General features: G+C 32.5%; 4 protein-coding genes and 1 pseudogene across 5 annotated transcripts; 2 read left to right on the forward strand and 3 right to left on the reverse strand.

Annotated features, from left to right (window-relative positions):
- Nucleotides 1-5754: 5754 nt before the first annotated feature.
- LOC140983034 (21 kDa protein-like) lies at nucleotides 5755-6520 on the reverse strand. The gene has a single exon (XM_073449905.1). The coding sequence runs from the start codon at nucleotides 6457-6459 to the stop codon at nucleotides 5860-5862; it is 600 nt and encodes a 199-aa protein (XP_073306006.1). The 5' UTR covers nucleotides 6460-6520; the 3' UTR covers nucleotides 5755-5859.
- Nucleotides 6521-15665: 9145 nt separating this feature from the next.
- Nucleotides 15666-41570, forward strand: LOC140983317 (uncharacterized). The gene is made up of 5 exons (XM_073450306.1): nucleotides 15666-16087; nucleotides 16181-16273; nucleotides 16442-16642; nucleotides 16752-16814; nucleotides 41457-41570. The coding sequence occupies exons 2-5, from the start codon at nucleotides 16235-16237 to the stop codon at nucleotides 41553-41555; spliced, it is 402 nt and encodes a 133-aa protein (XP_073306407.1). The 5' UTR covers nucleotides 15666-16087; nucleotides 16181-16234; the 3' UTR covers nucleotides 41556-41570.
- A 1456-nt stretch (nucleotides 41571-43026) lies between these two features.
- LOC140982380 (uncharacterized) lies at nucleotides 43027-45005 on the forward strand. 2 transcript variants are annotated; one of them, XM_073448859.1, is made up of 3 exons: nucleotides 43027-43842; nucleotides 44237-44528; nucleotides 44732-45005. In XM_073448859.1, the coding sequence occupies exons 1-3, from the start codon at nucleotides 43270-43272 to the stop codon at nucleotides 44806-44808; spliced, it is 942 nt and encodes a 313-aa protein (XP_073304960.1). In that variant the 5' UTR covers nucleotides 43027-43269; the 3' UTR covers nucleotides 44809-45005. The 2 variants fall into 2 exon arrangements, with proteins under 2 accessions (XP_073304960.1, XP_073304962.1); XM_073448861.1 differs by having other exon boundaries at nucleotides 43222-43842; nucleotides 44724-45005.
- Nucleotides 45006-45041: 36 nt separating this feature from the next.
- On the reverse strand, nucleotides 45042-46958 carry LOC140982379 (pentatricopeptide repeat-containing protein At1g59720, chloroplastic/mitochondrial-like; annotated as a pseudogene).
- Nucleotides 46959-48665: 1707 nt separating this feature from the next.
- Nucleotides 48666-49694, reverse strand: LOC140983291 (thioredoxin H2-like). The gene is made up of 3 exons (XM_073450275.1): nucleotides 49488-49694; nucleotides 49264-49386; nucleotides 48666-49146 (listed from the first exon to the last, which is right to left on the reverse strand). The coding sequence occupies exons 1-3, from the start codon at nucleotides 49632-49634 to the stop codon at nucleotides 49015-49017; spliced, it is 402 nt and encodes a 133-aa protein (XP_073306376.1). The 5' UTR covers nucleotides 49635-49694; the 3' UTR covers nucleotides 48666-49014.
- Between the last annotated feature and the right edge of the window lie 22395 nt (nucleotides 49695-72089).

Consider the following 72089-nt stretch of genomic DNA (forward strand, 5'->3'; position numbering starts at 1 on the left):
TATCAGAAGTAGGGTATGTGCAACCATCTTGCTATAATTAGTAGGTGGACACTGAAAACGAGATAATCATGATATTTTCTCCTATAAATAGCAGGTATGTTTCTCATTTGAAGGATTCTGAAATCCACATATTTCTTGATTCTAAACTCTTGTCATTCACGTATATTCACACAAACACAGCCGACAACCTTGAAGTTTGCAAAAGATTCTGCAAGCTCTGGGAGATTATCTATACCAATCCTTTCTATCTGCATTTGTCATCTAATCTTATAATTTTAAATTTAATAATTGTGGTGATATAAACAAAATAAAGTACGAAATTCCAATCAGCCAATGTAATGTAATATTATTTATTTATATTGATAAATGATCGAATAAGTAGGCAAAATATTTTTTGGAAAGGCAGTGAGGCCCCATCAAAATATATATCATGATTCCTTTTGTGTTGGATAGAAATCATACCAATGAATATCAAACAAAGCATTTCTTGGTTGTCCCAATAATTTTAAACAAATTTATGAATTAAAGAAAATTTATTTTATAAGCAATTCCTAATTAAATCAAGGTATGTATGTGTAAATATGGAAAGAAATTCACAGAATATTATTTTAAATAGAAATTTTATTCATAATATTTCCAAATCTGTAAACCACATTCCATCATCAAAATTTACCTCTAGCCAGGAATTTATGATAATTGATTTTAGTAAAAAAAAAAATTATTGAGATATCTACTTACTTAAATCTAATGGATTTAATAAATATAAAGATGGAGAATTATGTGTAGAGGAATATTTTATAATTATTAAAAAATAGTTATTCATAAAAAAAAAATTAAATTTATTTATTCCTTGCAATTTTGGGATAAAATAGATATAACAGCCGACTAGGATTAATATACTTCCAATTTTTTCAATCTTTTTCAATCAATTAAAGCACAAACAATGCATGTTAACCTGTTTGTGTGTGTGTGTGTGGACCAGTGGTCAACTTGGAGAGCAAGTTCGAAATCAACTTGGAGAGGTTTTATCAACAGCATTAAATTTTGTTTTCTCACAACAAACAATAATTATATTTAATATGATAAAAAAAATTATTTAAATAAAAAATTGAAATTATCTCCCACTTGATAGATTTGTCCACAGGTCGGATTAGGTCCGGGTCAAGAAAATCCCGACTCTTAACTGTGCCACTCGTGCCGGTTAAGGGCCGGGTTACGGAACTGATGGTCCAGGTCCGGGCTCGGTTAGTCGAAATTGACTATTTCTGTCGTAGTTGATAACATATTTAATTTTTAAACTTGCTTATTCAATGTGTTTATAGTTGGACCTGAGAGATATTTTTTTTATTATTGTTTATTACATATTTAAGTTTGTGATTTCGCGAGATTTTTGTTTATACTGTGGTGGACCATCGTGGATTGCAAATGGGAATTTCACATTAATCTACAATAGAAGGTTGGAGATGTGACCAAAATTATAACTTTTTTGTGATTTTAAAAAATTACGAAGATATTAGGTTATTAATTTTATAATAATTTTATAAAAATTATTTTAAAAAATAGAGTAGATGCTAACAAATCCTTCAACCCGAGCGAAAATTTATAATTTTTTAAGAAAAAAATCACAAGAATTTATTTTATATCATTATTTATGGGACTGTCACTTTTGTAGCTGTGTCCATCCATAGTCTTTGTGTACGTATCTCTCTTTTTTTTTTAGGGGACATGATCTATTTTTGCGTTAAAAAGATAATTCGAATCGCACAAGATTTTGGTATATTAATATTAACTATTTAGTTTCGACTATTTTGATCAAATTGAAATTATAAAACTAGAATATATTGAAGTAACATTGAGAAATACTGATGTGATATTGAAAACTGCTAATTTGTTAGCTGTCAAGTCAATTATTAGATCAAAATAATTAAAAATTAATATAACAAAACCAAACTTCCAAAATTCAAAATTGAACAAACTAATATACTAAAAAAATCATTTCCCAAAATAAAGAAAGTGTGAGAACCCAAATTTTTGGGCATGCAATTAATTAAATATAGACATGTATAATAATTTATTTTCGAGTTATAATAAATTCAAAAATATTAAATAATACATGATATTTGAGATTCCAAGCCAATAAATACATGAATTTCGAAATCCAGTGCAAGATACAAAGTAAATTAAGGCTGGATATCCACCTAATTGGAAGGAAATATTACATAAAGGACAGCTTTCTTCAACAAGGAAACATATCAATATTTATGGAAGAATTATTTCGAAATTTATGAAAAGAGCATCTCCAAATTTTGGAAAGAATATCAACCGAATTATGGTAAGATTTTCACCTCATGCACCCCTATAAATACCAACGCATTCCATTCGAAAAATTCACACCTCAAATTCGAAATTTCTCTCTTGAATTTTCGAAACTCTCCTCTCCAATTTCTGCCGAGTAGCGAAGCTCTGCTGCAGTCCAAACCCAGAAGGAATTTCTAACTCCAGGTACATAAACCTTCACGTTATTTTTCATCCAAAATCTGAGGTAAGTGTGTTTTTGTTATATTATAATTTGCACACTTGTCCTTCGTAAGTGTGTTTTTGCTATATTATAATTTGCACACTTGTCTTTTGTATATATTCTTTCGTAAGTGAGTTTTTGTTTGCCACACTTGTTCTTCGTAAGTGGGCTTGTTTTAAAATATGTTGCGTATGAATTATTTCGTTTTTGAAAATTCGTTCGAGTATAATTCCTTGTTCATGATATATTTTCTTCAAGATTTGCCAATTATATGTTCAAAGCACTGTTAGGATTCGATTGGATATGGGAAATGATTTCCGAACAATGACCCTTATGCGATGGGATGGTAACCGTTGTACGGCCTCACTCCATAGAGGATTAACATATTGGACATGGCCTCACTCCTTAGAGGATTAACATATAGGAGACTGATATCAGGAAATCATGGAAATTAGATGACTTTCAGTGCTATATGAGTATGCTAAACGAGTATGTTATACGAGTATATATGATATGTTATAATTATGGAGTATGAATATCCGTTATGATTCAAGTTATGATATGCTATGTAAAATTTGAATTCAAGTATATGTATATGTTATATATTTCGAACGACCCCCACTTGCTGAGCATTTCTCAAAATACTCACCCCTTACTTCCTCCCCACCCAGATAAGAACGAAGAACAAATGGATGAAGAGGAGCAAGAGAATTTTTGGGGATGGTAGAAGATCTCAAGTTATCCCAGAAGTTTTAAAGATTAGTTTATGTTTATCGCTTCCGTACTATTAAAATTTTTTTAATCAGTTTATTTTGGTATTAAAGTTGTAAAGACGATTTTTTTGTTGATTATGAGAAATAAACTTGTTTTGGTATATACTGTACTACGAGGCTTGTTGTTTAACGATTATATGATTGTTGAGCAACGCCGGTGTCGACTAAACTCGGTCTCGGGGCGTGACAGAGAGAGCAAGAAACTGAGCCCACAATATTTACTTAATATCATTATCATTATTAATTTTATTCAAGATACTAATAATATTAGTTTTATATTATTATGGCTATAAAATAATATCTGCCTATTATTATGAGGCCGACTTGGGCAATTTGCTTACATGCAAGTGTTAATATCATCGAAAACGCCATTTGTTGATACTTAAACGTCAAACTTTAATGAGACCAAATTAGGATAATTAAGCTAATTTTGTCACTAGTCTAAATCTTATGTTAGTCTAATTAATCAAAATTTTGATCTGAATGTAATAAATTAATATATTATTTTTGTAATTTCAATCTGATTATCGTCAAAGTGTTGACATGACAACGAATAACGTGAACATGATGTCAGATAAAATCGAACTAAAAGTATAAAAACAAAAAATATATATATATATCACACTATAACCAAACTTTGAATAATTAAAAGAGTTAATCCCTATGTACCTACCAAATGAAAATGGGAAGTTGTCTAATTAAAATGCACAGTGAAAATAAATTATTATTTTTTTCAAAAAAATGAGTTGCATACCAGCATATTTTGGGTATAGGTAAAAACTTGTGTGAGAGTCTGAAACAATATCACGAGTAGTAATTTGTGAGACATATATCTTATTTGGGTCATCCATGAAAAAATATTACTTTTTATGCTAAGAGTATTACTTTTTATTGTGAATATCGGTAGAGTTGACCCGTTTCACAAATAAAGATTCGTGAGACCGTCTCACAAGAGACCTACTCTTTTGTATAATAGGTCAAGCTTGGACTATATTGAACAACTCGAAGCTCTTTTTGAAATTTGAAATACAGACAGTGTTATTCAAATTAAAGTTTGATTATAAAAGAAATTCAGTATGTGAATAAATATTTAATTTTAAATAAAATGAAAGATAGATTTATAGATTTATGTAGCTAAGTTCTTCGAGACTCAAGAGTAATATTCATGCAACCATATTGCTAAAATGGACAAAAACAAGAAAATAAAATATGGACAAGTTCTATCCAAACTTTGCAAATTGAGTAAGTACATCGACCAAGCCAAATTGAATTTGTCAGTTTATGCAGGTTCCAGTTTTATTATTTATTATATTTCAATTTCAATTGGACAAAGTGCATGATGCCCTACATAGCTAAATGTCTAAATCATATTTAACTGGATGGGATGAATTTTTTTGCCCTAGTTCCACGAATATGAGTGTTAAGTATTGTTGGAAAATAATTGGGTTTTTGGCTAAAATAATCTTGAAAAAATAACTTGAGTGGACTTCGTTCAACAAAAGTTGAAATTAATGGGAAAATTAAAATCTAGATTTCGAATAAATATTTTTAGAATATTAATTTTTCAAAACAGATTTCGGGCTTTTGGGTGGCTTGATTTGTTGGCTTTAGTTAGAGCTTAGTTTGAGTTTTGAACCCTATTGGTTTAGCCTGAACTTTAAGCCATGATTAAGTCATATGGGTCCATATATCGGGACTACAAGTTAAATTTATAGCAATTGTCATCTAAGACCATGTAAGATCGAATGTTTGCCGCTTTACCAAAAACTACATTCGATGATAATGGTGTAACTCAAATATTTTTAAATCGCATACTCAAATCTTTTTAATCGCATAGCATCTCAAGCACAATGGTTCAATCGCTCTACCCAATAGGGACAATTATTTCACCTCAACAAACTCCCTGCCAATAATTACATTCCTTGCAATCAATGAGAATCAAACACATGATCTTGGATTTGATACCAATTGTAGGATCGAAAGCTTACCGTTTTACCAAAAGCTATAGTTGTTGGTAATGGTGTAACTCAAATCGTTTCAAACCACATAGCAGCCCAAGCGTCATGGTTCTACCCAACAAAGACAGTTATTGCATCTCAACAGGTCACATGAGTGTGACGTGGAGGCGCTTTAGTGCCATATGGACAAAGTATGCTTGTGTGGCAGTGCCATTTGGGCAGCATATGGTCGGGTCGATGCCACTTGTTTAACATGTTTATTCCACGTGAGAGAAGTTTATATGATGTGCCACATTTCTGTCAATCTAAAGTTAAAAACTAAAAACCTTTTCACAACTGTCATAAACATCTCCAACAATTTCCAAAATAAAGAAAGAGCAAGAAGATAAATGGTCAACTGAGAATAATTGACTAGTCTTTTTTCCCTGTTTAAGTTTAAGCCCTTGTAATAAAAGTTTTTCTTTTTTTTTTATTATGTAAATGTATCATTCTTCGTCATAAAAAGTACATAACCAAATGTTGATATCACATGAGAATATAAAGCAAATTAAAAACGGCCACGCAGATCACCCAAAATTTTATATCACACTACGGATATATAGCTAAAGGATCAACCATGGAGAGAAGCATAGCTGTTGATGAGAGCCAAAGCGTTGCTGGTTACATGAGCCACATTCACAATCTTCCCCCTTACAGTTGTCTTTACACCGCCGGCCTTGGAATTTCCGGCGAAGCCCTCCATACAGGTGTCCTCATCCGTCAAGGCAGCGCTGACCCACGTCTGAATGTCGCTCATCATCAACCCGAAATTGGAGCCATTGATTTGGTTCATCTCCGCCATGGAGCTGCTGAGTCTGTCCACCGAGTCACCCAGCTCCTCCATGCAGTCGTGCATGGCGCCCAATTCCCTTGGGGTCATCTTGGTGCCTCGTGAGAGCCTGACCATTTCACCGGAGGTGGCGCGGGCGGTGTCTATGCTGACAGATAGGGCTGCGTGAGCAAGCAGCTTGGGACTCTGCTGTATGGCGCTTGCACGGCTTGAGAGGGAGGAGAAGCAGAGGGCTGGATATGCCGTGGCGCTGCATGAAGTTCTGATGAACTCGGTGCTGGTGGTTCCGGCGGCGGGTCTGGCGGCGGAGGCCAAGTGAAGAGATGGAGAGAGTAAGATCAGAGCAGCTGCTAATAGTGATACACGAAAGTGGCTTTCCATTTTAATTAATTAATTAAATGTTATTTTCTCTATGCTTTTTTTTGGTTGTTGTGGAATCGTGGGAAGCTAATATTCGTTTATTTATAGGGAATTTTGTTCACTGAATCGGATATCATCCACTTGGCTCAAGTTACATTCAACTCAATTAATTATTATAATTATATATTTTGTTAAAAAAAATTAATATATAAGTAAACAAAAATAGTTGTTCACATAAATTAAATTACGTGCCTAAAATGATAATCAAATCACATTCTTTATGTACGAAAAATTGATATCTTAATTTTTTGAAAATCAATTTGAGTATAAAAATATATTTTTTAGTAAGAAAAAACATTATTGTCGAAAAAAAATAGCCAATAAGCAAAGTATAGACATAAGTTATTTGGGAATTGATAATCATATATTTTTTTTATTTTAAACTTACTTTTGTTGATAAAAAAACAAAATGTTGTACGAAATTCCAATCAGCCAATTTAATTAGTAAATTAACAAAGGAAGATCATGATGTAAACGTGCAACTGCTTTATTAAATATTTTCAATCAATCACCAAATATAAAAACGAAGATATTTTTCAAAATGTCCTTTGTTCGAATCGGCAAGCAATATATTTTTCCTTTTTAATTTAATATCTTCCCATCAATCATATACAAAAACATATAACATATACAGTACCTAAGAAAAATAGAGGAGAAAGTAGTTTTTTTTTTTTAAAAAAAAAAGAAAATAAAATGAAAATTCATAAAAAATTTTTAAAATAGTATGAAAAAATCGGAATATGAAGTTGGATGGTTCAAAGTATTTTTGGAAGAACTTTTTAAAAAATAAAATAAAATGAAAATTCATAAATTTTTTTAAAGTAGTATGAAAAATCGGAATATGAAGTTGGATGGTTCAAAGTATTTTTGGAAGAACTTCATCAACATATCAAATATGAGTAGGTTTCTTGTGAGACGGTCTCACGAATCTTTATATGTGAGACGGGTCAATCCTACCGATATTCACAATAAAAAAATAATACTCTAAATATAAAAAATAATACTTTTTCATGGATGATCCAAATAAGAGATTCATCTTACAAAATACGACCCATGAGACCATCTCACACAAGTTTTTGCCATCAAATATTAGTTATTGCTGGAGATTTATCTTAAATTAATCGTGTGTGCATGTGTGTATATTCACACAAACTATTAGGGTCAATTAGAAAGTTTAAACAATGGTGAATAAAGTGTCTTGGTTCACTATTACCAATCAAGAGTGTTTTTTTTTTTTTTTATCTAAACCGATCAGCTGAATAATTAATTAGTGTGTGCTAAGTACGAAAATAACTCAAATCCGACAAGGTGAATATATGGTTTGGAGTGCAAACTCCGATTTATCAAACATGGCAGATTAATAAAACAAGTAAAGAGAATAAGCTAGTAAATTTATTTATGAATTAAGGTTGATGAGTAAATCTTTCTAAGCCTTCTCTTATCTTACCAATAAAAAGATTCAATTAGAAGATTTTATTTATTAATTTTTTGTACAATACTAGTTGGAATTGAGGTTTTTCTTACGATCGACCGAAACTCTTAATAACAACTTCTTAATCAACTGTTACAACAAATAACCAACGGTTACAAATCATTTTTCATCAAAACTCGATTATAACAGTGAGAAAATGAAAAAGATTGAACATGAAAATAATTTCAAATATCAATCCAACAGCTAGAAAATTAAATTTTACTTATAATGTTTCTTAATTTGTAAGTGGCATCCAATCGAATTAACCATTCGATCTAAGTAGTTTTAATAGACAGAATTTTTGCTCTTGCTTTATAAAATGAAAGAATTTCATAATTCTTTAAAATTATAAATTTCATACCCAACAAAATTTTTAGATTTATTCGTTTATCAATGTTGGGATCAAATTAGGGCAAGCTAGCCTTATAGTGAGGTAGTACCTCGTTGCCGGAGAGTGATTTAGATTTGGTCACACATGATTTTTACATGAAATCACATGATCCCGTGAATCTTACATAAGTTAATCAAATCTTAATCATCGATCTTACAAGAAGAGATAGTACGCATATATATGATAGAATTTCCCGATCAAATGCATGGGCAAGTGGCCAACTTGGAGAACCAACTTGCAAATTTGTCACATTCTAGACTGCATTTTGGAAAAATATCAAAGATTTTTCTTTTGTTAAAATAACAACTCGTATATAAGATAGGCCCATGGAGAGAACTTGGTAATATATCACGGTCTTGGTGCATGCATACTTGTCCCAAGATATTTATTATTGTTATGAAAAAGTAAAAATTTATGATAAAAAAGTAAAAATATCAAACTCTCAAAATTATCAAACTACACAATTTACAATATTTTTCTCTCAACTCAATTGTGAATTTCTTCACAAATGGTGAGGCTATTTATAGAATTTCTTTGATAATAATCCAAAAAATAAATTACACATCATTACCTTCATCATCACACACAAATTTCTAATTTTTACAACTCTTATTTTCAACATTCAAATATTCAACATTCAAATATTCAATACACCTATTTTGAATATTAATTTTCAACACTCCCTCTTGTGATGATAATCATGATACAATGATTGTCTTCATTACGTATTTTTATACTGACTCGTTAAAAACTTTACTAAAAAAACCCATTGGGATAAAAATCATAGTAAGGGAAAAAGAGTGCAGTTACGTAAACTCCCCCTCATGTTGACACGAACAATTCTTCACAAATTTCGTAGATTGTGCATCCCAATATTAAATATGTGCTTTTTGAATATTGTCGTAGGAAGTGTCTTTGTGAAGAGATCTGATGAGTTTTCACTTGATTGAATGTGACGAACATCAATATATTTATTCATCTCAAACTCCTTGGTGAATGCGAAGAACTTAGGAGGAATATGTTTAGTTCTGTCGCTTTTTATATATCCTTCTTTCATTTGAGCAACACATGCAGCATTATCTTCATATAGTATCACAAGCTTCTCGTCAAATGATAATTCGCATGAGATTTGGATATGTTGGGTCATTGATTTTAACCACACACATTCACGGCTTGCTTCATGTAGTGCAATAATCTCGGTATGATTTGATGAAGTTGTTACGAGTGATTGTTTCTGTGAACGCCAAGAAATTGCAGTGCCTCCATGAGTAAATACATATCCAGTTTGGGAACGTGCCTTGTGTGGATCAGATAAGTATCCAGCATCGGCATAGCCAATTATACTTGGATTAGCATCTTTTGAATATAAAAGTCCTAAGTCTGTCGTTCCTCGTAGATAACGGAATATATGTTTAATTCCGTTCCAGTGTTTCTTTGTTGGATATGTGCTAAATCTTGCCAATAAATTTACGGCAAAAGATATATCAGGCCTTGTACAATTTGTAAGATACACAAGGACACCGATAGCACTTAGATATGGTACTTCTGGACCAATAATATCTTCATCATCTTCACATGGACGGAATGGATCTTTTTCTATGTTTAATGATCTAACAACCATTGAAGTACTTAAAGGATTTGATTTATCCATATTAAAACGTTTAAGGATCTTTTCTGTATAATTTGTCTGGTGAACAAATATTCCACATTCTTTTTGTTCAATTTGTAAACTCAGACAATACTTGGTTTTTCCAAGATCCTTCATTTCAAATTCTTCCTTCAAGTATGACACAACTTCTTGAATTTCCTTATTCGTTACAATGATGTTTAAATCATCAACATATACAGCAATGATTACGCATCCAGATGTTGTTTTCTTAATGAAAACTCAAGGGCATATTGAATTATTTACATATCCATTTTTCATCAAGTATTCACTTAGCCGATTATACACTACAAGAAAAATGATTTTCTGCAGCACGTCATCAACAGCGTGTATTAAAAGCACGCTGCGAATATTACTTTTAACGGCGTGCACCTATATGTGTGCTGTTAATATCGTTGCACTTGACAGAAATAACGGCGTGCATTAAAAGCACGCTGCGGATATTACTATCCGCATCATGCATTTATGTGTGATGTTAATAAATTATATAAACGACAGCATGCAGTTATATGTGAGCTGTTAATAACCTATGCAATTTTCGCAGCGCACAATAAAAGCACGCCGTTAATAGTATTATTAACAGCGTGTATGTTTATGTGCGCTGTTAATAGTAAAAAAATTTTTAAAAAAAATCGTGTCTAGACTAATAACGACGTACATTAATCGCACGTCGTCAATATTATTATTTACGGCATGAAAATTGGCACGCTGCGAAATAAATTAGCGACGGACAAGTAAACCGTTGCTATTAGCGACGGTTTGAACAAAACCGTCGAAAATTTTAAATTAGCGACGATTTTAAAATTAACGTCGCTAATAGCGACAGTTTTAACAACCGTCGGTAATTGTGACGGTTTAAAAACAAACTGTTGCTAATTGCGACGGTTTTAAATTAGTCAGGTTGTAAGTTTTTTTTTATAAATTTATTAAATTATAAAAGTATTTTTTTTTATTTTAAAAAAAAAATTAGCGACGGATTATTTATACTGTCGCTAAAATTAGCGACGGTGTTTGAGCCATCGCTGATGTAGAATTAGCGACGGTTTTAAAATTAGCGACGGGGTTTGACCCGTCGCTAATTAGCGACGGCTTTGTCAACAACCGTCGCTAATTTTAGATGTTACATATGAATATTAGCGTCGTACATTGCACGCTACGAATAATTGTATTAACGGCGTACATATGCACGTCGTGGATAATAGTATTAACAACGTACACATGTACGCCGTGGATAATCTTGAACTTTCAACAGTTTGCAATTGCGCAGCGTGCAATGTGCGCTGCGGAAAGAGAATTTGAGTGTTGCGAAAAGCCATTTTTGTTGTAGTGATACCACATTCGGCCGGATTGTANAATTGCATCCATCACGGGAAAATACGTTTCTTCATAATCAATTCCATGCCTTTGAGAAAAATTTTGTGCAACAAGTCGAGCTTTATATCTTACTATTTCATTTTTCTCATTTCGCTTTCGAATAAAAACCCATTTATATCCAACAGGTTTTACACTTCAGGTGTAAGGACTATAGGTCCAAAAACATTACGTGAATTTCAAAATTATCAAACTACACACTTTATAATATTTTTCTCTCAACTCATTTGTGAATTTCTTCACAAATGGTGAGGCTATTTATAGAATTTCTTTGGTAATAATCCAAAAAATAAATTACATCATTACCTTCATCATCACACACAAATTTTTAATTTTTACAACTCTTATTTTCAACATTCAAATATTCAGTACACCTATTTTGAATATTAATTTTCAACAATTATCTTAATTTTTTTTAATATACTTTTCAGTCTATATTTCATCTTCTTTACCAAAATTTCCCCAGTTTTTTGCATCTCAAGATTATCAACAACTAACTTTTACCCTCCCCTATAAGCAAATTTATCTTATATTTAATTGAAATACTGCCCATCCTTGAAATTTTTGATGAAGACCAATTAGGTTTAGAATATGTCTCTTGTGAGAAGGTCTCACGAATCTTTATCTGTGAGACATGTCAACCCTATCGATATTCACAATAAAAAGTAATAATCTTAGCATAAAAAGTAATAATTTTACATGGATAACCCAAATAAGATATTCGACCCACGAAATTGATCAGTGAGACCGTTTCACAAGAGTTTTTGTGTTAGGGTTTAAGGAAATTATTGATGGTTTTGATCTAGAAATTTTTGTGTGTCAATAGATTGATTAGAAGAAATGCGATTCCGTAGCCTCAAATTCATATATTTTTTCAATCTATATGCCATTTGAAATTTTTAAAAAAAATAAAAAAAATCTGTTTGTTGAATTTTAATTTGGTTAGAATTTGTTGCGATGTCAATTTCATCCATAAAACTTATATGAGACGGTCTCACCGATTAATTTTGTGAGATAAGTCTCAAACCCAACTCAATTTTATGCTAAAGATATTACTTTACATTTCAAGTATGTATCAAATTGACCCGTTTCATATAATAAATCCGTAAGACCGTATGAAAGAAACATACTCATTTTACTTCACAACGTAAAGATATTACTTTTTTTTTGCTTCAACTCGAGTAATTGCTAGTGAAATGCAAGCAGTGATTGAATTCACTAAAAACACACCACACACTACATAATTGAAACTGAGTTTTAATAAAATTTCTTATTTAGTCAAATCATCATTAGAATCGATTATGTCAATTGTGAGGCCTGGGACCGAAGAGGGCGGAGGGTGATCGTCGGTGCAATGAGGTTGCACGGACAATGAACGGCTCCTGGCAGGCTTCTAGGCGGAGGGAACATGAATGAACCGATCTTACACCGGAAGGAGAGGGATTCCGAGACTGTTCAATGTAATGGACTGTACAGTTGAAGAGGGCTTAAAAGATTTGATATGTACTACTCATACCACGAATGTACATCTTCTTTTCGATAGCTCATCACATAAGAACTCCAAAGTTAAGCGTGCTTGACTTGGGGTAATTCTGAGATGGGTGACCTCCTGGGAAGTTTCCTAGGGTGCGTGTGAGTGAGGACATAAGCACGCTGGAAAGACTCGTCTTGGTACAGTGAGGACAGTCGTCGAATCTGGGGCGTTACAGTGGTATCAGAGCCGACCTCTCCTAGTACGGTGTGGTTCGGGGACGAACCAAGCGGAAGCTGGTGGGCATGTGAGGCCCGGGGCCGAAGAGGGCAGGGGGGTGATCGCCAGTGCAATGAGGTTGCACAGGCAATGAGCGGCTCCTGGCAGGCTTCTAGGCGGAGGAAACATGAATGAACCGATCTTACACCGGAAGGAGAGGGATTCCGAGACTGTTCAATGTAATAGACTGTACAGTTGAAGAGGGCTTAAAAGATTTGATATGTACTACTCATACCACGAAGTTGCATCTTCTTTTCGATAGCTCGTCACATAAGAACTCCAAAGTTAAGCGTGCTTGACTTGGGGTAATTCTGGGATGGTTGACCTCCTGAGAAGTTTCCTAGGGTGCGTGTGAGTGAGGACATAAGCACGCTGGAAAGACTCTTCTTGGTACAGTGAGGACAATCGTCGAATTTGGGGCGTTACATCAATGAAATTGAATTCTTGAAGTCATATTATGATTATTTTGGTTTCGAGTGCAAGATAAATTAATAATTAGGATGCTATTACTTGGACCCGATGAAAAACTTGTTTGAAACAAGCTATGATCTCTCCCACGTAGATTTGATGTAAAAGCGGCGGTCGTTGAAGAAGCGAAAGATGTAGATGCGATGAAGATGGATGAACTAATGAAATCTCTCATAACAATTGAATTGAAATTCAAATGGAAAAGAAAGTAAAATAAATCGCTTCGAAAGTGGAATCACAAAATCATGGGGGAAGTTAAATGATAGAAAAATGATGAAGAACTGGTTCCATTTTTTAACTAACTTACAAAAAACATTTAATAAAATTTTAGATGGAATGAAAAAGAAAGTAAAACTTTAAATTTCTTAAACAGTAAAAAGTCATATAATTTTATAGTAACAAGGAGAACATGGTCGGAGGTGGGAGTGTAAACGAACCGAACCGGTTCGTGAGCTTTTCGAGCCGACTCGAAAAATATTTGATTTTTATAAGAACTTATCTAATTCGAGCCGAATTCGAACACGTTCGAACCTTTTTTCCAACAGAACTCGAGCTCAAATCATTTTGTTTGATAGTTCGCGAGCTGCTCGCGAACTTTAATATTTTATTAATATAATATAATTATATATCAAATAAATAAATTTCGAGACTTTCGAGTACTTACTTTCGAACAATAATTCAAATATTTCGCGAACATATTCGAATATTTCGAGTCAAAATTCGAGCTTTAATTCGAACCGAATTCGAGTCAAAATTTTTAAAATTTTCAAACTTCGAATTGATCTCGGTCTTGAATAGAACTAATTTAAGCCAAATTCGAGCCTTCAAATTTTATTCATATTCGATTCGATTCGATTCGATTTGTTTATTCCCTTAATTGGAGGTGAAGGAAAGTGTAAATCCAAATGAATAAAGAGTGAAACTTTTTGTAAGAATGACCCAAAAGCCCAAACCACAAGGTACAAATCCATGGTTTCTTATCATCTTAAACCCTTCACCCTATTCGGACCAAGCCCGACACCCAAATTCTGCATGAACCGACCCGAAACCGAAAGGGGCCTCACCTTCGACGTCGGCGACACATTCTTCCGCCAGGATTGCGCCACCGGCCGTGCTTTCCGCTGCCGTTTGTAAGAAATCCTATAAATAGTTAGGGAGAGGAGAGATTTTTAGTCTAAGTTTTGACAGTTTTGCACTAATTGGCCTAAGTGGGCTTCTTGTATACATCCGACTGGTGGATCGAATCGAATGAAAATTTATTGGTTTGGTTCGATTCTTATATTCTGGGAGTGTTGTTGTTTTTTTAATTCAGTTCTTGAATTTTTTACAGATTTGGATCTTTAGCTGAAAACACAGCTTGAGTTTTTTTTATGCAGATCATCTCGTTCACTGATAATTTTTCAAATTTATCTACATTGTGTGAGATCGATCTTATATAAAAAAATGTACAAAAAAATGTCATGTTTTCAACCACAACATATAGCCAAATCCATTTTTTACTACCGTTTGATGGTATGTGTAATGTGTTTAATTCCTTGGTGGATGAATTATTGGAATTTGATGTGATTGAGCGAGGACTAGAATCATTTTCTTGCTCAATTATTGGGATATGATGTGTCGATGAGTTGGATAATATATATTATATACTAGAATATAATTAAATAAAATTAACTTAATGAATGCATTTTTATCCAGCACATCAATCTAACAAGACTTGTCAAATCAATTTGGAACTTAGTACAGCTTTCGTTTGAAATTTTCATCGTAGCAAGATCCAGAACAAGCACAACGAAGATGAGTTGGAGTTTACTTAGAGCATGTGAGTCGTGGGAGGTCAAAGTTTTTCGCTTTGATGGGATGGTGCTTGCCGCATTCCAACTTGTTCTCTTTCGTCTTTAGTACCTTCATCTTTTCTTTAAAAGGGTTTTCGTTCGTAGAGTCAGTGTACATAGGACAAACTCAGAAAATGGAGGTAAGAGGTTTTTTTATAATTTTAGGGGCCAAAAGCAAATATCAATAGGAAATTTGAAAAAAATATAATTATTTTCAGGTCTATAATCAATGAAATTTCGGTTAGTTTTTCAATCTTTTATCTAAGCCGATCATTCTGCTCGCTGGAGGTCTGCTTCCGATTCGAAATAAATAGATTCTATCTAAAAGTATATCCAAGTTTAAATGCAGAATTATTTCTTGAATTTCACTAGAGAATGGTAGTTGTATTCTGCTTGATTTCTTAAAGTCAGTTTATGGCTATTAATACTTGATTTCTAGTTCGTTGGCTGCATACGGAGCATACATTAGGCCAACACCATACTCGAATGAAATTGGCCTACGAATGCTTATAGGTGGGGCTGTTCGGGAGGCTTCTGTGTTGGGTTATCACGTTATTCCGCTTTTCTCATACTACTCCTTCCACGGTCCCGTGTTTCGAGTGATGCTCCAAGTAAGACGTGGGAAGCTTCTGAAAAACAGGTCTTTAAGTGGTTACCAATCGTCTGTTTTGTATATGAATCGTATCATATGTTTTTAAACTCTGTGGTTGATTATATTGTATTCGAATAACAGGCATTATGGCTTCATCAGCTACTGCACTCAGTGTGGAAATTATCGGGAAGTTTCATGGAAACGAATCCAGAGAATCTTATTATATTGCTTAAGGTTCAACATAACGGACTGTTGTGTTTGCTTAAGATTCCCATGTTTTTGTTTTCCTACTTTAACTGTTTTATAGAAATACTGAGACTCAATATTAAGAAACACTATTTCTCAAGAACTGTGGCATTTCTTGTTTAATATTGAAATATTGCGCTTATTATTTTGTTCTAGGTTCCAGGTTCGCTTGTTGTTTCAGGGCAGCTATGGACAGGACCTCTTCATTATGCAACCTTTCTAGCCGAAATATGGGATTTGGCTGAGAAATGGGGTTGGATTAGCAATGGAACTGGGAAAAATCTTGAGACTTTGATCAAACTAATGATCGATGAAAGTGACCCCTTGTTGCCATTTGGATACATCAAGTTACAAGAGGTATGCTTGAAGTTAGTCGACCAAAATACGAACTGTCTAAGCCGTGCGACAGTAGTGCCGTTTCACTTTCACTTACTCGTCCACTCATGGTTTCTGTACAATGTTTCAGGCTACCAGTCGAGCTAAAGCTAATTCGCCTCACCTGGATATGCTATTAAGCACCCTGCACAAGGTAACCTGGCCTTCTAATATTTATACCGCAAAATTTTCCCTTGAATTTTCTAAGAAATATTTCCACTGGTACCCAATTCAAATGCCACTTTACTTCTGATTGTTTTGGCTGCTAATTTTTTGTACTAATTTTTACAAAAAATTAAATTGGAGAGCAAGTTCGAAATCAACTTGGAGAGTTTTATCAACAGCATTAAAATTTGTTTTCTCAGAACAAACAATAACTATATTTAATATGATAAAAAAAATAATATTTAAATAAAAAATTGAAATTATCCCTCATTTGACAGACCTGTCCACGGGCCAGATTAGGCGTCGATAAAATCCCGACTCTTAACTGGCCCACTCGTGCCGGTTAAAGGTCGGGTTACAGAACCGGCGATCCGAGTCCGAGCTCGTTAACCGAAGGGTCCGGGTCTGATTCAATTAAAAAAATTTTTTTACAAAATTTTAATAAAAAAATTTAAAAAAACGCTTGCACGAGGGGTTGGTGGTGCTCCAAGAAGGACGAATCGTGGGCGAGAACGAGAGATAATTTAATGATATCTTATATCGTGTTGTGTTCTATGCTTATTTGGGGGACGATACCAAATATTAATTTATAATGTATCTCGTGTCTATCAGCTATCTGACAGTTTTGAGTCAAATATTTCGCATGCTGTCAAACCATTTCACGTGACCTTACATGAGAAGACAAGTTAGTTTATTTTTTATTGGGAGTAATCTTCCCAATATCTTAACATAAATTGATCATATACATCTTCTATATTTTAGTGAAAGTAGACCGTGTTGAAGATCAAAGAGTTAAAATTTAATCAAATTGTAGGTAAGAATGTAAACAAATCAAGCTGTCCGCGAGTTATTCGGAGCTCAGCTCGGTAAAAATCTCATTTGATATCGTTCGCTAAGTTTATCGAGCCGAGTTCAAGCTCGATTTCGAACTCGAAAATTTTATCAAGTTGATCTCGAGCTTAAAGATATTTGGCTCGCAAGCTTGCGATCCTATTTGCAAGCTCGAGCTCGACTAGTTTGTTGGACCTTGAGTGTACAATAATAACTTGTATTGTCTCACATCAAAATTTGAGTGTAAGTGAAGTGATTGACATGCTATAAAATGAAAACCTGCCCCCTTTAATGATCATATCTTAGTTGCTCTTTTTCCTAAGAAAACAAGCTTGTTTAACGAGCTCGAAAATGATCTTGTTTAACGAGCTCGAAAACGAATCTGTTTAACGAGCCGATCTCGAGTCAGACTCGTTAAATATGATAAACGATATATTAATGAGTCGATTTATTCGCGAGCTTAATCATTTTAAAATTAGCTCAGCTCGAAACTCATGATAAAAGCTCGAATCGAGCTCGGATCCTATATATACCTTTAACAAATCGATCTCGAGTCTGATAATATTCTTTACGACTCGTTTCGTTGACATCCCATATTGTATATATGGGAGAGAAAACACTTCAAATATAACCTAAAAAAATATCGATGAGACCAACTTCAAAACGGAAAATGATCAAGATCTATATATCTATATCATTAATTAGTGATCCACTTTAACATTAAATTCTTGGCTTGCTCATATCATACAAATTCAATTTTAAATATATGTTGAACAAATTAGAATCTTAGCATTCCAACCTAGGATTCTAGCTATAAAAAAACCTTCATTTTCTCATATTTTGGCAAATCTTGAAAATAAGAGTTGGAAATATTGAAAATTAGTGTGGATGATGTATGTAATGATGTAATTATTTTTGGATTATTTTCAAAGAGATTCTATAAATATGTCTCTCGATTTGTGAAGAAGATATACAATTGAGTGGAGAAAATTTTATAAAGTCTGTAGTTTAATATATTTTGTGAGTTTGAGATTTTATTTTTTACTGTAAATTTTTTTATTTTTAACACGTTATTAGTACAAAACTTTAAGGTTCTCCATATTTTTCCAAGTTTCAAAACAAAATAAAAGTTAACAATATTCAAAAGTAAGAATATTTATTTTAATGTTTATTTATTTTTATTGTGTTACTGTTTGTTTATTGTGTATATATATAATATATAATATCATGTTATTATATAAAAATAGTCTATGATACCTCATTATAATAACATGATGTGATTATATTATTACACTGTTTTTATATTTTTATTGTGTTACTGTTTATTTATTGTGTATATATTTAATATATAATATCATGTTATTATATAAAATGAGTCTATGACACCTCATTATAATAACGTGATGTGATTATATTATTACGCTGTTTATATATTTTTATTGTGTTACTGTTTATTTATTGTGTATATATTTAATATACAATATCATGTTATTATATAAAATGAGTCCATGACATCTCATTAAAATAAAATGATGTGATTATTTCATTGTTAAAAGTAAAAATTTACGATCAAAAGTAAAAATTTCAAACTCACAAAATATATTATACTACACACTTTATAAAATTTTGTCTACTCAATTGTGTTTTTCTTCACAAATTGAGATACCTATTTATAGAATTTTTTTGGAAATAATCAAAAAATAAATACATCATTACATACATTACACACTAATTTTCAATATTTACAACTCTTATTTTCAACACTCAATCTCTTATTTTCAACACTCTCCCTTGTGATGATCATGATACAATGATTGTCTTCATTACATGTTTTTATACTGTCTCGTTAAAAACCTTACTAGGAAAAACTCATTGGGATAAAAATCATAGTGAGGGAAAAAGAGTGCAGTCACGTAAACATCATGTTAACACAAACGATTCTTCACAAATTTCGTAGATTACGCATCTCAATATTATATATATGCTTTCGGAATATTGTCGTAGGAAGTGTATTTGTGAAGAGATCTGATGAGTTTTCACTTGACTAAATGTGACGAATATCAATATCTTTATTTTTCTCGAGCTCTTGGGTGAATGCGAAGAACTTAGGGGAAATATTTTTAGTTCTGTCGTTTTTTATGTATCCTTATTTCATTTGAGTAACACATGCAACATTTTATCTTCATATAGTGTCACATGCTTCTTGTCGAATGATAATCCACATGAGATTTGGATATGTTCGGTCATTGATTTTAGCCACACACATTCACGACTTGCTTCATGTAGTGCAATAATCTCGGCGTGATTTGATGAAATTGTTACGAGTGTTTGTTCTGTGAACGTCAAGAAATTGCAGTGCCTTTACGAGTAAATACATATCCGATTTGGGAACGTGCCTTGTGTGGATCAGATAAATACCCAACATCAACATAACCAATTATGCTTTGATTGGTATCTTTTGAATACAAAAGTCCCAAGTCTGTCGTTCCTCGTAAATAACAGAATATATGTTTAATTATGTTCCTGTGTTTTTTTGTTGGATATGAGCTAAATCTTGTCAATAAATTTACAGCAAAATATATATCAGGTCTTGTACAATTTGCAAGATACATAAGGACACCAATAACACTTAGATATGTTACTGGACCAAAAATAACTTCATCAACTTCACATGACTGAATTGATCTTTTTCTATGTTTACTTATCTAACAATCATTGCAGTACTTAAAGGATTTGATTTATCCATATTAAAACGTTTAAGGACATTTTCTGTATAATTTGACTGATGAACAAATATTCCACATTCTTTTTGTTCAATTTGCAAACCCAGACAATAATTTGTTTTTCCAAGGTCCATTTCAAATTCTTCCTTCAAGTACAACACAACTTCTTGAATTTCCTTATTCGTTCCAATGATGTTTAAATCATCAACATATATAATAATAATTACGTATCCGAATATTGTTTTCTTAATGAAAACGCAATGGCATATTGAATTGTTTAGNAATTGCATCCATAACAGGATAATACGTTTCTTCATAATCAATTACATGTCTTTGAGAAAAATCTTGTGCAACAAGTCAATCTTTATATCTTATTATTTCATTTTTCTCATTTCACTTTCGAATAAAAACTCATTTGTACCCAACAGGTTTTACACATTCAGGTGTAAGGACTATTGTCCAAAAACGTTATGTTTATTTAGCGAATCCAATTCAACCTGGATAACGTCTTTCCATTTTATCCAGTCATGTCGATTTTTACATTTACCAAAAGATTTTGGTTCATGATCTTCATTGTCATTTACGATGTCAAATGCCACATTTTAAGAAAATATCTCATCAATTTCTTATATATTTTTTCGGTTCCATATTTTTCAAATATTACTATAATTGATAGAGATTTTACGATTCTCATCATTTTGTGGTTCTTTTTCATCATCATGTATTTATGCCGGAATATCATTCTCTATTTTATAATCATCATGTTTTTCTTTTTTGAGGATTTTTGTCCTTGGAACCGATTGGTCTTTTACGCTTCACGCGTTTAATGACATTATGAGTGTCTTCAATTTGTTTATTCGGAATTTCAATTCGAGCAGGAATATTTACATCATGTATATATGATTTAGTTACCCCTTTTGTGCATTTGATATTTGATTTGTTATTCTTTGCAAGTGCACAATTTGCTGTATATCATTCACACATTGGTTTGTTCTTAGATCCAAATGTAACAATGATGATGTATACCATGTAATTTCTTTTTCGATATGTTTCTTTTCTCCCCCTAACATTGGGAAGATTTTTTCATTAAAATGATAATCAGCAAAACGTGTTGTAAACACGTCGACTGTCTGAGGTTCAAGGTATCGAATCATTGATTGACTATCATTGGTCTAGCAATCAGTTGTAGACGTTAAAATAATGATTCAGCTAATCCATTTTGTGTATGTACATAAGCAAAAAGATGCTCAAAAATGATTCTCATTGACATACAATAATCATTGAAAGTCTGGGAAGTACATTCACCAGCATTATCAAATCTAATTTTCTTGATTGTATAATCGAAAAATTGATTCCGAAATTTTATTATTTGAGCAAGTATTCTTGCGAATGCCACATTCCGAGTTGATAATAAACATACATGTGAAAATCTGCTGGAGGCATCGATCAATAGCATAAAATATCTAAATGGTCCACATAATAGATGAATTGACCCACAAAAATCACCCTGAATACGTTTAAAAAACATAGGTGATTCAGTTTGAATTTAGCTGGTGATGATCTTATAATAAGTTTTCCAAGAGAACATGCTTTGCGTTGAAACTTATTATTTGAAAGATCTTTTGGTCTTTCAGCGGATGATCATGTGTATTTTCTATAATTAATCGCATCCTTGTTGAACCAGGATGTTCTAATCGATCATGTCAATTGATTAATATTGAAAAATTATCAACTACCATGTTTGATTCAATTGGACTTATATGTGTATAATGTAATCCAGTAGGGAGCATTGGTAGTTTTTCAACTACATATTTCTTTCCTGATTTATATGTGGTAAGACACATATATTTCTCATTTATTTCATTTATTGTCCGAGTATAATACCAATGAGAATATATATATCATTAAAACTCAACAAATTTTTTTTCGATTGTGGTGAATTAAAATCATTATTTATCAGAAATTTTGTATCATTAAACAACAAAAAATGTGCTTTATCACAACTTTTAATCAAGTCTACAGGACTTGATATTGTATTCACAATTTTTTTTGTTGGTTTTAGTTCCAAGAAATATCTTTTATCTCGGAGAATAGTGTGCGTTGTGCCACTATTAGATATGCAAACTTCCATGGATTAATTCCTTGTTTAGCTTTATTCATATCAGTTTTCATATTTGAACTTCAAAAAAAATATGCAATGAAAATAAATTACTGACAATACATATGTAATTTATTGAAAAATATAAGACATATCATAATTATACAATAAAACATTATTATATGAGTATATGAAAAATAAAATATTTTACATTTCTATTCCACCTGTATATTTATCATTTTCAGAGAAATCATTCCGAAAATCTGCAACATCAAAATGAGTCAAATCACTCAAACGGTCACTGTGTTCAGTGAAGTTGGTCTCTTTTTCTTTTCCCTTTATTGATTCTTTATAGAGCTTAAAAGGGTGCTCGGGGGACTCGACAAATACGATACTAATGTCCTGTAGTGCCACCTCTAAAACAAGAACTTTCAAATCGTTTTGAGTGATTTTCATTACACTCATGTTCTCATGATGCCTTTTCAGTGGGTGGTTCGTGATGCCTTTTTGAGATGAGTTATAGAAGTAACTATCTCGATTGTTTTCAAAACCACGGCCGTTACCACGACCACTTCCACGTCCACAACCAAGACCTCGATTTCGACCTCGACCAAAACCTTGTCTTTGACTTTGATTTTGGTTTCTAGGTTTAAATTCATTTTTATTTACAACATTTACTTCTGGAAATGATGTTGATCCAGTGGGTCGAGACTGATGATTTCTCGTTAGCAGCTTGTTGTTCTTTTCCGCCACAAGAAGACATGCGATAAGTTCAGAATATCTCGCAAATCCACGCACACTATATTGTTGTTGTAGAGTTATATTTGATGCGTGAAAAGAGGAAAATATTTTTTCAAGCATTTCTAATTCCGTAATCTCATGGCCACAAAATTTTAATTGCGAGATTATTCGATACATCGCTGAGTTGTAATCACTGACTTTCTTAAAATATTGAAATATTAACTTATTTCATTCATCACAAGCGGTCGGAAGTATAACTTCTCTTATATATTCAAATCTTTCTTTTAATCCTTTCCATAAAGTCATGAGATCTTTTTCAATGAGATATTCACATTTTAATCCTTCATCAAAATGTCGACGCAAAAATATTGTAGCTTTTTCTTTTTCTTGTGATGATGAGATACCATTTTCTTTAATGGTCTCACTTAGACCCAATGACTTAAGATGTATTTCTACATCGAGAGTCCATGACATATAATTTTTTCCCGTAATGTCGAGCGCAACAAATTCGAGCTTTGTCAAATTTGACATGGTAATACTAGAAAAATAACAATGCATTTTATTAGTTAAGTTAAATCTATTAATATGGTAATAAAAAGTAATGAATAAATTATAAGTATAAGCATTCTTAAAAATTAAAAAAAAACGCGAGACATATATTCTCCGATATATACAAGACTAGTGAGTATAATAACCAAAATAATTATACAAAATAACCTTGAAAGAACCATCTTATTCTTCTTCGAAAATTTTGATGAAGAAAATTTTAGGGAGGAAGAGTAAGTTTAAAGTGATTGAATGTGTTTTCAAAATCATATTTATAGGATAAAAACTAGTCGTTTATGGCCGTTACAAAATTTTAAAAAATAAATGTATGTATATGTAAATTTTATGATAATAATATGATGTATATAATGTTAATCATGTTTAAATAATTATGTTTATCACATCACAACATTATAATGAGGTGTCAAGGCCTCCTTTTATAGAATACTGTGACATAATACAAATATATATAATTATTATATAACAAAAAATATAAACAGTGAAATAATCACATCACATTATTATAATAAGGTACCATAAACTCATTTTATAAAATAACATGATATTATTCATATATATATATAACAATAAATAAAAAGTAACACAATAAAATTATATAAGCAGTGTAATAATATAATCACATCTCGTTATTATAATGAGGTGTCATAGACTTCTTTTATATAATAATATGATATTATATATTAAATATATACACAATAAAAATAAATAAACAATAAAATAAATATTCTTACTTTTGAATATTATTACCTTTTACTTTTGTTTTGGAGCTTGGAAAAATATAGAGAACCGAACCTTCGAGTCGTGTTGATATCATGTTAAAAGTAAAAATTTACGGTAAAAAGTAAAAATCTCAAACTCACAAAATATATTAAACTAAACACTTTATAAAATTTAATCTACTCAACATTGTTTTTTTTCACAAATTGAGAGACTTATTCATAGAATTACTTTAGAAATAATCCAAAAATAAATACATCATTACGTACATCATCACACACTAATTTGCAATATTTACAACTCTTATTTTCAACACTCAATCTCTTATTTTCAACATATATATTTTTATAGTGTTATATAATAATTATATATATATATATTTAAATAATGTCACAGTATTATATATAATGAGTATATGACATCTCATTATAATAATGTGATATGATATGCATAATTATTTAAACATGATTAACATTATATACATCATATTATTATCATAAAATTATGCATATGCATACATTTATTTTTTAAGATTTTGTATTTGTATAAACGGTCATAAACAGCTAGTTTTTGTCTTATAAATATGATTTCATAAACACATTCAATCACTCCAAACTTATTCTTTCTCCTTAAAAATTTTTCATCATCAATTTTTCGAAGAAGAAGAAGATGATACTTTCAAAGTTATTTTGTATAATTATTTTGGTTATTATACTCACTAATCTTGTCTTTATCGGAGAATATCCGCCTCGCGCTTTTTCTTTATTTTAAAGTATGTTTGTAATTATAATTTATCTGTTACTTTGTATTGTCATATTAATAGATTTAGAACTTAACTAATAAAATACATTGTTAATTTTTTCTAGTACCACCATGTCAACTTTGGCAAAGCTCGAATTCGTTGCGCTGGACATTACGGGAAAAAATTATATGTCATTGACTCTCGATGTAGAAATGCATCTTGAGTCATTGGGTTTAAATGAGATCATTAAAGAAAATGGTATCTCATCATCACAAGAAAAAGCAAAAGCTATTATATTTTTGCTTTGACATCTCAAAAAGATCTTATGACTTTGTGGAAAGGAATAAAGGAAAGATTTGAACATATAAAGGAAGTTATACTTCCGACCGTCCTTGATGAATGAAATACGTTAAGATTCCAAGATTTTAAGAAAATTAGTGATAACAACTCGACAATGTATCGAATAATCCACAAATAAAATTTTGTGGACTTGAGGTTACGGAATCAGAAATGCTTGAAAAATATTTTTCACTTTTCACGCATTATATATAACTCTATAATAAAAATATAGAGTGCGTGGATTTGTGAGATATTCTGAACTTATCGCATTTATACTTGTGACGGAAAGAACGAGCTGTTAATGAGAAATCATCAGTTCCGACGCACTGGATCAACATCATTTTCAGAAGTAAATGTTGTTAGTAAAAATGAATTTAAACCTGAAAACCAAAATCAAAGTCGTAGACAAAGTTTTGGTCGAGGTCGAAATCGAGGTCGTGGTTGTGGACGTGGAAGTGGTCGTGGTTGTGATCGTGGTTTTGAAAATAATCGAGATAGTTACTTCTATAACTCATCTCAAAAGGGCGTCACGAACTACCTCCAAAAAAATATCTTGAGAACATTAGTGTTAATGAAAATAATTCAAAATGATTTGAAAGTTCTTGTTTTAGATGCGGCACTCCAGGACATTGGTCTCATATTTGTCGAGCCCTCGAGCACCTTTGTAAGCTCTATAAAGAATCAATAAAGGGAAAAGAAAAAGAGATCAATTTTACTGAACACAGTGACCGTTTGAGTGATTCAACTCATTTTGATGCTGCAGATTTTCTGAATAATTCTCTGAAAATGATCAATATACTTGTGGAATAGAAATGTAAAATATTTTATTTTTCATGTACTCATATGATAATGTTTTGTTGTATAATTACGATATGTGTTATATTTTTCAATAAATTACATATGTATTGTCAGTAATTTTTTTCATTGCATATTTTTTTTGAAGTTCAAATATGGAAAATGCTATGAATAAAGCTAAACAAAGAACTAATCACATGGAAGTTTGCATACCTGACAGTGGTATAATGCACACTATTTTCCGAGATAAAAGATATTTATTGGAACTAAAACCAACAAAAACAATATTGAATACAATATCAGGTCCTGTAGACTTGATTAAAGATTGTGGTATAGCACATTTTTTGTTACCTAATGGTGCATAATTTCTGATAAATGATGCTTTGTATTCACCACAATCGAAAAAAATTTGTTGAGTTTTAATTGCAAATATTCTCATGGGTATGATACTCAGACGATAAATGAAGAAAATGAGAACTATATGTGTCTTACCACATATAAATTAGGAAAGAAATATGTAATTGAAAAACTATCAATGCTCCCTACTGGATTACATTATACACATATAAGCCCAATTGAATCAAAATGGTAGTTGATAATTTTTCAATATTAATTAATTGACATGATTGATTAGGACATCTAGGTTCAATAATGATACAAATAATTATAGAAAATACACATGGTCATCCGCTGAAAGACCAAAAGATCTTTCAAAATAATAAGTTTCAATGTAAAGCATGTTCTTTTAGAAAAATTATTATAAGACCATCATCAGCTAAAATCTAAACTGAATCACCATGTTTCTTGAACGTATTCATGCTGATATTTGTGGGCCAATTCATCCACCATGTGACCATTTAGATATTTTATGATATTGATCGATGATTCCAGCAGATTTTCACATGTATGTTTATTATCAACTCGGAATGTGGCATTCGCAAGAATACTTGCTCAAATAATAAAATTACGGAATCAATTTCTCGATTATACAATCAAGAAAATTAGACTTGATAATGTTGGTGAATGTACTTCTCAGACTTTCAATGATTATTATATGTCAATGAGAATCACTTTTGAGCATCATGTTGCTCATGTACATATACAAAATGGATAAGCTGTATCATTAATTAAACGTCTACAACTGATTGCTAGACCAATTATTATGAAAACAGAACACCCTATTTCTATACGGAGACATGCAATTTTACATGCTGCTGCATTAATTCGAATCAGACCAAGTGGATATAATAAATACTCCTCATTGCATCTTGCATTTGGTAAAGAACCAGACATTTCTCATCTGAGAATTTTTTGATGTATGATATACATGTCTATTGCACCACCTCAACAAACAAAAATGGGACCTCAAAGAAAGATCCACTATCAGGTATGCAAACTTCCATGTGATTAGTTCCTTGTTTAGCTTTATTCATAGAATTTTTCATATTTGAACTTCAAAAAAAATATGCAATGAAAAAATTAACTGACAATACATATGTAATTTATTGAAAAATATAATATATATCATAATTATACAATAAAACATTATCATATGAGTATATGAAAAATAAAATATTTTACATTTCTGTTCCACCTGTATATTTATCATTTTCAAAGAAATCATTCAAAAAATCTGCAGCATCAAAATGAGTTGAATCACTCAAACGGTTACTGTATTCAGTGAAGTTGGTCTCTTTTATTTTCCATTTATTGATTCTATATAAAGCTTACAAAGATGCTCGGGAGCTCGACAAATACGATACCAATGTCCTTGAATACCGCATTTAAAAAAAGAACTTTCAAATCATTTTGAGTGATTTTCATTAACACTCATGTTATCATGATGTTTTTTTGGTGAATGGTTTGTGACACCTTTTTGAGATGAGCTATAGAAGTGACTATCTCGATTGTTTCCAAAACCACGGCTGCAACCACGACCACTTCCACGTCCATGACCTCGATTTCGACTCGACCTCGACCAAAACCTTGTCTACGACTTTGATTTTGGTTTCCAGGTTTAAATTCATTTTTAATTACAAAATTTACTTCTGCAAATGCTACGAGGAAAGATGAGTCGATTAGACTACAAGAAATAGCAAATGAGTAGAGCGGGTCGAGAATGACGATTTCTCATTAGCAGCTCTTTGTTCTTTTCTGTCACAAAAAGACATGCGATAAATTCAGAATATCTCACAAATCAACGCACTCTACATTGTTGTTGTAGAGTTATATGTGATGCGTGAAAAGTAGAAAATGTTTTTTCAATAATTTTCGATTTCGTAACCTCATGTCCACAAAATTTTAATTGCGGATTATTCGATACATTGCCAAGTTGTAATTACAGACTTTCTTAAAATCTTGGAATCTTAACGTATTTCATTCATCATGGGCGGTCGGAATTATAACTTCCTTTATATGTTCAAATCTTTCTTTTAATCTTTTCCATAAAGCCATGATATCTTTTTCAATGAGATATTCACATTTTACTCCTTCATCAAAATGTCGACGCAGAAATATCATAGCTTTTGCTTTTTCTTGTGATGATGAGATATCATTTTCTTTAATGGTCTCATTTATACCCAATAACTCAAGATGCATTTCTACATCGAGAGTCAATGATATATAATTTTTTCCCGTAATGTCAAGCGCAACGAATTCGAGTTTTGTCAAATTTGACATGGTGGTACTAGGAAAAAAATAACAATGCATTTTATTAGTTAAATTCTAAATCTATTAATATGACAATACAAAGTAACTGATAAATTATAAGTACAAGAATACTTAAAAATAAAGAAAAAAGTGAGGCGAATATTCTCCGATAAATACAAGATTAGTGAGTATAATAACCAAAATAATTATACAAAATAACCTTGAAAGTACCATGTGAAGACCCGAAATCTTGCAACAGGAAGGCTTATATATGTCATAGGAAATTTCAGCTCATTCTTTTTTTGCCCAACTTTTTTCGCGTTCCCTGCAATCATAATCTTGGAAATTTGAATAATCATTTTTCCTTCATTATTGACCTTTTATCACCATTGTTAAAGACTAAATTAAACCACAACAAATCAGTCATTAAACTACCTATATTAAAAGAAAAATAATGATAATTAAGAGAAAGTTAATGATCATTAATAGGCAATTTAAATATGATGTTAAATGGCCATGAATAGGTGTCATTAAGAGGATGTTAATGACCATGAGTAATGACATTTAAGTGGTATCAAATGTGAAGACTGTTCAATATGGAAGTGCACCAATCTTGGAAGAGATTCATGCGGCCAAAATCACTCTCCATTTGCACTTAAGGGAGCCAAAATCACTCACTATTATAGCATGAATCTCGGGTGTGTATCTTGAATCAAGAAGGGTCCAGGTTCATTCGGGAGAGAAAAGTGCAATCATCTATTTGATTAAGCAATCAGCGACATTCTTGGAGTGATAAGAGCTTACCATTGTAGCTGATTTTCCAACCCTATATAAAGAGGACCGAAGTGGTAGTAATCTCACCTCTCCTACTGCAAAATCCCTCCCCGTAGCTACAGAAATTCGAAATATAGCTGCTGGAAAGCAGGCCAAATTCGAAGCATTGCGACAGCAGAGTTCGAAGCTTTGCCGCGACCTTGTTCGAACGGAGTTCTTTTAGCACGTTCTTCTAGCATTTTAATCCAAACGAAATCAGGTAAGTGAGCTTTTGCTATGTATTTCTTTGTAACTTAAACTTTGTATAAGTATTTCATGACATACTTGTATGTGTGTCAAACCACTTTCGAAAATGCTATTATATATTTCATAAAACCTCGATCGATGTACGATATGTTTCCTCCTATTTCCGATGTTCTTTGATTCTGCTGAGTTCATTCAAAAATTCCGATAAGTGTTGTTTGATATATCCGATCTTGTGTTGCACTGTTATGATTCGAGTGAGATATGGAACGACGATTGTATGTTCTACATGGCCCCATCAGTGGGTATAATACTGTGTTTTGGCCCCCATCAGTGGGTATAAAACTGTGTTCTGGCCCCTATCAGTGGGTATAAAACTGTGTTTTGACCCCCATCAGTGGGTATAAAACTGTGTTTTGGTCTCACCCCTTAGAGGACTAACATATTGGGGACAATTTGACCATGGATAACGAGATGAATAACAGTGTTTTCGTTTGTTCTGATTCGTTCTGTTCTGAATGTCTGATAATCTCTGTTTCGCATTTCGATTCTGATTCTGATCTGATATGATATACTACGTTTTGAAAATCAGTTTGCAATATGGGTTTTAAATTATATTTATATGTACTTGTGGTAATCGATCGGCCCCCACTTGCTGAGTGTTTCTCAAAACACTCTCCCTTTACATCTCTCTCCAGATAAGAACGAAAATCAAGTAGACGGCAATGAATAAGACATGCTTCGGGGTTGGTGATGAAGTTTCGAGATATGAAGATTTCTCGCTTAAGTTCTTCCTAAGTTTTGATTCAAGTTGTACAATGCTTCCGCACATTTTATTTCGTTTTGGAATTTATCGCTGTAAGACAAGATTATTTTGAGTTAATGATGAAATAGACTGGTTTTTGGTTTATACTGTGCTACGAGGCTTGTTGTTTTCAATTGTGTGGTTGTAAAACAACGCCGGTGTCGACTAACCCCGGTCTCGGGGCGTGACATACCATATTCTTTTTCTTCAAAAAATTGATGAAGAAAAATTTTTAAGGAGGAAAAGTAATTTTGGAGTGATTGAAAGTATTTGTGAAATCATATTTATAGTGCAAAACTAGCCGTTTATGACCGTTTATACAAATACAAAATCTTAAAAAATAAATGTATGTATATGCATGATTTTATGGTAATAATATGATGTATATAATGTTAATCATGTTTATCATATCACATTATTATAAACAGTGTAATAATATAATCACATGACATTATTATAATGAGGTGTTATAGACTCCTTTTATATAATAACATGATATTATATGTTAAATATATACACAATAAATATACAGTATTACAATAAAAATAAATAAATAGTAAAATAAATATTCTTTCTTTTGAATATTGTTACTTTTTTCTTGTGTTTATCAGCTTAGAAAAATATAGAGAACCTTAAAGTTTCGTGCTAATAACGTGTTAAAATAAAAATTTATGATAAAAAAATAAAATCTCAAACTCATAAAATATATTAAAATACACATTTTATAAAAAAAAAATTCCTCAATTGTATATCTTTTTCATAAATTGAGAGATTTATTTGTAGAATTTATTTGAAAATAATCCAAAAATAATTACTTCATTACATTTTCATACTAATTTTCAATATTTCAAGTTATTATTTTCAACCTCATGCATATTGGGATAATTGTTTTCTCCTTGTAATAGAATTACGTGCGCCGCCAGTTAATTTTTGCATAGTTGTAAAATAATTATCAACTGAAGGAATGATCCATAACTATCTTTTTCATGCCTTTAGTTACTAATAATAATAATAATAATTTTTCCTGTCACATGCATTAATTAATGTAATCTAATAAACCCTTGGGAGATTTTCTATTCAGTACCCAATCATTTCAAACTTTCTTTCTACTCCCCATCTAATTTTAATTACCCAAAATACCCTTCAACCTTATATTTTAAATAATCGATTTTTTAAATTTAAGGCCCATCATGCTTCCGTAAAATAAATTAAATCTTTTACCTCTTTGACCAGAGTACCACCGGGTTATATCCACCGTATTTTACGAACTGCTCCTCACAGTTCAACCACGCGATCGCAACCGATGGATACCGTCGCAGATTCCTTCAGCAGCACTTAGCACAACTCTAATTCGTTTCCTACCTTAGAGTGTATAGTAAAAGATAAAATTATGAAAATAATACATGAGAGGGGCTAAGAGCAAAGATCTCTTTATTCAAACACAAACATTTATTATTACATTGAAACCTCATGTAGAGGAGGAGGAACTTGCTTAGCTACTTATAGTAGCCGAAACTTGAAAACACATAAAATAGAAATAGAAAATATTACAATTGGTTTTGAAAGAAATGAGGAAAATGTTCGATGATCTTCACTTCCTTCTTTCTACCTTATTTATAGAAGGCTTCTTCGGATTTGAAACACGGACTTCAAATCTTGATAAGCCTTTACAGCTTGCATATGGACCCTTGAGTGGTTGAGTGGTCCTACTTTTCTTGAAATGTTATTTTCTAGATTATTAATCTAGACATTAACTTTTCGTCGTCTTTTATCTCTCCCAGGTACTAGTCGAGATGTGCTTGGAGGATATCAGCTGAAATCTCGTCTTCCTTTTCTTTATACATCTTTATAATTTTTCTGAGAGCTGCAGCCTCACTCCTCTTATACTTGATTCTTCTTTTTAAAACTTTCAGATATACCCGATACATCTTCAAGTTTTACTTCTGGTGTGTTTAACTGGTCTTATTTATTCCTTTTTATAGATAAAATTTCGGGACCAGTTTTCTTATTCTCTTTATTGGATTCCTTTTTTGAATAAAGTATCCAATGTTCTTTCGTCTTGTACCACTCATTATTAGTGGGTTTTGTCTTTTTCCACCGATTATTGGTGGTCCTGTTTTCTCCACTCACATGGTGGTCCTCTTTTTGTTAGTGGGTTTAGTCACATCTCCCTTTTAATTTTGTCGAGGAATCTTCGGCTTTTTGTGTCCTCGAGGAAACTGTGAATGTGGTCCTTCTCCACTTGTCCTTGCTTCGGTAAAATGTTTCCGATCAGATCTCGGTTTGAAACCTTTACCGAATTCCGGTTCTTTCTGATTCTGGCATTCAAGGCAGATGTTTTCTGACCATCTTCCTATGTGTGCCATATTACAGAACTTTCGGCGAGTCTCTTTACTTGCCGGCATCTTGCTGTTCCATAGAAGATTTCTTTTCTTTTCGAATAGATCTTCTGCAAAGCTTGTAGTTTTTCCTGTCATAGTGTTTAACAGGAATGATCCATTTAAAGAATTTTGGTAAAACTTAAATGGAAACTTGACTTTGTCCATCTCTGTGAGACAGACCCAGATACCCCATGCTCTCCTGGTAGACATATCATCTTCATTAAATGAAGAGACTAAGGGGGTTTCATTTGTAGGAGGATCCTTTATAAATTTTTGAGAATTCATGTCTGGCCTCCTTAGCTTGATAAAATGAAAGGCTTCGTGTGAGCCTTTTCCTGCTGGTTCTGGTGCTGCACTGAAAAAGTATAGCTCCAAAACATCTCCTCTGGACAAATGATCATTATTTGCCCAAGTCTCATGAACAGCTTCCTGAATCCATTTTGGTAATGCTGATATCTCCGGGAAGCTGGGCGAAGTAGTATAAACCGAGGCAAGAGCCCCAAATTCATACCAGGCTTTGACCTCCTTTGGATATGAATTTTGTTTCATCCATACCCTAGGATATTTTCCTGCAATATCAACTCGAACCATAGCTGGGTTGATGCCAATTCTTGTGTTTAATTTCTCCCAATTCTGTTGGTAAACCTGAAATGGAGAAATTACATTTTCATTAGTACCAACCTTAGTTTTGCCTTTGTCAGTACGAGGCCTAAGGTTGATCTCTCCCTCTTCAATCCCCGAGGTGAAGGGTTGACTTGAGGACTCGAGATAAGGATCTGGAGTCTCAATTTTTGTTTTAGCCGACTCATCTATAGATGATCCCGACTTAACACTTGTGCAAGGGGTATTTGAATCCCCCGCTACAGGTATAGAGTCCTGTACTCGAAAACTCTCCATTTGGGAAACCAATGGTTTCTCAATGCCTTGGAGGATAGGCCTTTGCATTACAGACCATAACTGAGTATATGCCTGTAAACATCCTGTAATTCGATCAGAGACAATTCTCTTATCGGCTTGTTGTAGCCTTCCCGCAACTTCTGCGTTTACGGCCAACTTGTTGAACTCGGTTTGAAGCATTTCAAGGTGTTCCCTCAAATGCCTCTGCATCTTGATAATAGCATCAATGTCAATGCTGTCCATCTCTTGTTAAAAAATCTGCAAGAATATTTTCATGAGATTTAATTATCATAATATCAAAAATATAATTTTGACATAATGCCTGCCATCTTAATAATCTGGCCTTCTCAGGTTTAGATTCAATTCTATTCCTTAAGAACGCTTTCACCTGTGTGTTATCAACTTTCAAAGTGAATTTCTTTGCAAGTAAAAATAATGGCCATTTTTCAAAAGCTCTTTTTACTGCATAAAATTCCTTTTCGTTGATATGCCATCTTATGGCTTCTACATCTGAGAATAAACCGCTACAATATCTGCATGGTTGTTCTCCCTCTGGTGTGAGCTTAGTAAGAACTGCTGCCCACCAATGATCACTGGCATCGGTATACAATACCAGATTATCCTCATCTTGAGGAATAGCCATTTTTGGAAGATTCTTACAAATCTCCTTTAATTGGCATAGTCCTTTTGTGTGTTCATCTGTCCATATAAATCTAGCATCTTTTTTCAATAATGGACTAAAGACTTTCCTGTGTTTTGCTAGGTTTGTAATAAACATCCCAGCAAAATTAACAACTCCTAAAAAACTTTGAAGTTGCTTCTTGTCATTGAGTCTTTCTGGAAAATTCTGCACTTTTTCCACTATGTGTTCTTGCAGAATAATTCCTGATTCATCGATTTCAATTCCGAGGAATTCAATCTTCCTTGTTGCAATGACCGCTTTCTTTTCAGATAAGACCAGTCCTTCTTTTTTACAGACATTGGAGAAAATCTCCAAATGCTTAACATGTTCATTCATATCTTTAGATGCTATTAAAACATCATCAATATAAACAAACATAAACTTAAAATAATCATTAAAAAGATTATCCATTTTTCTTTGAAATATCTGGGGTGAATTAGCCAATCCCATTGGTAATACTTCCCAAATATAATGTCCCTTAGGTGTAGAGAAAGCTGTGAATTTCTTGCTTTCTTCTTGCATCCTAATCTGGTAAAATCCAGACTTACAGTCGAACTTAGAGAATATCTTGGCGTTGCGTATGCAACTTATTAGATGTTCTCTACTAGGTATAAAATACCCATCAAACTCCAGAATCTTATTAATTTCTTGATAATTAATAACTAATCTGAGTTTTCCTCGTTTTATCTCACCATGATTCCTTACAAGAAAAACTGGACTACTATATGGTGACATTCCTGCTTTGATTAATCCAAGGTCCAAATGTTCCTTGATTATAATCTGCATATCCCTTTGGTCAATGATATTCATTGGGATAGGCTTGCAACGGACAAATTCATACTCTTTGCCTTCCTTGATTTTAAGGCAAGCTTTGAGTTGATTTCTGTCCCACCATGCCAAGGGATCGTCATTATAATTTTCTTTGATCCGCTTCTTGACATCTTCCAGTGATACCTTAGATTCAAACTCTACTTCATTTCTATGTAGAGCTATCTTAAGGCATTCTATCTCTTGTGGTTGGAGTTCTTTATCTACTCTTAACTGGAGCATTGTTTCTCCAAACCTTCTAGAATCTTTCATTTTTGGGTTCAGAAGTTGTCCTGAATCACCACGCTTGCTGCGAAACTGGATCGGCAATTTTCTGTAAAATGCCTCTCTTAGTCATTGGACTATAATTTTGTGGTTACAAGGAGTTGTAAACACCAATCTTCTAGTCTCATTTTCTTGAGTATAGGATTTGAACATTTGTAGGAAATTGTATCCTAGTAAAATGTCAGCTCCTGTATCATGAAAATAAATTGGCGGTGTCTTCACCTTATACCAAGGTGTTTGCCCAACACCGCCAATCATTATTTCAGTCATCTTAATCCCTTTACATAAGATTAAGATTCTTCTGGGAAAATCTCTTCCAGCAATCTTTGGTAATTCTTCTTCCAAACTTGTTGGAAAAACTCCTCGTTTTGCTGTACAAATACCAGCACCTGAATCAATATAAACAGCAAAATATTCTGCTTTATATTGTTCATATAACATTCCGACTGGAACGTATATGGAGAATGGGCTTGTGGTCATTAGATCTTCCAAATCTTATCCTCTGCCATAAACTCCATTCCATGCTCTAGACGTTTCCAAGGTTTATGTTCCTCAAGAAACTCTAGTCCAAGAACCAATTGATCTGGTTCTTTTCCTGGAATCCCTGTGATATTAACTTCCAATTCTCCTACTTGGATCATTCCTTGGTAAGTTCCTATCATAGGTTCTTCTAAATAGTAGATGGTATTACAAGGAAATTGATTCCTTTGTTTCGTAATATCAAATACTATTTCGACTTCCTTCCACCCTTCTGGGCATCTAAGCTTTCCTATTGTTGAAAAACTTTTTAGCTCCTGTTGGATTTCTTGAACAGGGGTTTTTCCCCATCTGTAGCTTGTAATCCTATCTCCTTGAAAAGATAGTCTTCTTGATTCCAATCTAAGACTTTGATTCCTTTGTAGAATCGGTTTGTCTTGTATTTGGATATCTGTTTCCTGTATTACCGGAAACTCAACTCGTTCTGGATAAATTGCCTGAGCAACTTTTCCAAATATTTCTGGTATCTCAATAAACTCATTTCTAACAAACAACTCTGAATGATGTGTATTAGATAAATCATATGAGATTTGATAGGTAATAGAATATGGTCTATTACCTTCCTTCATTAGCCTTTTCTCCTTGAAATTTTGATGTAATGTCAAGGCTCGGCTAAAATCTCGATCTGCCAGGTTGTAAGCTATCCGTGGATAGATAACTCCTACAATCTTTCCTGCACAGAGATTTCCTGAGATAGTTCCCAGTACTGAATCCTGAAGGTTCCCCATTCTTTTATCGCATATAGCAATATCAATGGGTGAATCAATACCTTCTTTGAAAGTAGCTTTTATCATAATTTGGATTGCTCCAATATGAATCCAGGACATAGTCCTTGCTACTTCGATCTTGAGTTTTTGTAATTCCTCCTTTATTTCTTCAGAAGGAATTAATTGCATCTCCATTCTATTTCCCGTAAGTTCCATTGGGATTGCCATTTCCCTTCTGGAGACTTTATAGATTAGATGATGCTTTCTGTTTCTTAGGCCAATATTTCCTAAGAACTTTTCTACCTGTCCTGCAGAGAATCCTTGATATCTCTGTAGACTAGGATTTTCTTTCATGATTCTTTGAACCATGTTATTAGATATTGTTGTCTGGCTAAAGAACCCAGACAAATCCTCATGTGTTTCGTGTCGAAACACCTCGTTTTCAGTCAGATTCCGATTCAGTTCCATCGGATTCTCCCTGACTTAAAACTTCTTCTTCTTCATATATACTTTCATCTGAGGCAATGTCCTCAAATCGGTATACCTGAATAAGATCTTGGTAATAAACTGCTTCTTCAATATCCGGAGTTGGATCGAAGCGTTTAATACCTCTTTTTTCATTTTCTGGACAGTTAGTCGAGATATGTCCTCTTGCTCCACATGTCCAGCAATTACAGTCCTTAAAACTCTCATTAGCTCGTGTCTGAGCCCTTCTGAAAGTTTTCTTAGTAGGTGTTCTTCCTGTGCTCCGAGATGTACTCGATGCCTGGGAGGATATCCTACTTCTTGATGGTCCGCTTCTTTGTCCAGATTTATAAGATCTGGCTTTTTGTCTAGACCATACTGTTCTTGGTTTCCAAGAACTCCTTCCACCTCTAGCATAAGGATGAGTCCTAAAACTTTTCCTTTTATGCTTTTGTGGTTTACTTCCAATAATTGTTGGAAGATCATTTTCTTTACAACACAAAGGCGTACGTTTATTAATACCCTTTAATCGTTTGTAATTCTTTTGTAATGCTGCCAAATGGCACCATTCCGCCAATTTTCCTTTAAGGAAAGAAGCTCTTCGTGCCAATGTATCTGGATTTCCAGGTACATATTCCCTTATGAGCATTTCTATCCAGGGACTGGGCATTTTTGCGAAGAAAAGCTGCATAGCTGTATCTTCTTCGACTCCTGAATTCCATCTATATTTAGTGAATAACATAATGTATTCATCTACTAAACAGATGTCATGTAATTCAAGACTATACAGAGCTTGAGTATATTTCTTCCTCTTCTCTGTGTCTTGACTATTAAAATAGTCTACCCCTATAAATTGTGCTTTAAATAGGGTAGCCATTCTTCCAGCTATCTCGCTTAGAGATTCTCCAGCTAGGACCGACTCTTTAGTTTCCACCGAAGTCATGTCCCAAGCAATTTTCACTGATCCCATAAGACTCATTTCTAGGAGTTTAATGAATCCTTCTCTGTTGAGATCAAGTGTTCCTGCTGCAATTCTCATAGCAGATGTCCAATCATCTATGAGTTCTTCTCTGTTTTTGAAATCTAATACATCAAGGTTAAGCATAACCCCGTAAGGATGTATAGGATCTAAAACAGTTTTCCCATAGGGGGTTTGGTGCAAGGGAATTTGATTTCTCCTTGTCCTTGTTCCCGCAGGGTGTGAACCTCCACCAGTATGGAAATCAGTCTGAGATTCTCTCATGTGTATATTTTGAGATCCCACACTTTCCCTTGGTAGTTCCTGTGAAGATGACCAGGTTATAGCAGGTGTTTCACCTCCTGCTGTATTCATCTTTAGATCTACAACTTTGAGATTTGCGAAAGATTCCGCAAGTTCTTGTAGATCATCCAGACCAATCCTTTCTAAAGTTGTCATCAGATTAATTTCTTTTCTGAGACAGACTTAATTAGATTGATCATCTTCTCTTCTTCAGTCAAAGGTTTTGACACCACTCTGGCCTTTCCTTGTTGATGTAACAAAGGTTCAGTACCAAATGATGGTGGTAACCATCCTCCTGAAGATCTTTTACTAGAACTTGGTTGTTGTTCTAGTTTCTGAATTCTTGTTTGAATATCCTTTAATATTCCAAGAATTTCTTCCTGGTTTTCAAGGATTTTTTCAACTCGTTGTGGTACAAAATATAGCATATTACCATAGTTTTGTACTGTTTTCTGAATTTCTCTAAGATCTAAAGAGAGCTTAGAAGAATCTGGTATAATTTCCATAAACTTATTAGATTGAATCATAAGTTTACTTGAGGATGCTGATGCTTCCCTTTCTGTTTCTGATATCTAACAATAGTTAGATTCCCTTGTTTATATTCCAAAATATTGGAATAATTCTTGTAAATTATTTTTCTCGAACCTAAGTTCGGATTCATAATTTTTGAAATTCTCCTCCTCAAACATTTCGTTTCTTTGTAACAATAAATTTTGTGTTTGAAATAATTCAACCTATAGCTCTGATACCATTTTGTGAAAGCGCGGGGATCAATTATAATTAAATAAGATATAAGGATAATTTTGGTATTTATGAAAACTTTTTCTCTCACCAGGGAGTAGGAACAAATTTGAGTTTGGTTTGGGTACTGTCCACCAATTCTCCCTAAACCCTTTCTCAATGGAATTCTTCGACAAAGCCAAGGCAGTGAAACTGAAATGTCACTTGGCAAATACCTGATAGCAGAAGATAATAAGATCTCCACACCTCTACACGTAGCATTTTTCCTCCCCATTTTAAAAAGTTGGGTGATGTTTTAATTTATTTTTCTCTTGGTTTTTTTATATTTATTTTAATGTACTTTCACTACATGAGCTAGTACGAGAAATCGATGTCAAATAAATAATACTCGATTAGATTAGTGACTTTCGACAAAAAAAGTACTAAAAAAATGTAAGGTCCAAAATACGAAAAACGTAATCCAACTTTATGCAAATTTTGGGAAAATGAAAAATGACTAATTAAATGATTATAATTATACGAATGAATTATGGTGTGCATGTTTACATATTTAAAATATGATTTTATATTAGAATGCATAAAACTGTGTTTTAAAGGTTATTTGCACTACTTTTATTTTCGTTTTTATGACTATACATGCATAAAACTAGAGTTTTTTTTTTAAACTTTTGTTAATAATGTACAAAGGGGCTGCCATGGTAGTACCAAACATGTTTAAGAGTCCATAGAAGTACAATTCAAGGCTGGAACGTGGGAGGCTAAGGGCTGCACGATTTTTGGGATTTAGGATAACTAGGGCTCGACTTTTGGGAGGTTTAGGAAAGGGGCCGCGTGGGATGTCTTCTAGGCGAAGGGCTGGGCTCGTGAGGGTCCTAGCCTCGAGTCATGGTGGTCCACGCAAGGCTGGAGAGGCTAGGAGAAGAGGGGTGCACATCTACGACACTACATAGCCGCGGCCGTGAGGTATAGGGACAAAATTCAGTAGCCGATCTATGCTTGATCGAGTGTCTTAATTGGCTTGATTTGAGTTGTATATGGTATAATTAGGTGTTATTAAGCTATTATTCAAGTTTGGTAAAGTTTGTTAAGTTTCGAGTCAATACGAGTCAAAACCGAGATGTACGTCTAAGTTTAAATACGGATTGAGAAATTAGCTGAGAAGCTTAAGTTTACATCTAAGAAATAATTATGGGTGTATTTTAAGATGTCATGTTAAGTTTGGATGGATTTGGGTCATCGTTTTAAGGTGTAAGGATAAATTGGGAAAATTAGAGTTTCAGCAGGGCAAAACGATCATTTTACACCTGAAAATGTTAGATGTCTTGGCAGTGTCCTGAATGCTGTAATGAATGTTAAAATGTTTATGAAATTTTATGATGAAACGTTAATGCTAAAAAGCATGTTGCATGCTTGGTTTAAAAAAAATGATTTATATATTAATGAATTTTTATAAGTGATAGAAATATGAAAAGTTGAAGGAAGTGAATTGATTGTGACTAATACGATGATACAATGATATGTAAGGCCAAGGCTCAGTTGACGGGTGAGAGTGTCGCTGATGTCCCAGCCGCCTGGTACCGTGGTAATACGTAGATGGATCCATCGACCTACATCTAATACGAAAGTCACAATTGAGTATCTGAATTCAATTAAAAGGGAAACGTATACGTATATGATGAAAGGAAAGACAAATATACGATGAAAGGAAAATGTTTAAGTTTATGTTAATGAAAAACTATTTTATTAAAAGTATTTTCACTGTTGCTTATGAATGTAATTGTATTACTTGCTATCATGATTAAGGTTTGCTGAGTCAATAGACTTACTAAGTGTGATCGATGCAGGTGAACATGATGTTGATATTGATGGAAGACTTGATGGTTGAACTAACTAGACTGAAGGTGCACACAACTCGAGGACCGTCGCTAGTTTTTCGCAAATAAAATTATGTTTATGATTTATGATACTTTAAGGATTTTATGACTGATATGCTTTTGAGAGGTTTTGAGAGGATTTAAAGAGTTTATGCTTTATTTTGAAAAATGCTAGATTTAGGTTTGGTTGACGANTATAATACACTTTATTAAAGAAAATTTGCAATTTTAGTATTGATTGTTGGCATGTTTTGAGTTTTAGTCTTGTAACTTATCAATGTTTGATTTTCATCAAATAACTTGAAATCTTTTTGAAACGTCCACTACTCGTTTTTCTTTAAAATATACTAGAAATTTTTTTTCACTTAAACATTCGGCCAAAAATATACATAAATATATTTCGAAGTACTTTTGCACCATTTAAAATAAATCAACCAGCCTATTATTTGAAAATCCAAAAAAAAAGGCATTCAAACATGAAATCGTAANGAATCGATTCTTGCATGCATGATGTGAAATCTATATAATTTTTTTTATTATAGTTATATAATTTGATTTAAATTTATATAATTTTTTATATAAGGAAATATTAAGTTATTGGCATTGTGATTAACATTTTACATTAGAATAACCATTTCAACCATGTGATATAGAAATACATTGTCTTATTTTTTAAAAACCAAACTTTTATTGACGTAATATTAATATAAAAATAATTACACTTATATATGCTATTTTACTAACAAACATATATTTAACAAGAAAACGAGAGGGGAGTGTAGTTAGTACTGGAATTTTAAATGGATGTAGCAAATTATAATATAGTTCATCTTGTCTTTTTGTTTTTGGGTTCTTTTTATGGCAAAAATTTATGTGAGACGGTCTCACAGGTCGTATTTTATAAGACATATATCTTACTTGGGTCATCAATGAAAGAGTATTACTTTTTATGCTAAGAATATTACTTTTTATTGTGAATATCGGTAGGGTTGATCCATCTTACAGATAAAGATTCGTGAGACCGTCTCACAAGAGACCTACTCTCTTTTTATTGAGGATTAGTTCTGATTTTTTTTAAACATAACCAGATTAAATAATTAATTTAATCCACAAGCATGATACAATCAATATGTGTGATCTTTAAATGATGAATCACTGATATTATTAAACTTAAGAATAAATTATATGGGTTTTGTTAGATAAATAAATAAATCATTTTCAAGTACCTAAAAGTTAAGTTTGGCAAATAAAAATTATATATATAAAAGTTAAATTCATCCACTTTAAAACAAAAAAATAATTATTGTAAAATATTTTTGATAATTAATTATTAATGTAAAAAATAAGTTCTTATGAGACGGGCTTATTGATTTATATACGGTAGATAAGTCAATTCGATCTATATTTAAAATGAAAAATAATATTTTTTGTTTGATAGATTGAGTAATATATTGGTCACACAAAATTTAACATTTTTATAAAAATTTTGTTTAATATAAATATATGTATTTAATTAATTTGACTTTCCATACATTTTTTATTTTTATTTTGACTATGTTTGGCGGTTTGGGCAACCAGCGAGACCGTGTCGTAAATTCTCTTTGACCATGGCCGCCACCTGACTGTGTTTCTGGATAAACCCCAGAAGTTTCCTTCAATCTTCAACCAAAACCCAACTATAAATTCTCGCTTAATCGATGCTAATTTTATCACATTTTCTGTTCCATATTAAATAACGAAGAAACTCGGCTCAAAATTTACTTTCCGAAGCAGCACCGCCGCCATGGATTTATTCCTAACTGCAAAAACAGTCCGCCTAAAAAGCTCTCACGACAAGTACCTAACCGCCGATGAAGACGAGGAATCCGTAATCCAAGACCGTAACGGGTCCTCCAAATCCGCTAAATGGACGGTGGAATTCGTAGGAAATTCTGACAACATAATCCGGCTCAAGAGTTGTTACAACAAGTACTTGACCGCCTCCAACCAGCCGTTTCTGCTGGGCATGACGGGCCGGAAAGTGACCCAGTCGCTGCCGAGCCGGCTCGACAGCTCCGTCGAATGGGAGCCTATTGGAGATAACGGCATCCTTAAGTTGAAGACGAGGTACGGGCAGTTCTTGCGTGCGAATGGTGGCTTGCCGCCGTGGAGGAATTCAGTAACGCATGATGTCCCGCATCGAACGGCGACCCAGGAGTGGATTTCGTGGGACGTGCATGTGGTGGAGATTCTAGTGTCTCAGTCGCCGGCAGGGAAATCGCCGCCGCCACCACCGGTGTCAGGGAAGAAAGATTCTCTCACCTCAGAGTCGAGCTGGCCGACAACGTCCAAGTCTCCGACTTTTTCTAGACAGGAGGTAGTTAATTAATCTTGTTTTTTTGTTAACTTTTTTTCAAAAGAATTATTTTCAAATATTTTTATATTTGATCGATGGCGATTGATCTGAGTCTGCCCCCCATCGTGTTACAAAAAATTCTAATTTCTGAAACTGGAATGTGGATATATAAAAGTGATCAATTATATAAAACATGGAAGAAAAAAGAGTACAAGCTAGTTTTGAACTGTTAATTTCATTTTAATACGCTATGATCTATAGTTTCAAAAAATGAACCCAAGAAATTAATACGTCATTCTGAAATGGATCAGTACAAGTTCATTTGCTGATTGTAAGATATCAAGAAGTTAATACAAATGATTATTGGTATATTTATGTAGTATTTTGATCCTATGTTTTGTCCATGATTCTGCAGTCAAGTGATTCTTTCGTTGGTTCCCTTCCGAAAGGGAACGAAGGGAGACTAATTTACTTTTACATAGCTGATGAACATGGTGAAGTCGATCATGGATTTGAGGAGCTCTGCATTTCTTTCAAGGGAAATGGAGTGCATGAGTTGACGATGAGGCTGGAGGTCGAGTTAGGAGTTGAGGGTATCACGGTGAGTGCTCGAAGCCCATTGAACGGGAAGCTTTATCCCCTTCATCTGCAGCTTCCGCCCAACAATACTACCATGCACGTTATTGTGGTGCCACCATCATCAAGAGGTGATCTTTTGTCGATTAGATTTTATTTTTGTATTCTGTTTGAAACGCTAGGCTGCATGAAAATTGGCAAATGCGCACATTTAACATGGCTTCCGTCTCTGATACATGATCTTGCATCATTTGCGTGCATCCGCCTATGTTTTGAATCGTCGAATATCACCATTAGTGTTGTTTCATATGTTTTCATTACTTTAGTGTATCAGTATCTCAAGATTTGGACAAAACCGGAGTGCCATTTTATGGAAGGAATTGGGATATCCCATCAATCTTGCTCGAATAATTTCGAACGCACTTACATACGTTCAAGCGAGTGAAGAGACAATTTGTAGCTGCTATTGCTGGTTTCGTACAGTTCTCTCATTTTTTGTTGAGTTTTTTTTGTGGATCTTAAACTGATTTTGTAGCGAAAGATTTGTGAGAAGGATTTCATATTCTCGAGTGAAAAATTATTTGGTTTACGATTAAATTTGGTGATTACTTTATGTAGACTAGATCAACATGTTTACAAAAGTTCTAATAATTGAGTGAGTCATTTGGAGTACATTTCCATTCGTGTATGCTTCTCAAAGAATGGGCGATGTCCTGAGACCTGAGTTGCATCCTCTCGTGCAAGAAAATTTCGGAGACGAGTTTGGTAAAATTATGGCAATCGTTGCACACACGCAGATTCTTTAACACACGAATCGGAACCCCTGGCTTTGAGTTCAACAACCCAAAAGCGATGGCCAGTCTCTCACTATGAAGTCTAAGTGAGTTACCTTTCTCATCATCAAGCTCATTCACCGTGGACGCCTGTCCATAATCAGGAACATACCCTTCTGCGTCCAATTTCTGGTTAACCACATCCAAGAACTGATAAGAGTTCTTTCTTTCGGGGGATGAGTTGTGTCCCCTGCGAGAAATTCATGAACAACGCCATTGGTTTCTAATGAAGTGCAACCAGGTTCTTTTGTAACACCTTTATCAGTCATTAATTTCCTTGCTACACTAACTTGGTTCCAGCGATCAGCAGATGCATATAATCTTGATCGATAAAAGAACATAATCTCCACTCCTAGTACCATCGTCTTCTGATCCCATCATCTGCTTTGCCATTTCTTCAATCAGCTCAATGTTTATACTTTTCTTACTACAAGTATCGAGAAGACTTCTCCAAATCACATTGTCAGGCTTAATTGTCATGCTTGATACAAAATCAAGTGCTTCACCGATTAGCCCATTACGAGCTAGAAGGTCCATTAGGCAACCATAGTGCTGCAAAACTGGAGTTTGGCTCGATCTTGTATTCGTTAACCATTGTATCAAACTATCTACGGCCCTCATCAACCAAACCTCTGTGATTGCATGCCGTCAAGACCCCAACGAATGTGATGGAATTGGACAATAGTTTTTCTTCGTCGACCATTGACTTAAATGTTCAAACACTCTCTCCACCTTGCCATGCATTGCTAATCCGAAAATCATCACGTTCCAAGAATTCACATCTCGTCTTGGCATCCCTTGAAACACTTGCTCCGAAATTCTCAACGACCCACATTTGCAGTACATCTCCACCAAAGAATTATTAACCAGAACATCAAAATCAGAATCCATTTCATAATTTCTCAGAATATATAAATGAGCCCACAGACCCAAAGACAAGGCCCCCTAAACCTTCACAAGCATCTATCACACTCTGCAAAGTGTAACCATCAGATTTGAAGGTTTTATTCATCTCTACAGAACTTTTCAACGCCTAGCCAAAATCCCCCATCTGCACAAGCGCATCTATGATCACATTCCAAGAAACCAGGCTCCTCTTCAGCATTTTGTCAAATAACTTTCTCGCGCTTTCCGAGCACCCCCACAAAAGGAATAGAAATGAATCAAACTGTTGTTTATGTAAACATCCGAGGCAAACCCATGCTTCAAAAGGTGATCATGAGCTTGTTTTCCTTGGCTCAAAGAAAACAAATAAGCACAAGCTTTTAACACAAAAGGAAATGTATGTTTATCCGGAACCGCACTCTCTACCTTCACCATTTATTCAAAAAGTGAAAATGCTTTCCTTTTGTGGTCCTTGCTACGAGCATAAGTTCTAATGACAGTACTGTAAATGAAGGCATTGGGGTTCGGAATCTGGCTAAAAAGATGGAAAGTGTAACTGAGGTCTTGCAACGAGTAATAATGGACGAGTCTGCTGTAAAGAAAGAGAGCTTCTGGTTTCTTTCAGGCGGTTTGGTTGTGCGGAGGATTCTGGCGTTGATTGGTTTGACGCGACGTATATTAATCCAGTCACTTTGGGTTAACAGGTTGTGGAGATGGTGGTTGTGTGGAGCGGAGGTGGGCGAAGCCGGCGCGGTGACCAAAGCCGCAGCCATTCTACAAATTCGGCGGACGACGTTTCGTTAATGGGCAGATCGATAGGCCCAATAACAAAATAGCCCGACTCGAAAATTGAAAGTTCTCGGGATAACTTCCGATTCAATAATGGTATTTTCAGGTTCAGTTTTTCACAAAATAAATTAATTATTTTGGATCAATCAATAGATTTTATTTTAAAAAATAGTAGGTCTCTTGTGAGACGGTCTCACGAATCTTTATCCGTGAGAAAGGTCAACCTTACTGATATTCACAATAAAAGGTAATACTCTTAGCATAAAAAATAAAACTTTTTCATGGATGACCCAAATAAGAGATCTGTCTCCCAAAATACGATCCGTGAGACCGTCTCATACAAGTTTTTGTCTTTAAAAAATCAAACGATAGATAAAATAGTGGTACATCATAAATTCATGTTTAAATGAATAAATATTCAATTTTTAAAAATTTTAAAATTGCAAGATTATTATTTTCTATAAATCTACAACATTCAACTCTAATGAAAATAAATTCAATTAGTATATCATATTCATAAATAAAATATTCATGATTTTTTTATTTGAATTTTATGTATTTTCACAGAACATTTTCATTCCAAAACATAAATAAAACCTCGTTAAATAATATTAATCTAAAACATGGATGCTTAATCAAGATGAGGCGTGTTGGGACTTAAACAAGAATAAGCAACGCTGGGGCGAGTTTTTGTCTTTTTTTTTTTTTTTTGGATATTCCTAAATCTAAGGGGTTGGAGAAGCTCGAAGTCGAGCTGTTACATGAGGAATTCCGGGTGAAACCAGTGGAGCTAAGCTACGGTTTCCTTGAGTGAGTTTTTTAGAACATTGTAACTTTTGCATACAAAATTAATCTCGTGTTTTGCCATTTTTCCCACCCGAATTCAGTCATTCTAACATGTTAATCGTTAAAATGGATGGTAATGGAGACTTAATTGGTAGAAACCCCAAACCAAATTTGGAAAGAAATATTTTTTAATAATTTTTAGTAACAATCTGTTATCATTAATAGAAATTTACCACATCTACTGAGTATCAAAATTTATTGTTGCGTTTGGATCGATGTATTTCAAATAGATTCAAATCTATTTTTTTAGTTTTAGATAAACAAGACCATAATCTTCAAATTCACTCATTTCATTTTTATATAGTGTGTCACGTTAATAAGGATTAATTTCAGTTCACCTAATAATTGAGGCATTTGAAATTCATTCTAGTTCGTGTAACTAATGTGCTAATAAATAATATATGAATTTAATATTCCATCCATTGTTTCATTGTTAAAAAAATTATATAATCGAAATCAATAGATTTTAAATCCATTCATTCAAATGCAACCTAAAAGAAGTTTCAAATAATTAATTAAGATGTTACAGAGAATGTTACAGAAGCTTTCTTCACGATCCGTTATAGCCTTATTTTTCTTTATGCAATGTAGTGATTCCTTCCAATTCCTCAAGTTCGCGACCTATGGCGGAATTCATCCAGCCGGACATGTATCATCCCTATTCAAAGTGTTCGAACAAGTACATGCTCAAATTTCTCGGACATGTATGTGCATATTGATTGGCTCGTATCCGGAGTTAGACCGAAATTTTTGGTGATAAAAATAAATTACTAACTAAATATTGTGTATTTTTTTTGATTCACATGGTTTAATAAGGTATTATACATACATGGTGGATAATGTAGTAATATTATCTCTATTATATATATTAAGTACAAAGCATGAAAAGAATTCAAAGTGTACTTGCATAACTAGTTAAATAAAACCGTACCACTCACGTTTAATTCTCTATAGAGAATACATAAATCATACAAATTAAAAGCCAAACACATGCATGCAAACCTTTTTGGACTATCCTATCGCATAAGATTTACTTAGTATGGTTTATCTAGTTGACGTAGTTTACAAGCTAATGTATTCAATATAAGGGTTTATCCAGTACGAACTTACGGAAAACGGCTACAGATTCCCCGTTACAAAAACAAAAATATTACGTATATTAATCAAGATAAGAAAGAGTGTTGAAAAGATTATTGGTGTTTGTTGTTGCCACTGGATAAAGACCAAAGCTAGCCAGACCACTTAGGTTTTCATTTCATGCCTCTCAGAATCTGTGTTTGTCAATCTTCTTTTGTAGGTCTTCCTTCTTTGCCCCCACAACCTTATCAACTATCTTCCCTCTCTTTATCATCAGGAAAGTAGGCATTGCTTGCACCCCAAAATCTTGTGCCACATCCTGCTCGCAGTTTACACAATCCAGAAAATATAAGAAAATAAATCTTGGATAATAGGGAACTTGTTACAGCTAGATTTTGATTGAAAACTAGCTAGGAAGATATATAATATGGCGTACAAACAACTCATCAACATCAATCTTGATGAAGTCCACATCCGTGTATTTCACCGCGAATTCGTTGATCGCAGGTTCAATGTAACGGCACGGCCCGCACCAGGAAGCTGTGAAATCAACCACCATCTTCAAAAAAAGAAGTTAACTCACTCATTAGAAAAACATTTCACAAGAAACAAAATCAGAACTTGAGAATAACAATATCGTGAAACTTATAGAACATATACGAGTTTTGAAGTTTGTTTTGCGGATTCGAAATGAATTCTCCACTTCGTCGAGGAGTGGAATGTGATAACTTGACCCTTCTTGATCGATGGCGATCGATTATATTTATTGGTGATCTGATGAACATCAGTCGACAAACCGGCACCCATTTTTCTTCTTCCGAAATATAGTAGCCTGGTTTTATTTATTTTTAGTATTTGCAATATTGTTGGCTTGAATATAACTTGGTGGCCAGTGGTTTTTATACTAGTCCGTAGCCTAAACTTTCCTTCATTTATTTTCATAAAATAGCATGCAGAATATGTTCTTCTTGGGACCCTTTTTACATAGAGTAGGTCTCTTGTGAGACGATCTCACGAATCTTTATCTGTGAGACGGGTCAACCTTACCGATATTCACAAGAAAAAGTAATACTTTTTTATAGATGACCCAAATAAGAGATTCGTCTCACAAAATACGATCCGTGAGACCGTTTCACACAAGTTTTTACCTTTTACATGTCCACCACTGATGTTAAATATGGAAAGACTTGGTGCTAATTTCCCCTATTATCAAAGAATTATTTGCTTAATCAGAAAAGACAAAAACATGTGTGAGACGGTCTCATGAGTCGTATTTTGTGAGACAAATCTTTTATTTGGGTCATCCATGAAAAAGTATTACTTTTTATGATAAGAGTATTAACTTTTATTGTGAATATCGGTAGGATTGACACGTCTCACAGATAAAGATTCGTGAGACCGTCTCACAAGAGACCTACTCATCAGAAAAATGCCTTTGTCGAATCAGTGTTTGTTACATAATTTGATCATACATTTAATCTCTCCGGCTGTTGATTTTATGTTACAGATAATTAATCTAAAATCACAAGTCATGAAAAATTAATTAGAAACTGAGAAAATAATTTTATATATTATGTATATTCTAAAGAATTGTTGTTAAAAAAATTAGCATGATCCAACAAGTGAGCATAAATAAAGTTTAGTATGTATTTAAGATGAAGCTTCAAAAACATATTCTTTTATCCAATTAAAATTATTTGAAACATTTTTAACCTGACTTGCTATTCTGGGTTTGGTCCTCTAAATCGATAAAGTTAATTTTAGATCTTCTATCAAAGTATTGCTATTAAATGCTAAAGAAACAACTTATTCGTTAGGATGAAACTTTATTATAAAAGTATTTTTATATTTTTCTCTAGTATTACTAAATATTATCAATATATAATTATAAAATAGTGGCTTTAGCCAGTGCCATAAGTTTGGCTGTCTTTCTCATCAAAATTCCTTTATAGTTCCAACACGTAGCGAATTTGGCTCCTTATAAAATGCACCGTATATATCCATCTTTTGGGTCTATACTTGTAAACTGATATTTCGATTCTGGATTCTAAAATTCCGAAGTAAGCATGACGTCACTATCACCTGATAAAACAAATGACCATGAGTTGAGTTGAGTTAGAATTTCGTATCTTCTATCTACATCCTCATTTATTATATTCATCCTATCTCCATCCACATTCATATCCAGATACCCTTCGGAAGATTGGATATTCATACCCTACTCAAATATCATATTACCGCATATAATTATATTTTCTCAAATTTGAATTATTTCGAGTAAGTTATAAATATTTACTAAATTGTTGAGAACAATAAGGAAACAAATTAAATATAGAAATTAGAAAATTAAACATTATGGAAGATATAACAAGATATTAAAAATAATTTATCATAACATCATTATCTCACAAAAATAGCACCAACTCTATACTAATAATTTTCTTCATTCCATCCGACTAATATCATTCAATAAAAGCATATTAGAAAAAAATCGTAGCCGAAAAATCATATATATAGAATAATAATTTATTCGGGTCAAGTATATGTAGGATTTTTTAAGACCATTACTAAGAGTAACCTTTTTGGACCAAGTTAAAAATTGAGAGAGACTCATCCACCCTCACTGGTGATTGGTAATCCTTCAACAACTCTTAGAACTAGACAACAAATGATTAATGAATGTTTGCATGCTGCTTTGTTTCACAATTAGAACGTAAAAAGATATATTAATCTTTTCTAGATAGCATATAGAAGCAATGCAGGATAAACTAAATCAATTTGATAAAAATCACATGTCATACTTAGTACGTACCCAGATCTTCTCATCAATTAGTCATAGGAACTCGGTGGGTTTATAGAAATAAATTGAATGAAGATGAACTTGTAATTAGGAATAAAGCAATACTAGTTACACAAGGATTTAGACAGGAAGAAGCCATAGATTTTTATGAGACTTTTGCACCAGTTGTAAGGATAGAGGCTATTAGAATTTTTCTTGCTTATGAATCTTATAAAAATTTCAAAGTATTTCACATGGATGTAAAGAGTGTGTTCCTAAATGGACTACTGCAAGAATAAATGTATGTGGAACAACCTACATGTTTTATTAATCATACTTTACTTGATCATGTTTTTAGATTAAATAAATCCTTGTATGAATTGAAACAAGCATCTCTGGCCTGATACGACACTTTATCACAATTTTTACTTGATTACAGTTTTACAATTGGCTCTGTGAATAAAAAAATTATTTACATTTGGTTAAAATGATATACTTTGTTAGCACATGTATATGTTGATGAAATCATTTTTGGATCGACTAACACAAAATTATGTGAGAAATTTGTCAAGTTAATGCATGATAAATTTGAAATGAGTATGATGGGCAAATTGACATTCTTTCTGGGATCACAAGTCCAACAGCTAGACTCTGTAATTTTTATAAATCAAGTCAAATATACTAAAGAGTTCTGAATTGGGATATTATGACTAACTACTCGCCGACCTGATATTATGTTTGCATTATGTATTTATGCTCGCTTTCATTTTGATCCTAAACAATCACAATACCTAGCTGCTAAGCGCATTTTGAAATATCTTTCAATTTCAAATTTTAGTTCGATATTCATATGCAGATTATGCAGGATGCGATTGGACATGAAGAGTATTAGTGGGAAATGTCAGTTCCTTGGATGCAGCGCAGAGTATCTAGTTACATGAAGTTGTTGTGTTCAACTGTTATGGATTCAACAACAACTTAAAGACTACGAGATTGATGCATCCGAATCACCAATATTTTGTGACAACACAAGTGCAATCACAATTACTTACAATCCAGTTCTGCACTCTTGGACCAAGCATATCGACATCATCATCATGTTAACTGAGATTATCTGTTGAAAAAGAAAATTAAATTCGAATATGTCTCCACTGAACAACAGACAACTGACATATTTTCCAAACCATTCACCTAGACTAAGTTTTCTTGTTTTATAAACATTTTAGGCCTTATTGATTTATCTTAGAATGTGTGTTCTAAGGAGAAACTTGTAAGGCTCATGGGCCTACTTTTTTTGGGTCCTGCAATCACAAACCTCATGATAGCACATGAAACCTTACTCGCAGAACTCCACACACCTGTCTGTGGAGTACGTGCTTTACCATAAAATGCGCTTTTTTTTTTTTAATTGTGGATGCTGATGTAAAACTTCACATGTAAATATAATGNAAAAAAAAAAAAAAAAAAAAAAAAAAAAAAAAAAAAAAAAAACGTAGTAGACTAATACAAAATTTAATAGCATAAGGAAGCAAACTTGAAAATAAAAACCAAATTTAAAAGACCAAAGTTTTAATTTTTCTTGATACATAGAAGAGTAGTTTTACAAAATTTGCAACAAAATTTTCCCTTGCTAATTTTTACAATCACACTTCCTTGTCCTTTCTACCCTTTGCTTCACGATATGACAATTATTAAATTCATTNTAAAAAAAAAAAAAAAAAAAAAAAAAAAAAAAAAAACAGTGAGCAAAAGGTGCCGCAACTTCTTGCGCAGAAATTCTTGGAAAAGGTTTTATATGATGTTATATGAGATTGAATGAATGCTTCTTTAAAATATTTCTTAGGAACATTTTTGTCAACTCCTATAAAAAAAATTTCTCGGAGTAAATTTAAAAAGTCTGAGGTGAAAATAATATTCCCCGATGTTTTTCTTTTTTTTTAAAAAAAAAAAAAAGAAAGTAAAAGTGAGTTGTCCTGCACTGCTTAAAAAAAAAGAAAGTAAAAGTGAGTTGTCCTGCACTGCTGCACTAACATTGAAATTCGATTTGGAAATCTAATGTACTGAAGAGATGCGTTGATTTTGTTAAAGGCTGCAATAAATTAGTTTATTTGCTTTGATAAATGAAATCTACAAACCGTAGGCTTTTTAAATAATACAGTAATTAAAGTCTCCATTCGTATATTAGTGAGAAATAATTTGGAATATTGACATTATATTAACCTTTTTTTAATCAATATCAACCTTTTTGAAGGTTCTTTTCTTTTGATTATTTTAATTTGGCACAAAGTCTAATATAATGGTACAATAAACAGCAACGATCTGGAATCAAATTTGTCGCAATATCATCTCCATTTCTGAGAAAACTTAAAGCGTTTCGTTTGACAATTGACACGAGGGAAAATATTCCCAAGGATCTTATGTATTTTTTAAGGCAATAGTGCTGCCACAAAGAAGACAAGTTTCAACCAAAAAGTTGCTCTTTTGTGATGACTAATATGTGCTCTGTAAATATATATGTTCCTTTGTATTTCATGAACAAGAAATATATATTGATAGGTGTTAAAAAGAGGTAACAGACAAGTAATTTACACCTTAATTAAATCACTAACTCTGTGTTTTAAAACATCGATTTAAAATGCCAATTAAACGTGTTGGCTCAGTGGCTTACTGGCTTAGACTTACAAGCAAAGCTTGGTGTGATCCACAGAGTAGAAGTGAAAGGATCGGTTGGAAACTTGGAACAATCCGTTAGAGTCCTGGCAGTTGGAGTTGTTTGGGCTGAAGTTAGAAATGTCAAAAAAAAGGGCCTATATCAAAAAGAAGAATAAACTAATAGAAAATAATGACGGTCATAATTAGCTTACATTTTTTATAAACGGTATATTTGTTACCTCAATTTTAGAAAATTGAGACTCACATGTGCCTCTTCTTTTTGACTCTCGAGATCCCAATCAACTTATTGACGGTATGAGAAATACCTATAAATAGCAGTGATTGAGGTCTCTAAGCACACACATCATAAAAACAAAATTACACCATCTACAGAGAGAGTTGGAGTGCTTAAAAGACTTTAATCGGAGGAAAATAGAAAAATTACAAATTATTCGTTGGCCGGAGGTAACACTCGATCTGCTTCTGCATATGTTTATCATGTTCATAGAAATGTAGAAACATGATTTTGTTGAGAAAAATAACATTTGGTATCAGAGTCGTGATACCTCTGCCTTGAATTTTTTTTTTTTTCCATTTTCTGAAAATCGAAAATCATGAATTTTGGGAATAATTATTTATGTAAGCTTTGCATAAGAAACTTGAAGTTTGAAGTTCGAACATAATAATATTAAGAAATTTAACTAGAAATTTCTTCTGAATATAACTGGTAGGATCGGAGAACTTTGTTCTCGATTGCATTTTGAAGTTCTTGATTTAACTCTTCAAAATTAAACAAAGTTTATGAATTTGGAAATGAAACGGGCAAATTTTTAGAGAAAAATATTCAGAAGTTGAAGAAGAAGGTTTGTAAATTTGGAAGATGACTTGAAAGTATGTATTCAATAATTCTAATGCAATCAAGTGTGATGTGTTGAATTGTTAAAATTGAAGACCCACACAATCGAAGACATTTAAATATATTCAATTTATTTTATTTTTAAAAATAAATAAATAATTATGTGTTATTAAGTTATATGTATAATTCAGTATACATATAAAATTTGGTTAAATAATTTATACACATTAAAAATAAGTCTAAAGTTTCTATAAATTTAATTTGTGAATAAAATTTATTCTATTTTTTTATGTGTAATTTTTTGTTTATGTTTACATAAAATATTACGTTGAATAATATTAATACACTGAAATTAAAATAATAAATATTGTATATTATTTTAATATGAGATTTCAAAATATTAAAATTCATATTATATTCATATTAAATTACACGAAGTTGTTTATAATTTTAAATGAAATATCAAGTAAAATGTGGATATAAAATAATTTAATGAAAAGTTGACTTATAAATATTTACGTAAAAGTGAATAATTCGGTTAAATGATAATTATAAGGCAACATAAGAAACATATAATCTGATAAAACTCTTCATACATCGGTTTAATATGTCTTGAGTTGCCTCTGTCTCCCTTCCTCTGCCAAGAAGTTACGTATTTAAAGGGCCTTATCCTTACCTATCTTTCCTGAGAGTAATATTGGAAAATGTTGATTGTGTCACTAAATAATTATTATATAAAACATTAAATACAGCTAAAATTTTGTTCAGTGAACCATATAATTTTAAATAATTGAGGAATAGCCACAACATCTTTAATAATGAAAAATTATTCATTAAGTGAATTTGGATTACATAATAGACATATTAATTATAATTAATTTTATAAATATAATAAATTTTACCCTTTAGGGATTTTTGTTATATATATAACTAATTAGGTTAAATTATAAAATTATATTTTTTAATTTACCCATAGGAGTTAAAAAAATATATACTTTGATAGTTTTATCATAAAGTTATAGAAAAATATTATTGAATTAAAACTTTAGCTCATATGCAAGTTTTATGTCTCTAGATTTTTGTGACATGATTTATATTGATAAAACATGATATTTATCTCAAAATTTTAAAGTTATAAGGATATTATATTTTTATACAGTTATACAATCTGCGAGTTTTTCTTATATAAAATGTGTTGGGTGCAATAATTGTTCATGTTCAAACGTGGTTCTTGAGCTGATGTGCGGTTTAAAATATTTGAGTTGCACAATTACCACCAGCTATAGTTTTTGGTAAAGCGGCAAGTGCTCGGTCCTACAAAAAGTGACATTTACGAACTAAAAGACGATAACTATAAAATATGGAAAGAAATAATTCTTCTTTAGCTGGGATGGATGGATTTTGATTATGCTATATAGAAAGACGAACCACTTGTCATTACTGAAAATGGAATTCTAGACGATGTTGATCTTTATGAAAAAAATGGGAGTGATCTAATCGACTTTGTGTGATGTTCATAAATATCAAAATCTCTTCTGGTATGCGTGGTTATGTCAATCAACATAGTAATGTTAAAGAATTATTGAAGGCTATTGATGAACAGTTTCAGTCTTCAGATAAGGCACTTGTCAGCACTCTAATTATAAAATTATCTTCATTAAGGCTCACTAGCGTGAGAGGTGTGTGAGCACATCATGAAGATGCGGTACATAGCGGCTCGACTGAAAACACTTGAAGTGGAAATGTGTGAGACTTTTCTTGTGCACTACATTTTATGCATTTTTCCACAATGATATGGACCATTCATTTGAAACTCTCGATATACCAATGGTTGTAGATTCGATCAGGATATATGAGTTGAAGAGACCGTACTGTACGATAACCATAACTTAAGGTTTTTGTAGGCACAATTAGTGATACCTAAGGGCGGATGGGACGATGCTACTAGACGATCTTACCATGATCCGATGGGTGCAATCAAACTTGAGTTCTAACGTTCTTGATCAATGGATTGATGAAAAGAATGAGGCTGATTATGGTAAGTTGGAATAGAAATAAATGTTATCCTGAATCACATTAGGTTGTGAACCTACGACTATGTATATCCCTGAACCATTGATGGTCATATAAGTATTGTATTTTGTGTTCTCGTTGAGATAGTCAAGTTCAAAGAGTCGAATTTGGCGACTGTACTTTGATGGAGATCAAAAATATTGCTTATAAAGAAGTTTATAAGTTGATTCCATATAATTAAAATTGTGGAAGTTAGCTTAATGACTAATTAAGTGAGGATAATTGAATTGCGTGTTTTAGTGAATGCGTTCAGAAAATTGGCCGATGCAAAAAATGGATCAATGAAAAATTTTGTCCTTCGAAATTTTCGTTATTCATTATATGAACAAGATTTATACCATCAACACATCGACTTTTTCTGATCGTCGATCGATGTTAAAATGAATTCACAATTATTTATTACGTAAATTTAGAATATATTAAAATATAATATTATTATTACTGATGACTACTGTGTACAAGATTCTCATGGAATATTATAAAAGAGTATATAAATGATGAATTAATTAATAGTTAATTAAGAAATTGAATTTGATTATTTAATTTTATATATGTCTATACATGTATATATGTGTGTGTATTATCAAGACTTGACTTTGAATGATATTTTCAAGAAAATAAAATAATACATGAGAATTTTAAATAATGGAATTATAGTATCCTGATTCAATTAGGATTCTTGATTTTATTAGGAATAAACTTATAAATATTTTATTAAGTGTTATATGAAAAAACATAATTTTTGCAAGAATTTTTGTCCACAAAATTTTCTCTCTCCCCCCTTAATATTTCCGGCCACCACATATTTCGGGAAAAAAATTTCGGCCACCTTCCACAGCTGCGCCGTCGCAACTTCACCGATTTTCTAAAACTCCATCGATCCAATCTCGTTGCAAACTTCAATTAGATCTCTAGTGTAATCTATACGAGAAACAAAGTTTCCGATCGTGGGCTTGATTTGACGATCGAAGAAGGTGGAAGATCCGTTCGTATGAATTTACAAGAATAGCTATTACCACTTGAAAACCAAAATAGTTAGAGTTGACGTTAAATACGCAAAGGTAAATCAGATCTAAATAACTTATGAATGGTTTAAATCATTTGACGCCCAAAGAACGTTATGAATGTCAAAACTAATATTTTTAAATTTTCACTTCGTATTGGGTATGAGAAAACAATACTCCAACAATATGTGCTATTCGTTCCTTTTCGGTTACTGTCTACTGAAGGACTGCATCGAACACTTCTTTTACATTGTTGCTTTGAATAAAATTTCTTTTTCACAGGCCACAAATGACTTAACTAAGTGTTCCAATGATCGTATAAACACGGTTTCCTTCCGCTCGTTGTTCACGTCACTCCATAGATTTACGATATTTCTATATGACCGTAGAGTCACGGAGATTTCTATGGAAAAATAATAGTCTCCATTTCTTGTTCAGGATTGTGTAGAAACTGCAGACTTCTATGTTAAATATTAGGTGTATTGGTTATAGACTTTTAATGACTTTTATGGAGTTTAAAAGTCTAGAGGTATTCAAACTAGACTTTTATATACTCCATAAAAGTTTAGTGGTATTCAATGTAAATTTTTGTAGAATTTTAAAAAGTCATGTGGTATTCAAACTTGACTTTTAAAAACTCTACAAAAGTCTATAGGTATTCAAAATGTCAATAGACTTTTAATGACTCTATGGAATTCTATTAAGTACAAGAATTATAGCCTAATGTACAACAATAAAATGTCAACAAAAGTCTTTGATTCAACCTAAAGATTTGTATGTACATTTAATTGAGAAATATCCTAAATTCACATACTCGATACAAACTTTCATTCTTTTCTCATCTATTTATTTTTCTTTTTATTTGTACTTTTTAAAAACATAATTAAAATTTAATTTTTTTATTAATTATTATATAACATTTTATTTTTAATTATTTTCTTTAATTTTAGTTAATCTATATCTTAAATTATTGTATAAGCAAATTCATACCGATACTATACCAAAATTTTCGGTATACCGAACCAAAAAAACCTTACATTTTAAAAAAAGTTATAATTTATTGTTTTAAAATATTATATATTTTAAAATTTTTGTATATTTTTCCGTTATTTCGGTATATACCAAAATTTTCAAATTGGATATCGTTACCGTACCGAAAAATTCGGTATTGTTACCGTACCGTACCGAAATCTTCGGTATACTTAAAATTCGGTAAATTCAATATTTTTTTGTTACGGTAATCTCGGTATACCGAAAATTCGGTATTTTTTCCCACCCCTAACAGGGCTTGTATTGGCATGTGCTATATTACACAATTTTCTTTGAAAGAAGTGTCAATTTGATGAATTTCAAATTGAACTATATAATGAAGCTCAATTGTCTTCATCAGCACAAGTTTATGAAGGTGACGACTTTGATCAGTTATTTAATACTCAAAAACAACAACGAGCAAATGCTAATGCATGGAGGGATACCATAGCCAATGGAATGTAGAACAATGTTGATCAAATTGTCAGTAATGATTAGATTTTTTTTATAAAAGGCTACTCATTATTTTGAGTGTTCTTTTAATAAAATTTTATTATGAACTTATAAAAATATTGTTCATTAATATGTTGAATTGACATAAAGAATTGAAATTTTGATTTCAATAAATTGGATAATTCATTTGTCGTTGTTCACAAATTAAAATGATTTAACTTTTAAGTAAGTAAAATTCATTTACATTCATAAATAAAAATAATAATTTAAAATTGAAGAGGTTATCTATGTCCAATAATTATTTTAAAAAAATTAATAAAAAATAAATCACAATTATAAACTACAAAATTCACATAATTCTATGAAAAAGTTTACAAAAGTCAACAAAAATCTTGAAAAAAAGTCTATAAGAGTCTATGAAATTTGTTTTACAATTCTATGAGATTCCATAAAAGTCAATAAAAATCCATCAACTCTACAAAAGTCCATCATTTAAAAAAAGTCATTAAAAGTATTTGAAAATATAGAATGAATACATCTCCCTAAGATTTGCATGCATTACGATATCCTGGTTTCCTGCCTTAGTTATGTTAATTTGGGCTTTTACATGGTTTAGGTTTGGAGTCAGATTTAGTTTGCTTTTTACATGTTTCTGTGGTCCAATTTTTAAAAATTGGGCTGCGAACTGTACAAAAAATGTGACTCGAGTCTCTCATTGTCGAAAAGCCCAAATCATGACTCGTCTAGCCTAATGCCCTGTATATTAAAAATGTGGGACCGAATAAAATTTTAGAAATTTGTAAAACTTTATTTTTTTTTTAAAAAAAAAGTACTAATAACATTCCATCGTAGCATCATAAGGTTATGTGTGACAACTTTTGAAAAATAATGGAATTGCGTTCTGAACATCAAAATTAAGTAGTAAACCTTTTGAACTAGTTCATGCGCCACATAATTTGCGTCACGAGGACAATGCTGAGTACAACCTCCAGATGTGCTCGACCATGCTGTTTTAATGGAAGAGACAATGGGAGCATCCATTGCAAAACGTGACGGCTGCTAATAAAATCAGTCGCGGACATAAATTCTGTTTCTAAAAGAGTTTTTTTTTTTTTTTTTTTGTATCAAACTCTTGTGTGAAATATCAAAAATGTACATTTCTCTCATGTCAAACTTAATAAGCATCTTAGACCTTAACATTTTATAAAAGTTGCACGAACACTCCCTGCACCAGCTGGAAATCTGGCGACGTGAAATTTTTTTATGATATTACTCAGACCAGTGATCAAAATGACCAGTAGAAAATGTTTTGAAAGAAAACTCAATTTTCTACAAGTCATATTTCAGTCCGGCTAAACTAGTTCGGACGTTATCTATACTAATAGGACGTTGTTGGTTGTTGTATCCGTGTCATCTAGCTCGATTGTGCAACATCTAGTTAGCATAGTCCAAACTAGTCTAGCTGGTCTGAAATATGACTTGTAGAAAATTGAGTTTTATTTCTAATTGTTAAGTCTGTTGGTCATTTCGATCACTGGTCTATGAAATATCCTCAAAATAATTTAACTCCTCATATTTTCAGCTATTAAGGTCTGATATGCCTATTTAATTTTCACAACAGAGAAATATGAATTTTCGATATTTTACAGGGAGGTATGGTTAAAAAAACTCTATTCTATAGACTATAAGTTTTCTTGTCCAATTTTTAGGCTAGTCATGTTAGAGCTGCTCATTGAGTTTATTTATAATTGATAAAATTCAAGATTATCTAGCCGCTAGGGTATCGTATTGTATTATGGAGAGAAAGTTGATTTGTTTATGGAATATTAAAGGTATTAATGTAATCAAATTTTAATCATTATAGTATTTAATCTATGTATATTATATATTCAATATATTTTTAGAAGAATATATGTTTAGAATTCTGAAAGCTTAATTTCAGCTACCAAACTCAGTCAAACCAATGAAATATATCTTTTCTATAATCGTACCCACAAAAAAAAAAAGGATAGATCTCGTGTGTTTAACAGCTTAATGCGACAATGACGCTTTCCACTATAGTGGGCAACATGACTTTGAAAACGCTTTTTCATGATAAGATATTAGTTAATTACATTTAATTAATTATGAAACCTAATCAGTTTTGACTACAGATTAAACCTTCTTGGAAAACATTTACATATCAAAAGAGGGCATAATCCGCGTTTGGTATAGTAAGTTATGTGAATTTTTTAATATATTTTTTCGGGGGAATTATATATGATTTATTTTTGCCTAACATAATAGAAATCAAAAGAGGGCATAGACTTTTTTTTTTTTAAAACATTAAACAATAAAATAAAATCAATGCGGGAGATCCCGAATAACAACACAAGAAAGCCAAGATGGAATATTTCCATCTAGCCATTGGAAATCTAGAGAAACATCTAAAGCTCTGCGAGCTAGAAAATGAGTCATACAGTTGGCCGAGCGATACATATGCTTAATGGAAATAAAGCTAGTGTCCAGGAGCAAAAAATTGACATCCAAGGCTAGAATACCTACTGGACCAAACTCCTCATCTGGATTAAGAGCTAAGCGAACCGCCTCGGAAGAATATGAGAAAATACAAACATTAGAGATGCCAATGACCAAACATAATTCTATCCCACAACGTAACGTCAAGAACTCAGCAGCAAGAACAACAATATAATAAACTATTAGTTGAAAATATAATTTTAACAGATAAAAATATTATGTTTTAATCGTTGTATATTTTAAAATTTTGAGTTATATTATTATAATAAGTTATAACTTTTTATAAAGCAGAAAACATTCGATCATTCATTACATCTATCAATCTCTATGTTATTTAGTTTTAGCGTCTGTGTTTCCTCTTTACTTATTATTTTTACATAAATTCCTTGTAGTTTTTCCCTTTATTTAATTTTTCAAAACATTCTTGCATATACACGTGCCTTCCCTTATTTTTACTATAATTTAAATAATTATTGTTTGTCGAGATTATTAAATATATCCTTCCATTTTCGGATATCTAATTGCATAGTAGTTGAACTGATATTAATATGATTCGAATTAGGATTTTATAGATATAGAATGAGCAAAAGCGTCTGCATGATGGGTCTCATATTATGACTAGAATGATGCTACATATACATCCATATTTGAATATCAATTTGCACAACAAAAAAATTCAATTTTTCAAAATCTCATTATATATTGATTTCAAAATCTCGCGATATAACAGTAAAATCTCGGGATATAATGGTTGTAAATATCGTTGTAACGATATATTGGTTTTACCTTTACCATTATTTTTATGACTAACATATAATTTTTTCGCTCTGAGAAAATAGTTGATCAGAGTTATCATTGCAATAAGTTGTATCCCATTATGAACCATTTTGAATATTTACTTTTAACTCGTACAAAATAATGTGTAAGACAATAAGTCTCCACAATTACGCCTTTCAGACATCCACAATCAGATGTTGTGTCTAAGCTCATTGCCCATTCATATTGATTCGATCATATGTATATTGTTTCACGTCTTTATGTAATGAAATTACTAAATCAAGGGAAAAAAACTATGGGCAAAATGGTCGTGTCTCTTTCGAAAGTTGATTATGCCTTCACTAGATAGTGTCTCAACGGGTTGAATGCTTCCCTAGCAAACATTTCTGTTCAAGGAAGGTCTGATCTCCATTATTTCAATTCTGCTTCCGAGAAAGACACATTCGAATCTCCTCGATTAAAAATATGGGTTTTGAGGTCTGTTCTATACTTTTTCATCGGTATAGACAAATTATAATTTAGTATTTTATGTTGTCAAAATTGTATTTCAGTCATTTTTTTCGATCTTTTCAATTTTATTCATATTTTTCATCGAGTGTACTGATATTACATTACACATGTGAGTACTACTTTGACGTCAGGTCAGTTTTACATCAACGTTATGTCAGAAAATGATTAAAATAGCCAAAAAAAAACATAGATATTGGACTAGAACGTAACTATAATTTGACGATATATATGACCAAAATTCAGTTTTACAAAAAAAAAATGTTATTATTCCGATAACCCACCTAGAGTTATAGTTGCCAAAAAATATATACATTTTAAATATATTATATACAAAAACTTTTAAAAATAATTTTAAATGAAATCAAGTAATACCACTTTAGGCTTTAGCCATCCACAAATAATCACGTTTGTAGTGATTTGCAGGTTATTGAGTTAGCAGGAGAGTTTACTCAATAAATATGGAGTGGTAGAAAATGTCAATTTCCATATCATAATAATAAAAAATAAAAAAAAAAAGACACGTTTGCTAGCATTAGTTTAGTTTGTATGCAATCAAGATTTTATAAGTGGTAGGCCGAAACAACTGAAAATGTAATAATATTCAAATAAAGTCAAGAGTCACATGCGTTTCAAACTGATCAAATTCAAATCAAGACTGTGCTAAATTAATTAATTTACTTATGAAATCAAAATCACTTCCAAATTGATTGAATGATAGAATCAAATCGATCACTACATCAAATTTGTTAGGCATAGTTTGGTACACATGATAGGATAAACATGTGATATATAATATAAGGATAAGTTAAGTATAAATAAGATGTATGATATTATATTTAATGTTTGGTATGATTTTAATAAGAGTGATTAAATTTATATATTAGATTGTAATGACAAAATTAACCTTATCATAATAAATTTTATAATTTCAAAGTTGTTGCTTGAGTTCATACTTTTTATCTGTTCATGCGCCGATATGCTTGCATGATTTATTTATTTTTACCTAATTTTATATATTATATAATATGATAATTGAACCTTTGATTTTTTGAGTTAAGTCAAATATTAATTTTTAAGGTTAATCGAGTGATACTAATAATTTTATCGAGATTTATAAAAATTATTTATATAATTATCTCGAATTCATTTATATAATTATCATATTATATAATATATAAAAATATTTATTTGATTTTAATTTCTGCTTACTAGCATAGATTTATAAAAATCATTTATAAATTGAGGGTAATTAAGTCATTTGTAGTGTATTTTATCATTAAATTAAAATTATCACACCTAATAGAAGGGACATTTTATCCTTCTAAAAAATTATTTATCAAGAGCTCATGATATTATCATGGGCTTTTTAAAAAGATACCAAACATAGGATGAGGAGGATTATTTATGAATCCCTCCCTTATCCCATGTACCAAACTATGTCTTAAAGTATGGCCATCAAGCTTATGTAGGAATAATATATAAACAAGTGTTAAGAATTCGATTTCTCATATCAACACTTTCACGGACGAGTTTGTCACACAAGTCTTTCCCAATATGATTTACATTGCTAACGTAATAGCTATTACAGTACTCTGGTGATTTACTCAGTTCGCATCGAAATGTAGCGGTTGCGGTTAAAAGTACTTAACCCGATCGGGCTTCTATATGAACTAAACTTGTGAAAAATAATGATCCATGCAAGAACAATAAATCTTATTTTTAAATCATGTTTGGATCGAACAATTTGATTTTAAAAGATTTTGAAGATATATAAATTTCAAATTATATCAACATAAATACATTTAAAATTCGTCACAATTATTATTTAAAATACTCAACTTGACATGTTATAGCTAATCCGATTTAGAAATTTTTAGACAATAATTATATTATGTTTAAATATATAGTAAAATGTGTTTTAAAAATATTTTTATTATCAGATCCGAAATGCCGTTCTTTATTTTCCCAAACCGAATATTCTTGTCGTGATTAATTAGATTAGATGTCACACTAACGTTGTACGAAAAGTGATCTTTGAAATCTGCATGCATTTTGTGCAACTTGATAAATTATTAATTAAGAAGTATTCACACTTTTAGAAATATTTTTACAAAATATTTTCTGATTTTATTGTTGAATTAATGTTTGATTCCAAAATAATTAACCAGCTTGACTAAATTGATCAGTCCTTCACCACTACTTTATTATTACCCTACAAAACGTTATTTCAAGCCATTATTACAAAAAGAGAGGCTACTTTTACTGCAATCAATATTCCATCACGGCGCCTCGAAATAGCATTCAAGTTGGTGGAGTAGATGAGCGTATGGTCAATAATCAAGAAATCAATTATCCTACAAACACTTTCTCGGAAAAGTTTGTCACATATAAGGTGACACTCACCTATTGAATATATAATGTTAATATGTTTCGTTTCACCTCATTGTTGGACGCAAAAATGAATACGATCTAGTAACATAAGAAAATTATATGTGTGAGTAATTTCATCCTCGGAGCTTTTTCCTTATTGCCCTCAAATAGTGCAAGGTGATGTTGAAAAAAATCTCACACGTCAATTTTAATAATTTTTATTATTGTATTTATCAATTTTAATAATTTTTATGATAGTTTTGATTTTGCAACATACACGTTAATGTCATGTCGACACCACATTAGCTCCATTTGGTATCATATTAGTGTGACATAAGAAAAATGACACTGAAATTCGATAATATTAAAACTAAAATCACGAAGAAACTAATATAAAATTTATTGTAACTTTTTCAATTTTAAAAAGGGAAAACATTTTATATTTATAGTTTGTAGGTTGTATATACTTTTTTTAAGGAAGCAAGTATATACTTTTAATTTAGTTGTATTGCTATTGTATATCCCATATTTGATGGAAATATTACGTTATAAACATTTATAATATTGTATAATGTTAGATTTATTAACAAAAAGTGGGCCTCTTATTTATTAACTTGAATTGATTGTTTCTAAAAATACATTGAATTCGAACTACTGGGATGACAATGATTCACATTCGGGTAAGATTCAATTTTTTTTTGTTTTCATTCTCATACTCGTATGAAGACCGGATATACATATTGTCACGCCCCGAAACTCGGGATTTGACACCGGCGTTGTTTAACAATCACAAAATTGAAACAACCAGCCTCGTAGCATAGTATAAACCGAAAACCAGTTTATTATTCATAATTTCTCAAAAAAACAACTGTCTTTACAACTGAAATAAAATAAATTTGCGGAAACGTCTAACCTAAAATTTTAAATTTCTAAAATAAAAAAAAAATCATGTCTACTAATCACCATCCCCAAAACTGTTCCGATTCTTCTTCTTCTACCTGTTCTTCGGATTTATCTGGGAAAGTTTGTAAGGGGTGAGTATTTTGGGAATACTCAGTAAATGGGGGAATTATCGAACACCACATAGAAATTTCATATTTTCGAAAATAACATATATTTACAGCATGCTTTTCATAATTTTTAACACTGCAATTTTTCACCTTTCGTGGTTTACTGACGTCAGTCCCTAATTTTTAATCCTCTAAGGGGGCGAGGCCGTAAAACAGTTCTATCCCACTGTTAAGGGCTATATGTTGGAATTCCACCTATTTTCAGGGAATCCTCACAGTGTCTCACAAAACGTAAAAAGATTTAAAAACGTAGACGGTGTTTGACCGCATTTTTTTTTCCTTAAAAGAAAAACACATAACCCAAAAATTTAAAAATTTAAAATTTGCCCACTTACCTTAAATTCTTGATGCAAAAATTACGTGAATAATTAAGGTTGCTTGCACAGGAATTTTCGAAAATTCCTCTTCAACGGCTGGACAGCGGCAGCGCTTCGCTGTGCTCGAAAATCCTAAGGAGACTAGGGGACAATTTTCGAAAATTTGCTATGTTTATGAGGTGTAGTTTTCGAAAATAGGGCCTTCTATTTATAGGAGTTGGATGCTATCGTGATAGTGCGTTTGAACTGTGAATCAAATCTAGAATCATGATATATCCGTGATCTAGGTAGATAAAATCTCCTTCTTTCTTCCCCACCTAATTTTCAAAAATCTCATGGTGTATATTCTTTTATCTCGGTATCTCAATATCAACCTAAATTTTAGACATTTATCTGCTTATTTTCAAAATTCCTTAGATTGAGATAAATTTATTCCTACCAAAATTTCAAGTTTAAAATAGATAATATTATCTTAATCTCGAGCTTCATAATTCTGTACACGATAAAATTATCTACACAACTTAGATAACCTTAAAACAAATCTTATATTCTGAATGATTTAGACATTAATATCCAAGATTACACCATCAAATTATTAACCTGATATTAAACTGATATGATCACGATATTACAAAATCCCGGGTTTTACACATATTTTACCCAAATATTTTATTATCGCTTACAATTACATTTTTTTCAAATTGAATTATTTCGACGAAACTAGAGATATTTACCAAATTCTTAAGAGAAAAATAAAAGAAGATAGATTAAAAAGAAAAATTAGTTAATTAAAAATCATATAAGAAATAACGACATATTAGAAGCATGTTACCCAAATATCTTTTATATATATATTAGAATAATTTAATATGGTTATTTAGGTCAAGTATGAGTAGGATTCTACCAGACCCGCATCCATCTTCATACCCGATACTCAGATATAGTTCTACCATATGCTAGTCTTGGACTGTAGCTGTCACGCCCCGAGCCCGGGTTCAAGGCTGCGTGACTGCACAATAGGCCCCTATAGCAACTACTTTGTATTCGTCCTCGCTTCACAAAAATGATTAACCCAAGTTGTTATAGAAGTCAATTGTAAGCCCATTATAAACTCATTTTAAATATTTAATTTTTAAGATGTGGGACATGGGTATCACAATGACCTCTTCTTCAGAACGCGACGTCCTCATCGCGGCCTGACCACTCGATCCACCAGCTCCGAGAATCTAGATGTGGCTCCTATAGGTTCAAGAGGTGGCTCCCATGCACGTAGCATTTTGCCCCACATAGCATTTTTCTCGGTGTTTTTGCTGGTGACCGGCTCTGATACCATTCTGTCACGCCCCAAGCCCAGGCCCATGGCTGCATGACTGCACAATTGGCCCCTATAGCAACTACTTCGTATTCGTCCTCGTTTTACAAAAATGATTAACCCAAGTTGCTATAGAAGTCAAATGTAAGCCCATTATAAACTCATTTTAAATCTTTAATTTTTAAGATGTAGGACATGGATATCACAGTAGCTCAATCCAATTTTTTTTAGTATTATTATCTATGTAATATTTTTACTTAGCTCACTAAAGCTCACTCTTTCCACACCCAAAGTCCAGACCACTCCTTAATTATAGGGCAAAACATCATTGAACAATTATGTTATAACTTTTTTTGTTATACATATAAAATTAATTATATTTTTTGGTAATAATAGATAATTTATTACATTAAGTTCGTCTCCCCAACTCTAACTCTTGGATCCATTCTTGCATTTACCCGATCATTTAATCGGATAAAAAAACATCTCTCATTACCCTCCTCCATTTCCGTTACATATCAAATCCTTCGACAAGAAAATTGACATCCCTAATCTGAACTAGCTAGAGTTCATTAAATAAAGAATTCAAATTTCATGTCTCGTTTTATTTATAAACAAATATCTTAGTCTTCTAAACTTTATTAAATCATCATTCTTACGTCCATTCATAGCCCTATAACTAAATGTATTTTTTTTAATTTTCATTCTTGAAAATTCCAATTAATCAGTCAATTAACCTCCTAGATAAATACTGATGATACCAAAATTTACCTTAAGTTCGATTTGGTGAGCGAATCTTCAAATCTTCTAAGCTTTTGGGGTTGGGTCGGTGTTGAGGGGTCTGCACAAAAAAATAGGGTTAGGGGGCAACATAGGGTTTTCCGGCATGACTCCTCCGATTCTTAAGTCAGACCGGAGAGCAAACTTAAGAGTGAGGTATAGTAGCCTTAAGTGGGCAAGAGTATGTGAGTGTCTAAAATCGTAGCCAATACCTGATATTTATAAAGAAAGAAGATGTTAGTTACCTTATAGGAGTAGAATTCTTGTTAAGATAGGACTTTACTGAGATAAGAAACATCATGCGAGAGGACTCAATGACCACAACAGCTAGGACTCTTGATGGAGGCTAGAACTTTTGTCTTATCTCGACGAGATTTGATCGAATCCCGTATTTATCGAAGTTTCTCATTTATCGACGAAGATGTCTCCATATTCAATAACTGCGTTAGAGCTCGGACTCCATGGCCACATTAGTGGGCACGAACCTTTAGTAAACAATGCTGAGAAGATCGGCCCTATTAAAGATTCATGGGCTCGGACATATGGGTTAGGACTTCTGGGATCGGTAGCCGGGCCCTTGATCCCAATGAGGCTTGAGTCTTATTAGGCTAAGACCAATACTGGGATGAGCTTGGATCCGTCCAGACTTGTCAGATGAAGACATCCTAAAATTTAGACCTAATAAAAGTGAATAAACTTACTGGGGGAGGTCGGATGGTAAGTGATCGGGAATAAATTACGCTAGTCGGGAAATCTCTCAAAATTTCAACAGAACAACGGCTCGGAAATAAATAAAGATGAAAATGGAAAGGTAGAGGCTCCTATTTATAACCGGAATCGGGTTGTCTCAACCATCCGATCATGATGTAATCAAGGGTCCAAATCTTGTCGGGTAGCCGTACAGATGCCTCGGAAACTAGGCTGTAAGAGAATCTCGATCGTTCGTTCATGAATTTTTCAGATCCACATCTAGACCACCCAAAGTGCCCTGTAAGATTCAACAAACACACAACAAATACAAGTGGGTGAGCAAGAAGGGCTCGAGATCTGACCGGACATTTTATCTAAATTTCATTCCTCTTTTAGATTAAAAAAGGGGAGGTACTACTGATGCCCCCTAAAATTGTTGTCTAGACAGATTCAAGTCCACCCCAGAATTGTCTCTAGCCTAATAAGACCCAGGATTCATTTGGATCAAGGGCCTTGCTATCGAGCTCAGAAGTCTGAACCCATATGTCCGAGCCTATGAATCTTTAATAGGGCCAATCTCCTCAGCATTGTTTACTAAAGCTCCGAGCCTACTAATGTGGTCGGGGAGTCCGAGCTCTAACGTAGTTAGAGAATATGGAGACATCTTTGTAGATAAATGAGAAACTCCGATAAATAAAAGATTCGATAAAATCTCATCGATTTAAGGCAATAATCATAGCCGTCATCAAGAGTCTAACTATTGTAGTTACCGAGTCCCACCGCATGATGTTTCTTATCTCAGGTAGAGTTCTTTCTTAACAAGAATTGTACTCCTATAAGGTAACTAACCCCTCATGCCTCTATAAATACAAGGTTTTGGCTACCATTTTAGACACTCACGTTCTCGTGCTCATTTAAAATTACTATATCTCACTCTTAAGTTTGCTCTCCAGTTTGTCTTAAGTATCGGAGGGGTCACGTCGGAAAACTCTCTAGTACCCCCTAACCCTATTTTTGTATATGCGAACCCCTCAGCACCGACCCAACCTCAAAAGCTTGGAAGATTTGAATATCTGTAAATCAAACTGAACCCAAAATAAAATTTTGATATTATCATATTCCTTAATGACAAGTCAAGCTTAATTATTTGTAACTATCCAATAGCTACCCGTGATTTGGACCATTTAAAGAATCAAACTATATGATTCCTTTATCTTATCTCGTCATTTTCAAATATAATCATACCGAGCAATTACTTTCTCATAATTTAATTATATTATATTTCTCCTCAAATGAAATGAAATAATGCATCGGATCATGACTAATACCAGCTTGTATGAGATAAAAAAACAGGTAGGATGCCGTTGAAAGAATACCAAAATGAATCTCATATCTAAATATCACAATCAGGAGAAGTGTTTGCAAAAGATTATACTGTTAAAGAGATTGAATTTATAGATCGTAAAGAAGCGAAAAAAAGAAAAAATAAGTAATGTTTCTGTTTGAAAATAAAAATGAAAATTTCAATGTTGCAGTGTTTGATAAATAAGTTATTCTAATACTATTTTTTGTAATAAAATTTCAAAAATACCTTTAATTAGATAGCACATCTCTCTCTGTCTCTTCAAAATTAGAAGCCCATGTAATTACTACTGACTCTCTGCTGGCGGTGCAAGCAGTCATCAACCCAGCAGAAGATTTAAGTTATTGTGGTGTACTGGCGTTGGAAATTCGGAACTCATTGGACAGCCGTACTGATACCGATCTTCGACAGGTTGGCAAATCGGCTAATCGGGTGGCACATTCAATTGCATTTTTTTCGCTTTCTTCCCCTGCTCCTTTTGTTTGGGAAAATGGGGTTTTTCCGTTTTGGTTGATGAATCTTGTAACAAACGATCTATTGCATTCTGAGTAAATTACAAGCGTTACCATATATAAATACCAGGTTTCATCTTCACATTTATAATTCATTGATTCACACCAATATCACACAGTCATCACTTGACTACATTGGTTTTATCGCTTGAGTACCCTGCTGACTTAAGCATCGGAGTGGCCACGCCGGACACCCCT

This window comes from Primulina huaijiensis, chromosome 8 (assembly GCF_012295235.1).
Source record: "Primulina huaijiensis isolate GDHJ02 chromosome 8, ASM1229523v2, whole genome shotgun sequence".
NCBI lineage: Eukaryota > Viridiplantae > Streptophyta > Magnoliopsida > Lamiales > Gesneriaceae > Primulina > Primulina huaijiensis.

Excerpts from the sequence above, each read along its gene's own strand:
- LOC140983034 (XM_073449905.1), bottom strand. The coding sequence starts at position 6,459 with ATGGAAAGCCACTTTCGTGTATCACTATTAGCAGCTGCTCTGATCTTA.
- LOC140983317 (XM_073450306.1), top strand. The coding sequence starts at position 16,235 with ATGGAAACGAATCCAGAGAATCTTATTATATTGCTTAAG. Across the intron at positions 16,274-16,441 it reads ATCTTATTATATTGCTTAAG|GTTCCAGGTTCGCTTGTTGT; the intron begins GTTCAACATAAC and ends ATTTTGTTCTAG. Across the intron at positions 16,643-16,751 it reads GATACATCAAGTTACAAGAG|GCTACCAGTCGAGCTAAAGC; the intron begins GTATGCTTGAAG and ends ACAATGTTTCAG.
- LOC140982380 (XM_073448861.1), top strand. The coding sequence starts at position 43,270 with ATGGATTTATTCCTAACTGCAAAAACAGTCCGCCTAAAAAGCTCTCAC. Across the intron at positions 43,843-44,236 it reads CGACTTTTTCTAGACAGGAG|TCAAGTGATTCTTTCGTTGG; the intron begins GTAGTTAATTAA and ends ATGATTCTGCAG. Across the intron at positions 44,529-44,723 it reads GGTGCCACCATCATCAAGAG|TGTATCAGTATCTCAAGATT; the intron begins GTGATCTTTTGT and ends TCATTACTTTAG.
- LOC140983291 (XM_073450275.1), bottom strand. The coding sequence starts at position 49,634 with ATGGGTGCCGGTTTGTCGACTGATGTTCATCAGATCACCAATAAATAT. Across the intron at positions 49,387-49,487 it reads CAAAACAAACTTCAAAACTC|ATGGTGGTTGATTTCACAGC; the intron begins GTATATGTTCTA and ends CTTTTTTTGAAG. Across the intron at positions 49,147-49,263 it reads TTGATGTTGATGAGTTGTTT|GATGTGGCACAAGATTTTGG; the intron begins GTACGCCATATT and ends AACTGCGAGCAG.